This window comes from Engystomops pustulosus, chromosome 6 (genome assembly GCF_040894005.1).
Source record: "Engystomops pustulosus chromosome 6, aEngPut4.maternal, whole genome shotgun sequence".
NCBI classification, from domain to species: Eukaryota; Metazoa; Chordata; class Amphibia; order Anura; family Leptodactylidae; genus Engystomops; species Engystomops pustulosus.
Window position 1 is genome coordinate 90,802,469 of NC_092416.1, and position 72,089 is coordinate 90,874,557.

The 72,089-nt window shown below is 40.6% G+C and overlaps 1 protein-coding gene across 2 annotated transcripts; it reads right to left on the reverse strand.

Annotated features, from left to right (window-relative positions):
• Nucleotides 1–3,471: 3,471 nt before the first annotated feature.
• On the reverse strand, nt 3,472–51,689 carry PRRG2 (proline rich and Gla domain 2). Of its 2 annotated transcripts, none has more exons than XM_072110355.1 (7): nt 51,194–51,689; nt 27,237–27,336; nt 26,089–26,252; nt 9,725–9,773; nt 8,444–8,576; nt 6,703–6,858; nt 3,472–5,595 (listed from the first exon to the last, which is right to left on the reverse strand). In XM_072110355.1, exons 2-7 carry the CDS (start codon nt 27,325–27,327, stop codon nt 5,565–5,567), a joined length of 624 nt encoding a protein of 207 aa, XP_071966456.1. In that variant the 5' UTR covers nt 27,328–27,336; nt 51,194–51,689; the 3' UTR covers nt 3,472–5,564. The 2 variants fall into 2 exon arrangements, with proteins under 2 accessions (XP_071966456.1, XP_071966454.1); XM_072110353.1 differs by having other exon boundaries at nt 51,191–51,688.
• Nucleotides 51,690–72,089: the final 20,400 nt, after the last annotated feature.

Consider the following 72,089-nt stretch of genomic DNA (forward strand, 5'->3'; position numbering starts at 1 on the left):
ATGATGTATGTCATTAAATCCAACCTAAACGATTGCAAATCATTTCATTTTAAATTGAGATGGTATGTGTCATTAGTAAGTCTGAATTTCAATAGTGAAATTATTATTGAGAAGCAGCATCTGATCTACTCCACTCTTCATATATAGTATGAGTATCTGTTGAGTTATTGTTAAAATGGAGCATACCCTAGCATTAAACATTGCTACATTATTAATCATCGAAAGGGTAGGAACCGTCAGTCTGAAACCTTTTTAGTACTTAAAGAAAGGACACGTTTACAGAGAAAATTAACTTTTGCAAAAATATGTAAATGAGCCGGAGGCGCTTAGGAATACGTCACCTGAGGACCTTTCAGCATCGCCGGGTTATAATTTATTCAGCCCCCCAGCTGTGACCATACCTCCTACTGCCAGCCGAGGAGGAGCTGGCCGGTGAAGTCAGAGGGCTAGTGTTGTCTCCTAGCTCTTCGGTCGGGAGTGAAAGATATCATCACAACAGGCTTGGAGGGGTGGAGGGGAGTCAGAATGATTTAATTCCCGATGATGCAGAGAGGCTCATTTACATACTTTTGTAAAAGTCTTTTTCTCTGTAAATGTGCCCTTCCTTGCACTAAAAATAGCATAAAGAAACAAGCATATAATGCCAAACATCTACCATCAGTAAACCGGATGCTAGATGTCCTTTAATAAATTTGCCATTTTGAACATTACTGACATGGTCCATTGACCAAATAAATGTGGTTATAGGCTTTCACATATCTAGGCGATTTTGAGATTGTCTTCTCATGACACATTGTACTTCATGTTGGTGGAAAAATTGGGATGATGTCAAAATGTGTTTTCAAAAGTCTTTTTCCTTTTTAGACAGTCATAGCAACAAATTAACTTGCTACGGTTTCTTATGTATCCGCTCATTTTTTGTTGGATGTATAAGGCTTATAACTAAGTGCTATTTTTCACATTTTCATGAAAATCACCAGAACCTACGATTTGAGGGACCTGCTTAGCTTTCAAGTGACTTTGAGAGGCCTAAGTAATGGGAAACCTCATTATACAAACTACACCCCTAAAATTACGTAATAGATGTATATTCTAAAACATCTACACATCCATAATGGATAAAGTGCACATTATCATTGACACTTTGTAACGGCAATGAGATGCACTTTACAAAAACTTCATTTTGCTGCCTCTTTAGCTTATTGATGAGATTGAATTAACTCTTTCCTGATGGGTGAAAATAAAATCAATTCTTATATTGGGTTTTTATCATTTTTATTGGGCTGTCCACCTTACCATAAGAAATAATATGCTATCCTTATTTTGTGGATCACTATGGTTACAGCAATTCCTAATATATAGTTTTTTTTAAAAAATATACTTAAGTATAAGCAAAGTTTTTCAGCACATAAAATGTACTGAAAAACCCTTACTCGGCTTATACTTAAGTCTATGAAAAAAAACCCTCTGTACTCCTACTATGCTAGTGGGCAGGCACTGGCTATATACACAAAGGGGGCAGGCACTGGCTATATACACAAAGGGGGCAGGCACTGGCTATATACACAAAGGGGGCAGGCACTGGCTATATACACAAAGGGGGCAGGCACTGGCTATATACACAAAGGGGGCAGGCACTGGCTATATACTAAGGGGGCAGGCACTGGCTATATACTATGGGGGCAGGCACTGGCTATATACTATGGGGGCAGGCACTGGTTATATACTATGGGGGCAGGCACTGGCTATATACTAAGGGGGCAGGCACTGGCTATATACTAAGGGCACAGGAACTGGCTATATACTAAGGGCACAGGAACTGGCTATATACTAAGGGCACAGGAACTGGCTATTTACTAAGGGGGGCAGGCCGCTTCTGGCTATATACTAGGGGGCTGCTGGTTACAAACTAGGGGGGGGCTATTGTCTATCTACTGAAGGAGCTTCTGGCTATATACTGGGGGGGGGACTTCTGGCTATATACTGGAGGGGGGGCTTCTGGCTATAAATGAAGACACTTTCCAGCTCACCATACTCCTGGTTAATTGCTCCCACTTGAGCATGGTCCACCCTGCTGCAAGGGCTGAATAGCACAAAAACAAATTTCAGGTCCAGCTCATGAGAAACTTTAATTCTTTCTTTATTAGCTTAATTTAAACATCCAGGTTGCAATAAAATACAAACAATGCGTATCAAACAGATAACTTGCTCTTTTTTTTTTAATAAGAGCAGGTTATCTGCTTGAAACACGTTTGGATTTATTGCAACCTAGATGTTTAAATATGCACTAATAAAGGAAGAACAAAGGGTTGGCTATATATTGGGTGGAGGATGTGACCAATGCATTTTCCCACCCTAGGTTTATACTTGAGTCAATAGGTTTTCCCATTTTTTTGTGCCAAAATTAGGTACATAGGCTATGCTCGAGTATATACGGTATTTTACTTATTTTTAATTTAAAAAAAAACTATAAAAAGTAAAATTTAAATTTGTTTTAGCCATATTTTCAAAGGCACGACTTTAGTTTTTTTTATGTTGACAGAGCTGGTTAAGGGGTTATCTTTTGCATGAAGAGTTATTCTTCTTGGGGCACAAACATTTTTCTTCTTGCTTTTGAGATCATTTTTTGTGAAGGGATTTGTTGAAAAAAATTTTTTTTTATGATGCTAACTGAGCGGGTCAAATATTGTATCCAATATTTATTGTACAGATTGTTGGACATGGACATTGCTACACCAAATATGTGGGGGATTTCTTTTTGTACTTTATCAGATGTGATGGTGGTGTTTTTGGGGCTCTTTATTTAAAAAAACTTTTTATTCACTTTTTTATATATTTTTTTACAGGTTGGCTGTGATCCTCTGATTGCTTCTTCAAGCTCATACACAGCTCACACACTGCAATACAAATGTATTAAAGTGTGTTCTGAACCTGCTGCCCAGAAGCAGGACCTAACATGCAGGATCCCTACGCAGCCCCAGGGCTGCCACAGAGAGGAGCAGATCCTCCTGGTAAGCACCTGTGTTTGTGCCAGAAGCTTGACGTAATAGTACTGCACAGCTCAGGTAGTGACGTCCTGCTGTGCAGTACTATTACTTTCTATGTTGGAAAGGGGTTAAAAAAAGAGAAAAATACCCAGGACTACACTTATACAAATAACACAATTATCTTTTGCAAATAGACCTTAACAATGGCCTGCAGGCAGGGATAATGCAAAGATTCCCATCCAGTGCATTGAACGCGGACTTTGGGATCTGACCAGAAAATGGCTGTGCAGAATGAGAAAAGTAGCCCAGGACTTTGAGGTCACCAAATGATTATTATTCCAAACAATACACCACCAACTTTTTGTGCACTCACATGTAGGAAAGAAATATGCGTCTTTAGGGATCCATCCAGAGTTCGTTAAAAAATGAATACACATGGGGATAGGAAGAAAAATAGTTATGGAACTAAAATAGCATACAAAAGTTAAATCTTTATAACAAATTATCTTTATTTAAAAATACAAATTTTAATTAAGGCAACATTTTAGTGAAATGTGTTTGTAATACAAGCATTTTCTTTTTAAAAAATATTTTCTGTACTTATTCACACTCCCCAACAGACTCCCCCATTCCCTACGCATGCAGGAACTCAAGAAGGCACAAAATGCGGCATTTGAAGGAAAGATCCAAGGACCATCCATGGACACAGAATTAGTGTCAGATGACTGTGCTGATGCAGCAACAGCCTATGATGCAGTCCTTAAAGGGGTATTCCCACTTCAGCAAATTAATGTTATTGTTTGTATGATGAAAAACAATACAATTTTCCAATATACTTTCTATATCAATTCCACACGGTTTTTTAGATCTGTGCTTGCTGTCATGCTATACTTCCAGTGTACAGAAATCTGTCCAAGGTCACACAGGTGCACAGCTCATTAGTATCACAGAGACTAATTAGAGCTGTGTGCTTTAATGAGCCGTGCACCTGGGTGATCATGGTCAGATTTCTGTCCACAGGAAGGAAACATAGAAGCTTTGTATAGAATAACAGCAAGCAGAGATCTAGAAACCGTCAGGAAGTGATACAGAAAGTATATTGAAAAATTGTATAACTTTCCATTATTCAAACAATATCAATTACTTGTTGAAATGGGGATATCCCTTTAAAACAGTGTTTCTCCATCCTGCCCTATAAGAAATCCCATGTGCATAACTGAGAGAAATATTTGTGTAACAAGTGGTCCATGACTAATGATATAATTCACCTCTGGGGAGGCAGCAAATTGATGCTTAATGTGTTCCATGAATATGGTTTCGCTCAACAAAAAGGCTTCACTTACTCAAAGCATTTCACCACCTTCACCAAACTAATTATTTGCATTATATAGTAGGCAACCATTCCCAATTAATTAATATCCATATTTTTTAGATCTGTATTGTGCTGGGTGGGTCCAAGCCATCTGTTGCCCAGGACCACCCATCTGACCATAGCAAGCTTATTATCATAGTTTCAGCAAGTGATATTCTAATTAGGCTTTGGACTGTCACATGGGTGTGTATGGGCTGGAACAGACTGCCTGGATCCAACTGTCTGGAAGAAGAGATCTGATTTGGAATTCATGAAGGTGGTGAAAGATTTATTTTCTTACAAGATTAAAAAGTACAAAAACTTCATTTAGATACTTTAGGGAAAAAGATGAAAAAAATATTTCTTTGCACATCAGAACCAACAAAAATATTTTTTACTTGTAAATTCTTTTTTTGTCAAGTGCTCCATTAAATACTTAAAAAGACCAAAGGGAGCAGAGCATCAGTGTATCCATACCACAGCACATGAGATATTCACAGCATATATTTTTAAATGTGTCACTTATACGTCATAAAAACCTCCTAATGATGACGTGGCCAGCATCATGCAGCCTTGAGTGTAAACTGTAAGGCCCATGAAGTGAGAACCAGTGACTTCCAGACACAACATATGATTTGTCATAGTGTCACAGATTTAATGGAATTTCCTCAGGAATCTATAGCACTGCTATTGTTATGTAGTCAAAGCAATTACATTTGAAATAATCTGCGGATCTGAACGAAACCATTCAGGATAAGGAAAAAATGGGCACAAAAACCCCTTCTGGCTCTCATTCCAGCTGGAACATTTAAATATTTGTTTGGTTTTATTGAAGAGTCTCCACTCATAAAATATCCCTGAAATTAAAATTTTCGCACATTACACAGAATATTCCAAGAAAGGGAGAAAATGATACTAATTTAGTCATCTAGTAAATCGGCTTCTTTAGAGTTGTACTGTGTTTGTGCAATGGATAACAAGTTCACATTTAATTACAACTTCAGCTACCAAGACCGTGTCCAAGGTCTAGAAAAAAGGAGTCTCTTCCAATAGAGCGTAAACACAAATAAAATCCACCATTCCGGTTCAGTGGTCTTGTCTTTGGTAACGGTAATTTCAGTAGTAGTGTTAAAATCCATAGATAGTTCATTTAGCTCCAAAGTTGATGTTCCTCCTCTCAAGTCAGACGCTGGTCACACAGAGGAAAAAAAAAGTCATGACTGACTTCAACTGGGTTGATTTGATCTGGCAGAACCTCTGAGATAAAATAAATGAACATGTTCGTAATTGAAACCATATAAATCTTTACCAATTCTAAACTATATTATATCATAAATGGTACATCCGGTTATAAGGAGGTTTAATATATTAAGATTTTATTATGACATAGGAAACTTTAGAGATAGTAGTTGCATCAGGGCCCTGAAAGCCAGCAGACCTTTTGCAAATGACAGGTGGGGGGGCCTAGGGGATACAGCTGTATTTCCATATGTTGTCTATATGGAGTAAGTGCAGAATATGGGATGTTGAGACGCCAACCATGTATACAGACACCCAAATTTCACAGTAATCAAAAAAGGATTGTCCAGAAAATAAAATTAATTGATAATTAATAGGTTAAGCCTCCAAAATCTGATCCATTGGTGACTGATACTGCTCTTCAGTCCTTCATTTATAAAGGGCCAAGAGCCAGTTGGTGCGTGTCATCTATAGTGACCAAGAAACTAACTACAGCCCGACATGGGATACAGAGCCAATTCTGGCTTCATGCATTGTATTGATGATCAGCTGAACAGTTATGTTGATCAGATATTGCTGGTTAATCCTGTGGATTGGACATTGATAATTATACCCAGAAAATTCTTAAAAACAGATATGAAAAACTAACATAGGTCATTTGGAAACAAAAATATGTAACAAATATATAGCACTGAAAATATAGGTTTTTATGGATCCTGCATGTTAGGCTACATTCACACTACAGTATGGGGGACGTATATACGGCCGACGTATATGCGGCCGATATACGTCCCCCATACACTTCTATGGGCTCACGGCCCTGTACGGGAGCGGTACGGTGCAGCACACGTGCGGCACCGTGCCGCTCTGTAGCCCGGGGAAAAATAGGACATGTCCTATCTTTCCCCGTATTACGGCGCCGTGCGCCATTACTTCCTATGGAGAGGGGCGGGGGTGAGCTGCGCTCACCTCCTCCTCCTCCTCCTCTCCGCGCGCTGCCGTGTGCCCGCCGTGCTACGGCGCGGCAGGCTCACGGCAGTGTGAATTTAGCCTTAAACTGTAAATACAACACCTGACTATGGCAGGACATGCAAGCCTGTAGAGGTTTAACATATGTTTTAGTACCTATTATAAGGCGGAGGGGGGGCATCATATGTACCCGATGCCTCCAGTGCTTCTTCATAGGATGGCAGTCCTGGAGCTGTAGGTTCAGGGAATGGAGGCTGGTTAAGTGGGAGGGCTTCAGGAAGTGGTGTATTACTAGTTAGGTGTACAGGGACCCTGAAAGCAAAAGTAGAAATACGAACAATATAAATAAAATGGTCTTACAAATCTTACTCCTATACAACTTTATAAAACATAAAATTGCAACCAAAACACAATTTTTTAGTGCAGCAGAGGAACTGGGCCATTCCCGGTTATATAAAAATGAATTTCTTTCATTGAGCTTTTGTGCTGCTGTTAACATTTTATAGTATTATCAAGAATCTTTGGATTTGCCATTCTATGTCTATACGTCTATGAAGCAATACATAAAGCTTTTGCACCAGGGACTGATCCTGCTGTGCAGCTTCTCTTCTGTTTCCTATAGATCCAGAGCTTCTAACCCTGTGTCTATATGGCAAATCTAATCCTATATAACACAGAGCACACAGTGCAGCTGCTGGCCAGATGTTAACACAGCAGTATAACAAATTATAACAACAAAGAATGAAGCATTACAAGACAAATATATAATAACAAAATCTCTATATCTCTAAATTTTTTTCTCTAAATTATTACAAGGTAGAAAGAATATCAAATTTCTCTGCTGGTTTACTATATGCCAAGGTTAAATTTAAGCGTCATTTTTAACCCCCCTCTTGGACAGGAGGTATAGGGTTATCACGTGCATCACTTTTTTCCACTCATTGCCTGAAAACCACCCTTACCCCATTTTAGGACTTATGCTGTTTTTAACACTTTCCTGAGCACACAATCTATCTCCTTTATGGTATGCTGCTGCTGGAGATGGGGGACTCCAAGCCATAGTATCCCTGAGCTTGGGACACTGCCCTAAAAAGGGAATTGACCACATATCAAGTCCTTTTCCCCTTCATTTAGAGTGCTGCTATCTTATTCTTCTTCAATAATTACAAGATAATTATAGAATCCTCTCAGTAGTATTGCACCCCGGTAAAGTTACACAGTGTTTTCCCGTAGGTTATCAGAGCTGTATTGCTGTTGTGCGAGGGATGCTGGGACAATGTTGCATATATGGTAGAGTTGCCATTTTTGTGGTACCTCTATGTAACGATGTCTCCCAACTATATAGTGCCATTTGTTGTCAGGCAATTACACACATCTGACAAGGTCCTGCTCTATATTCTGTGAGGCCCTCTCCCTATGATTAAGAAGAGTCTCCTTTGCAACATTATAGGTGGAGTTCTGGTGGTAATTTTGAGACTATGGAGGTTGGCTCTTTCCACTTTCAGAGCTTTGTGGGTGGAGGCACTGCACATACCTCATGCATATGGAGTTGAAGGCAAATGACAAAGGGAGGTTGCTTGTATTTTCCAATACTTGGACCCCCTGGATTGCTTTTCAAAGATCTATTAACTTCAGTGGCAGCATTTCCATTGTCATTCTCCCCTCGGTCTGGCTCCGAATTGAATTGAATTATATGCCCCCCCCCCCCCTTATTGCCCATGTCTAGCTACAACTGTTATTTATCTTTTGGTTCCACCATAATGTGGTTGAATACTAAATTTAGAGAATTTCCAGTATCTTTAAGTTTATTCACAATATAATTTATATTGACCCATAAAGCACAATTAGCAATCCTGACATTTTGTTAAATCTATCAAAATATATTGTGTACACCTACCTTCCATGTCTTGACCGTTCCTTAGCCTTGTATCGCACACAATACATGATAAGAACACCTATCATTATAAGCAATACAAGACCTCCCACCAGTCCTGCAACCAGGCCAGCAACATCCACAGCAGGAGAGTTGTCTGCAAGTACAGAAATTAATAAATACGGTAAAAATTAGGCTAAGGAAATCTACCCCTCGCTGGCAACATGTACAGGTTTACAGAACAACAACAATTTATGGGGAAAACAATGAACAGTGACTTGTAGTAAAATAAACATAACCAAAGTGCTGAAACAGATTGATTGTGCCTTTTGGACACTGTCAGCATCACACAAGGATATTATAGATACAAATGAGTGGAAACAGGAAATAATTAATAGGATTTGAACTAGCATTTACCTTTGGTTCAAGCAATGACATGGCAGGGGCAAAAAAATAAGGGGTACAGTGGCTGCAGTAGAATCCTGGCCCAGGGGTCCTAGGGGACCCATAAGAGCCCTTTTTTCCCCAATTTGAAGGGACAGATCTATAAACAATACGGTTGGGGAACCTGGTATAGATTTTGGGGTGTAATAATTGCTCTTGGTGCCATCTCAGGGTATATTTGTATTATTATATTGGAGTATTCACATGCCTCCTTTTATATATAAGGAAAGGAGCATTTTTGTTTTTGTAGGAGAAAAGAAAAAAAGTTTTAAATTAGTTGCTCCAAATAAGTATACTGGTTGTTATGTTATTATAGGGGTACTACCCCTTGTCTACTTTTGAGAATAGGTACCAAAGACAGGACAATAAGCAATGATTGTACCATTGTAGTGGAGGTCATGACAGTATCATATCTGCAAGCACTGGGTCACACACTACTTCGATCAAAGGGTAAAAAGGCATGGGTTGCTTAGTATATGTCTGGGAAAGGCAGATGTGAGGACACCATTCCCCTTATTCTCAGTATCAGTAAGGTAAACTACATTAGCTTGGTATTTTGGCTATGGTATATTAGTATAATGTCATGGACACCGTCACTATGTTGGCACCTTAACTTCTTGCATCATTACTGTTTCCATCATTATGTAGAAATAATTGTAATCTTGATTTCTTAAGGTTCTGGACAGTACTTATGTACAGTGCTTGGTTCGTATGCACCATTCAAGCAAAGAGTTTGGTTCTGGTGCTTTAGTTATGTACAGGGTGCTGATCAGGTGCTGTATGTTTGTTTTAAGCTTGGATCTCTACAGTCTTTTTAACGTATCCCTAAAATATGTTATTCTAAATATTTAAACTACTTACCTGTATTACCTCCATGCCCATTGTGTGCATAGTTTTTCCAAAAGTCTTTCTGCAATAGACAGAGATACAAATAAGAACTGGATTACATGTTAAACAATATTCTTAAAAGCTATATAAATATGCAACTATTGTCTCGCCACCAGATTCATTGGTTTAAAGTTTAATCCATTACCCGTGACTGGTGTAGAACTATATTGGGACTAGAACTGGAGAAGCAAGCAGGGGAAAAATAAACTATACTTCCCTTGCTATGCCTCACTGTCCCAACAACATATAACAGTATACACAACAGTCACAGAAGCAAGAACAGTGACGTCCACTCATATATGTCACTGATCTCTCCGTGAGCACAGCGATCTGTCACTATAATACAATCCCACATGTATATACAAATATATGTATTCATTAAATATAGCAATAAATTCATCCGTTGGTAAAACTTATCTAGAAACAACAACAACTTAAAAACACACAGCAGAGCTTTTCCATGTTTTCAACTGCTATGTAGTATTTTTTCAAGGCACAAGGCCTTAGAACACATTTTTGTGAATTACCTTCAGCAATTCATTTGAATGGGTGAAAGCAATGTCATTATTCCACCTGGTATATGCCTGGTATATAGTCATATGCAGAATCCCCTAATAATTATAGTCTTTTTTTACTACAAAATTTTAGATTATTCAATAAATTTGTCCTTTTGCAAATCTCTGTCACAAATGAGATACTAAGTGCATTATAATGAACAATCACTAGAGGGCGCATGGTGTTTTTTTTTTCCTGCGTTGCTCTTCACATTTTAAAAAGGTCACAAAAATTATATTCAACAAATCAGATCAGAAACAATCCTGTTGCGAAATAGACCATTTAAAAAACAGGACTTTATACAGTTATATTTTTACAGCAGTATTTAAAAAATTACAAATTATATACATACACACATTTTTTTCCTGCTGCAGCAAAGGTAGACATTAACCCCCCCCCCCCCCCCCACACACACAGTCATGCTGGAGTACAGCCAAGTCAAACCATGTAAAATCCTAACATACAACATTAAATATAGAAATTCATGTTACAGATAAAATAAATTAAAAATTACAATGTACAGAATAGATGCCAACCCATATCAAATAATACAACCCATATTTTATATCTCTCTCTACATATCTATATCCCTAAAATAAGCAGTTGTGAGCTGAATAACATTCAGCTAGGTCATCATCAGTAAGGTTTTATTGCATCTCTAAGCTTCAGCATATCTGTCCTTGCTGTGTATTTTGTGGTAGTATACAAAGCAAAAAATAGTAAAATTCTTGCGCCATTACCTATAAATTAATATAATTTACTGTTTGTTGAATTATGAGCCTGTTATCAGGTGCGTTATGACAAATTAATCACATTTGGTTTATTTTTATATTTTATTTGCTTTTTTTAAATGCATGAAATAAAATAAAATGTAAAAAAAATATCCTTGGTCTACATTGCATCATCTGCTGCAAGCATACCCCCATGTAAGCAATGCTCTGCTTAGAGCTCTGCAGAAGGTTTTTGGTAATAATAGCCATCTGGCAGACTGTCAGCAAAGCAGTGCCGACACAGTTCAATCAGCTCCAAGGTGTCCATGGCAACGGCACTGCCAGAACTGTCAATCACATTGTTCTGATCTCCATCATTAATGGGGCTGGATGATGTGACTACACAGGAGCTGGTCTCTTCATATTGCACTTTCCAATGCACTGAATGGATGATCTGCAAATAAAAATGCAGAACTAAGCTGCTGTAGGGAGGGCTTATCAGTATTTTGGGGAATCAATGATGTCACACACCATATGATGATCATGCAGCCATTTAGAATGTAATTGGTGACTGGGGCACAAATAAACAGAACAGAGGCACAATTTTTTTTTATAAATATGGAAATGTATAATTCTATGGGGGACATGTTAGTTTTTTTCCTTTGGTGTATAATTTATGTGTGCATTGTGTATGATCATGTCTTTTTCTTGTGATATTTAGTTTTTCCTGTACTGGCAGGTGCAACTTTTGGGTTCTATTGAAGACTTGTTTGTTTGCAAATGTCTCAAATCCACCTGGACAAAAGCCATGTGTAGGGGGGTTATATTGTAAGAGCCGAGGGCTGGGCCCACATGTTCAGTGGGTATACAATGCCACACAGATAAACAGCGCTTTAAATTCTCAAGATAATGTTTACCGAGTAACAAAAGGAAGTGAGACCTGAGGGAATGTGCAACAATGTATAACAGAAAGGAATTACAGAGAAATATAGAACAGAGAATTACAACAAACACAACTATACCCCTAGTTTCCAGTTACTTGAAGTGGGGATAGGTACAACCCTTTAAAGACCTGGCCCTTTTTTGTTTTTTTCATTTCCATTTTTCACTCCCCACATCTGAAGACATGAGTGCAGAACGGTGTTCTTCACAATAGTATGTGAAGAACAATATGTGTTAAGAACACATTGCAGATGTTTCCATACATCTGCAATGTCTTCTTCACATACCATTGTGAAGAACACCGTTCGGCACTCGTGTCTTCGGATAAGTTAGCAGATGTACGGAAACATCTGCAATGTGTTCTTCACTGTTTTTTCACTTAAATGATCCTGTCTGTGTTCACTGTGTTCTTCACTGTGTTTCCTTAAGTGAAAGCGCGTTCTCGAGCAGGCGAAATACTCGTCCGAGCAACAAGCTATGCTAAGTATGCTAATACTCGAACGAGCATCAAGCTCGGACGAGTATACTCACTCATCTCTAATTAAAACTATGAATGAACACATGTGGGATTATATATTTAATAAAAAAGCGGGAAACAACTGAAAATATGTTTTAGTCTTGAAGAAGTTCCCAGAGATGCTTAGCACTTTTTGGCCCTTTTGCCATCACTCTGAGGTCCAGCTCACCCTAAACCATCTTGATTGGGTTCAGGTCTGGTGACTGTGAAGGCCAGGTCAGCTGGCTTAGCACCCCATTACTCTCCTTCTTGGTCAAATAGCCCTTACACGGCCTAGAGGTTCTTTGTAGTGCTTAATGGTTTTTCCAACTGCACTTTCAAAGTTTTCCCAATTTTTCGGACTGACGGACCTTAATTTATTAACGTAATTGTGGCCACTCGTTTTTCTTTGCTTATCTGCTTTTTTTCTAGCCATAATACAAATTCTACACACATGTGATGTGAAAACAGTTTCTGGTGACTACCTCTTGAAGCTCATCAAGAGAATGCCAAGAGTGTGCAAAGAAATAATCCAAGCAGAAGGTGGCTACTGAAGAACTTATAGTATAAGACATATTTTCACTTGTTTCACACTTTTTTTTTTTGGTTAAGTATATAATTTCACATGTGTTAATTCATAGTTTTGCTGCCTTCAGTGTGAATATACAATTTTTATAGTCATGAAAATACAGAAAACGCTTTAAATGAGTAAATGTCCCCAAACTTTTGGTCTGTACTGTATGTGTTAACATTGCATTAGTGTATGCTTTTTGTAAACACCATGTTGACAGCAGTGTAATTAGGCAAATCTTCTCAACTGTTGTGATGTGTTTGAAAATGTATGTGTTAACACCACGTTAATTTAAAAAAAAAAACAGCCCACACTTTCAACGCCCAGCAGGTTTATGTGCGAAATTTTAAACATTTAAAGAATGTGAAATAATTCCAATTTACATGTTACAACAGGGTCCATGAAAAAAAAAAAATCTCCCTTTGCACCTGCCCCTGGACCAGGTGCAGATTTGCGCCTAAAAAGTTGCAAAAATAAGCAAAAAAAAAAAAGTGATACACAAGTGAAAAGTCCAAGGTGTACTTGTAAGGCGTACTTGAAGAAAGACAGCAAAAGTCACAAAAACTACAAAAGTCGCAAAAACAAGACAAATAAACTAGCAGAAATAAAGATACATGCCCCCCTATATCTGGCAAAGCTTAAAGAAAACCTACCATTTGATCTCATGCATTATGAACCAAAACACACCTTGAGAATGCTGGAGCTGCACTGATGCAGGCACATATCTTGTTTAATCCCTTAGTTGAGTGGTTTTGCTGAAAAAACAATTATAACATTCAGGACCCTGGGAAAGCTGGGTGCTGCTGGCTGCCATACATAAGCACATTACATATGGAGCTTCTTGTACGGTCCACACATGACTAATCAACCTGAGCTGGATCACTCATACACTGGGGCAGCTGGGGGATGGTGCAGCAATTACTTGTGTGTCAAGCACAACACAATGATTACATCATTCTCTGGTGCAGTGCATACTTAATGTGAGAAGAGAAGCTCACTTAGCCAGGCAAAGGAGTTACAGAGCCTCATTATCCTGAATGTTATAATTGTTTTTTCAGCAAAACCACTCAGCACAGATATTAAACAAAATATGTGCCTGCATCAGTGTAGCTACAGCATCCTCAAGGTATGTTTAGTTTATAATGTATGAAATCAAATAGTAGATTTTATTTAACCCCTTATCTATCTGCGCCATAGCTGTACTGCGCCGAGTCCTGCGAATAGCGCTCAGCGCAGTACAGCTACTACGCAGAGACTATGCCGGTTCAGCTCTGCACAGGAGCCGAACCGGCATCGGGGGTAGCGGGATGTCAGCAGTAATCTACCACTGACATCCCCGGGTAACACCCGCGGTCGGAGTGGGCTCCGATCGCGGGTGTTTAACCCATTAAATGCCGCAGTCAGCATGACCGCGGCATTAAACATGCCTTCCGGGGTCTTTACCCCATGATCGGCACCCCTGCGTGGTTTTCGCTGCTATGGCATCTCTGGGGTCTGATCGAGACCCCAGAGATGCCTGAAGGCAGTGCCCTGCAGGATATTATCATGAACAAGCAATCAGATGATTTTGAATGCTTGTTCATGTCCCATAGTAAATCAAGTTAAAAATTAAAAAAATGTTTTTCGAATAAAAAATAAGTTTATAAATCACTAAAAATGCCCATAAGCCACAAAACATATAAAGGAGACATATAACGATCAAAAAAGTCTAAATCCTGACACAAACCCCACATATATAGTATCACTGTGTCCGTAACAACCCGTAGAATAATAGTAAATAACTATTGAACCCATACGAAGAATGCCGTAAAAAAAACTTAAAGAAAACCCCAAAAATTATGATTTTTACCTATTCAATTCGACTAAAAATTAAATAAAAAGTGATCAACAAGACCAATGATACTGTTGCAAAGTACAACATGTCCCGCAAAAAATAAGCCATCAACCAGCTCCGTAGCCAAAAACGTAAAAATGTTATGACACTTGGAAGGCAGTGATTGCAAAATGATAGATTTCCCCCCACAGCAGGGTTTTATTTGCCAAATTTTGTAAAACATAAGAAGAATATTCATGTCTGATATCCCCGTAATCGTATCGACCCATAGAATAAAGATAACATGATTATTAGGCTGTACAGTGAACACGGAAAAATAAAAAAGTAAAAAATCCCGTACAGAATTGTTGCTTTTCTACTCATGACATCAAAAAAAGTTCCTAAATTTTCAACAATGGGGGATACCAACCCCAAAATGGTAACACTGGAAAAAGCATCTCATCCCGCAAAAAAAATGCTGTCAGGGGCCAATGAGGAAACTAAAATCCTGGCAGCTGCAGGGCGCTCCTTCACTTCTGCGCTGTGCCCTTATAAAACAAGTCATGGCCACATGTGGGGGGTCTCTGCACTTGGGAGAAATTTCATAACAAATTGTATGGTGGGTTTTCTCTTTTTATCTTTTGGAAATGTGTAAATTTTAGGGCTAAATGAACGTATAACCGACAAAATTTGACCATTCTAAATTTCACCTCCATTTTGATTCAATTACTATGAAGATCTCAAGGGGTTAACTATCTTCCTAAAAGATGTTTCTGATAGTTTGAGGGGTGCAGATTTGAAAATGGGTTGATTATATAGGGGGTTTTAATGCTAAATACGTTCAATTTCAGTTAAAACAGTATTTATCCCCAAAATAGTCAATTCTGAAAATACGGAAAATCGATAATCTATTTGAAAGCCGCGTGACGTCAAAATAAATTATCCAAACATTTAAAAAATTATGAAAATGTAAAGTAGACATATGGGAAATGTTATTCAGCAAGTTATTTAGGTGGTAAATCTATCTGCCTGAAAACACGATGATTTCGAATTTCGAAAATGGCAAATTTTTCTAAAAATTCATCTTTTTTTTTTTTCTTTTTTTTTTTAAATAAACGCAAAACTTATTAGCCAAAATTTACCACTAAAATGAAGTACAACAAGTGGGGAAAAAAAATCTCAGAATCGCTTTGATAAGTAACAGTGTTGAAAAGTTATAACCATATAAAGAGACGCTGAGCCTTAAGCTACAAAATGGCTGCATCCTTAAGGGGTTCAAGGGAATCTAATAAAAGAACATTTTATTACTCTGCAATGTCTATGTACCCCATATTTTATAAAGCACTGTACAAAGTCATTTATTACCATATTATTATTATTATGGATATTTTTTCTTTGTAAATCTGTTGAGCAGTCCTGATCAATGAATGACAGCCAACTCAAGCATCTACATATTTTATTTTTTTATATACATTGAGGTGGTATTTATATAATAATTAATAATAAAAATATGTAAACTAATTTTAAATTAGATTGAGGTTGAGGTTTATGAGATATGAATTCATGAATAGGTGTTATTTTAACAACCAAATACAAAATATAAATATAATACATGAGAGACCTCTATCCGGGGTGGTTTTTATAATTGCCATTAGGTTTGATCCCCAACTGTACAAAACGGTCTGTGTTCATCTAACCCGAGTCTTACACCTGAGGAAATTGTCTTTGACGATGATACGGGTGCAGAGCCTCCCACCCCTATTCAGATCCTTCCACTTATCTGTATGCCAGCCTAGTAGGATTGTTGTTTGGGTTCAGCCATGGGAATTGTATACTTACTTATGCAGCGTTTACTTATATTTATTGGTGGTTATAAATCTGCATAATAAATGTATTTGGATTAAATCAAGGTTATGGTGGCACTTATCAATCTCTGTTGTGCCGAGTCTGAGTGCATCCACAGTAGGTCTCAACACCGAATGAGACCAAGGAAAATAGAGCAATCTTTTTAAATGGATGTGGGCACAATCAAAAACGGTTTCAGATGTACAGAAGTAAAACGTTTTTTTAATTTATAATGGTTTCTAAAATATGACAGACATTGAGTAAAGTTAAAATGAACAATGTAAACACATCCGCGTACAAATCATGTAAAGATCTTAATATAGATATAGGAACTTAGTTCGACCTTAATTGTATGTGTATCTTGTTAACAGGATTCCTTTAGAGCTTTGTAAACAATTTCGTAAACAATTTCGTAAACAATTTCGTAAACAATTTCGTAAACAATTTCTATTCCTTCTGATAGCGGTTGATTCTCTAGATATAGTAATATTAGTAGTCCCGTACACAGTGGGGAATTCTATGTCCCAATAGAAAGATTCATAAAGATGAAAAAATTCGTAGAGCTGAAAAATTCATGGGGATGAGAAAGTTCATAAAAAAGTTCATAAAAAAGAAGATTGCATGCATTAAAAATAAAAATAAAAAATGAATAGTTAAAAACAAATTTGTTTGAGAGTAAATTAGTATCCAGGAGGTTTTTATGTTGCACAAAGTGTAGGGCCCTACACTTGTGTAGACTCTTACAGCTATTTGCCAAAAATATATATGATGTTTAAAGTCTAATCACTCACAGTTGGTTGATCATATGCGTCTTTCTCTCTGTTCGAGCTGGAAACGTTCACTATTGTGGAGGTTTTGGTAGTCGTTTTTAGTATGTGATGGCGTCCTCCACGTGCAGCGGCATCTGTGTATGTCTTCCGGGAGCACTTCCACGGGAAACAAGTTCGTACGTTTCACACTCCTCACTCTCCTCCTTTCACGGTGTGGGTTCTGTGTCTGTTAGATGCCGCGGAGGATGTCGCACTTGAGAATATGCAACGTTCCAGACAATAGGCTCGAGCCCACCCACGACTCGTAGGTGAAAGTTTTCTTGTATTTATATCGAGGGTGGTGTAGTGGATCAAATTGTGAGGATGTTTAGGTTCTGTAAGAGTCCAGTAATTTGTATTCCTGACCTTGGATTGTGGATTAATTTGTTTACTGCTTCTTACGGTCTGTCATATCTTAATTGGACTACTTTTTCTAGGCTATATTAGTGTTTCATCTATTGGTTCATACTTACCAAGATCAGGTCATACAGGGAGGGCACACAACCATTATTAGGTGATCACCACCTTATTCATCATACACAAATAGATGACCATTAAATTTTTTAAATGTTTTTAACGTGTGTATATGTTTTCTTCATCTGTTCCTAATATAGATTGTGATGTATTTTTTTTATACCAGAGGGCCTAATTTGGTGCATTCCTTTGTCTAGTAGTTGGTTAATGTGCATTTGATATATGAACTGGCTCATTCGTACATTAGGCTGTGCAAGCCGTATTAAGTCCATTTCTGTGAGCGTTATAAAAGTGTTGCCATTTGATTATGCTACATGCAGAGTCCCTGGGTTAAGTACTAGATAAGTTCAAGTCAGAAAAGGTTTTTTCTTAAGTGCAACTCCAGACAAAGTACTTTTTTCATCCCTGTGAAAAAAAGTATTTTCATAATTTTGAGATATCATGGAAACAAGGATTAATAATAAACCTTTATATTTCAGACTTTTTTAGATTTTCATAACTCTGATATTGACGATTTCAGGCTAGGGCTAATTTTCGGTAACTTACTAGCATCTAGAGAGCTTCACCAGGGGTCACCGTGGGAAAAGAGGTCCGTTTGTAACAAGGGGTCATTTGTAAGTCAGGTGTCCTTAAAGGTGTTTTCCCACGAAAGAAAATTCTCAAATCTCAATCCCCTAGTGATGTTTACACAATAAAGATCATTTTAACCCCTTACTTAACAATTTAACTCAGTTGTATTCCTGTTTTAGCTACCATCACTCCCTAGGCTGGTCAATGCAAAATCCCAGTGTGTGGGCGGGACACATTATGATCCATCTAGTTCTGTGAGCTGACAATGCGGTTAAATTATCAGGGTACAGGTAAAATATATACACTTTCATCTGGCTTATGGCGTTGTACTAACACACTGACCAAAGAAGGAGGGATAAGACAGATCAGAGATGATGAGATCCATGAGATGCATATTACACAGAAGCATGACAGACAGAGGCTGACAGATTTTACACTGTCAGCACTGCTACATCTCACAGATATGTGGCTGCCTCCCTCTTCCCCCGGCTCACTTATCTCCTTGTAGTTTGCAGCACACGATGGCTGGCAGGAGGTGAATCAGTGAGTGTCTGTGCTAGACTGCAGGGGGGCGTGACTACAGGGGCAGAGCTGTAGTGATGGGAATTACGTCTCTTCTTAGTGGGCTGGCTCATTAGGATCTGCTTACTTGGAAGAGACTGCTCTTCTGGCTCATGAACGGCTCCCTTTTAAATATATAGTAGGGAACCGTAGGCCAATCATTCACCCCACACCACTCCACTTTTAACCAAATTGTATCGGATTAAAGGGGACGAGGTGAACAAGTTAGGTGCGGGGTTAAGCCGAACCAACTCATGTAGTTCACGAAAAAGAGCCGGCTCTTAGAGCCGAATCGTTCGTGAATGACACATCACTACAGAGCAGAGAGAGACAGAAACTCAGTAGCACAGAGTCACACAGGAATCCAAGATGGTGTCCCTGACACGAAGTCAGAAGTTACAGGGTTGTGTCAAGGAGCAACTGAAATTGTGTTCAACTGGTACTGCCCTATGGGGCCCGGACTCTAAGACACTAGGGGGGGGGAGGGGGGGCGGGGCCCGGCCGGTGGGCCGCAGACTGTGCGGTCTGTGCTGCACAATATGTGTGGGGTGGAGGCGCCGGGGGCCGCTGGTTAACCCCTTCCCGACATTTGACGTACTATTACTGCATGGCGGGAGGTGTGTTCCCGCAATATGCGGTAATAGTACGTCAAACTTCTGGCCCCGGCTCCTGAATGGAGCCGGGGCCAGAAGCTGCGGGTGTCGGCTATATATTATAGCCGACACCCTCCTCTAACACCCGCGATCGGAGATTTCTCCGATCGCGGGTGTTAACCCCTAACACGCCGCGGTCGCGCTGACCGCGGCGTGCTAGGGGCATTTAACAGGATTCGGACCCCCCCGTGGCGCTTACTGGGGGGGTCCCGCTGCTCTGATCGCAGCCCCGGGACTGCCGGTGCCCGGGGCTGCGCGATCTTCTTCCGGGTGCCGGGTCCGTGCCTCCTCGCAGCATGCTCAGTGTTTCACATAATACAGTGTAATACATCTGTATTACACTGTATTAGGTGAAGAATAGCTTGAACAAGTGATCAGTGGATCACTTGTTCAAGCTAACCTGTAAAAGTAAAGAAAAAAAAGTTAAAAACACTGAATAAACACAATTTTTAATAAAAATAATTAATTAAATAGAGTTAAAGTCCCCTAAACACAAACATTCCCTATACACATCTAATAAAGTAAAAATACCTGAAAATCACCAAAACCCCCCACATATTTGGTATCACCGCGTCCGTAACAATCTGTACAATAAGTCAGAAACATTATTGGACCCGTACGGTGAACGCCGTAAAAACAAAACCCGAAAAACTCGCCAAAAATATAAATTTTCATAAAATCCCTTTACAAAAATGTTCTAAAAAGTGATCAAAAAAAGTTATGTGCCCCAAAATGGTACCAATTGAAAGAACAACTCAACACGTAAAAAATAAGCCCTAAACTAGCTCTGTCAACCAAAAAATATTAAGGTTAAGTTCCCGAAAAGATGGCGATGCAGAAACAAATAAGATTTCCTCTGTATTAGTTTTTCTCCAGTAAAATTGTAAAAATAAATGAAAAACTATATAAATGAGGTATCACCGTAATCGTAGTGATCTATAGAATGAAAATATTATAGTATTTTTAGTGTATGGTGTACGACCCCCAAAATATACAAAAAAAAGAAACCCCAAATTGACAATTTTCTTTTCCTCCATACATTAAAGAGTTAATAAAATCTCATCGAAAAGCTATAGACCCACTTAAATGAAGTATTTGTAAAGTGCATCTCATGTCGCAAAAAATAAGCCCTTAAATGTCCAAATTGCCAAAAAAATAAAGATTGTATAGCCAATAAAAAGTGACAATGCATAATCTGCTCTGAATGGCGCAGCTCCCCCTCAATGCCCTGGCGTGTGCCCATACAGCAGGTTACCACCACATATGGGGTATTGTTATACGCGGGAGAGATGGGGGATCAAATTTTGAGGAGCGTTTTGGAATTTTATCCACTGAGAATTTGTACATTTTATGAAAAACACATTAATTTAGCCAAATAAAATGTAATTTCGAAATTGCATCCGATTTTGTTTTAACCCCTGTAAACCAATTAAAGGGTTAACAAACTTCATAAAAGTTGTTTTACGTACGTTGAGGGGTGTAGTTTCTATAATGGAGTAATTTATGGGGTTTTACTTTATTTAGGCCTCTCAAAGTGACTTGAAACCTGAGCAGGTCCCTCAATAGCAGGATTTAGCTTTTTTTATGAAAATGTGAAAAATTGCACGTGACGTTCAATAGTATGACTCCTATTGGCAATCTACCAGAAGAGTGTGCCTTGTCGTAGCAACAGGCCTCAAACCCTGTTTGTGAAAGGTCACTGCGGGGGGCAGGAGGCTTGTTCGGTTTTGGGGTGTGTTGGGGCCCAGACACTTTTGCTGTATGGGGCCCCGAATTTCCTGATGGCTGCCCTGGAGACAGGTTGGAATTATATCTGTGAAATGCTGTATTTTTGTTAACAACATTAAAATAGAGAATGTGTTATTTTGTTATCCTGAGTACATGTAAGAAACTTGTCTTTGTGGGAATACCCCTTAAAGTTGGGGACTGCCTGTACTGCTATTACTATGTTCTTCTGCAAGCTGTGTGCAGCATCGGGGCCTGCACATTTTGTTCTGCTATTGTAAAATTTATAGGCTGCTACACAAGGCCCCTCTGCTTGCTGAAAAGGCTGGTACTTGGGAGATATCTCATAGCTGCTACTGCAATCTGGTAAATAGTATGTGGAGGAAACGGTTCCCCCTTCAAAAAGCTACATTAACATAAACGTAGCATAACGTATGCAGGCATGCGGGAGCCACGCTGGAGAGGAGGAGGGATGAGCGCTGCCATACGGACGTTTTTACAGCCAAAGATAGAGCATGCTCTAGGTTTTTTGCTGGTATGGAACGGTGAACACAGCGTACAGAGCCTGGGCGCTACAGCCATCTATGGGAACATATATATCGGATATATGCATACCTCCCAACTTTTGGGCTACAGAAAGAGGGACAAAAAGTCCCTCTCATTTCCCTAAACCACGCCCCATTGTTCCACCGAATAGTATAATATCGACTTTATCGATACACACATAGTATAATGCACTTGCCCTGTGGCCAACCTCCCCAAGAACCTATATAACAGCCCCTAATGCAACTCAGCAACATGTAACCCCCTCTTTAATTTAATCCTCCCTTTATAATAATAATCTTTATTTATATAGCACCATCAAATTCCGTAGCACTTCACTTTACTTTTTCCCCCACTTTTATTTATCAGTTGTTGTATAACAAACTATATGGATACACTTCACATATTTAAAAAAGCAAAGTAAGGGCACATTCACACAAACGTAACGTGGACCGATATGCGGCTGCAAATAGGTCCCCATTGACGTCTATGGCGCCCAGTTACTGTGCGGTGAGCACATGTTGTCTTACCATGAGTGTGCATGGCAAAATATAGGACATGTCTTATATATCTCTGTGTTATGGCGCTAGTCCTGCACTGCTCTATAGGGTGGGAGGGGTGAGCAGCACTCACCCCTTCTCCTCTCCAGTGTGCGGCTGTATATTCGATAGAAAAAAAAAATAGATTTTTAGAAGGAAAGAAGCCATGGAGAGGGATCAACCAGTGAACATTCTCTATACTCCCCTTGCAAGATGCCGACGTAATCCATTTTTGGCAAGGGTTTAAAAGAGAATCGGTCACCAAATACAAAATATGGAATAACATACCTAATTTGATTGCCACTGTACCACTCAGCAATTTTCAGTTCGTTTTTGTATTTATTTATTTACATTAGTCCACCTGTTCAAAAGAAATGACGCCAAAGGTTTATCGATCAATGATCTCATTCCATCCAAGGGGAAGGAAATCTTTTGTTTTTGTACAGCAGAGGGAGACAAAACCCCAGAGAATATAAAAGATGCCCTCCCCATTTCTTTTGAATTACAGATTTAAAAAAACGCACTTTATATGATGAGGTTGACGCACCGAATTATGCAGCTGTTGTTTGAGATTTCATATCAATATATTTGTCTTTTTAAAGCCAACTCCATGCGCGTTTTGGGATGGAATGACATTGTATTCTTGTAAAAGTTTTGCCATAAATATTCTTCCTAAATTTTTGAGGATAATATAATGAATTAACTGTCAAGCCTCCCAGGATTACATGGGTTAAGTGGTAGATTATAATTTTGTTCACATTTCAATGTTATGTCAAACTTCTAGAACAAACCCACGTGATACAGTGTAACTTAGCATCTAAGACATTACATCTTGTACAAGAGGCTATAACAAAGTTTATGAAGAAACAGACATAATTGTAACATCATGCCAACAAAACAGGTCAAAGAAAGTTTAACATGTTATGCCAACTATGAAGACTGTGTCCTGAGAGTGAAGCTAGTAAATAAACACAGATTATAGAACTGCTAAATCCCTCACTGCTCCCCTAGTGGTCTTATGCACCTTAGCCGTCTTTAGGATGATTCTGGAATGTATGGCATAAGATTGCCAAGGTCAGTAGTTGACTGGAACAGTCACAAGCATGTGCTGCCTGCTATGTCTACAAGAAAATATAGAAAAAGGAGCACTGAAGCTTTGCAGTGGCAGGAAGATTAACATGCAGTGTTTTTGATTTTAAACTTGAAGGGGTTTTCCAGAATGGGAAATGATCAAGCTCAGCTTCCATTCACTTGAGTCCACGGAAGGCAGCATTAAGGGTAACTTTACACGAGCAGATAAATTGCCCATAACAAGCATTAAAAGATGATAATGCAAATTGATTGATGCCCATATATTTACACTGATATTCTGCAATTGTCTTAAAGCTGTGTTATAAACTCCTTTGTAGCAACTCGCCACCCTCCTCCTGCTCTCCAGACACCTTCTACACAGTAGGGAAGTCGTTATCCCCAACACAGACATAACATAACACAGACTGTACACTTGATGTAACTATTTCACTGCTAGCTTCTTTTATTTATTACATGAAAGCTGCCAGGTTAGTCACTTTATAGTTTTTTTTAATGTACACTATACAGTGTTCACTGGATGAACTTATAGGAATCTCAGTATATTCCTATACAGCTATTGCCATACTATTGCAATGCTGCTATATTTAAGAATATAAACTTGCTTCTTTATTGTAGATTTATACAGAGAAGGAGTCTTATGGAGTCTTTTCAGATGTGATCATGGCCTCTGCACTGATGGTCAGTCTATAAATAAAGATAATTGAGCATATAGGAATCTACTATAGGTGTCCTTAAATATGACGTGAATTTTATATAGAGGACTCACCTTGTATGTTGTTCGTATTTCTCAAAAATCATAGGTAAAGTAAATCTATGTGACTCCTTAGGAAAATACCAGAGATGATTCACCTTGGCCTGTGTGACTGTCAAGGAAGTCAGGCTCAGGCCTTACTGACATTATAGTTGTATAACGTCCCTGCAAAAGCCCTATTTAGGACAAAAAGCCTATCACACCCTAATGGCCTAGCCTCAGAACTATGGTCCTATGTAATCAGAGTCCCGACTGGAACCTGACCCTGCAGTAGCTGGCCCTATTACACACCTATTCAACAGGTATAGTCAGGTTTAGATCCTTTAGCGTCATACTCTATGACACAGTTTTTTCATTTATGTGTGACTGTGACAGTTCATGTGTTAGCGCCGTAGGGGGTAAAAGAAGTAGAAAAGGGAGCCAACGGGACAACCCACTGGTTTGTGCAGCTGCCACTAGCAGTTCATCATTCACTCCTGCAGCCGCAAATCACCTGGCTCCCTTTTCTACTCCCTTGTTATCCTCTATGGTGCTAAGGGCGTTTTCTGATAAACCCAGCGTTCCCTTGATAAGCCCAATAGGGCGAAACAATCCGCGTTGGGATTTGAGTTTCATACCCTATATGTGATACACACTCTATGACACAGTTTTTTCATTTATCTGTGACAGTGTATGACGCTAAAGGATCTAAACCTGACTATACCTGTTGAATAGGTGTGTAATAGGGCCAGCTACTGCAGGGTCAAGTTCCAGTCGGGACTCTGGTCACATAGGAGCAAAGTTCCGAGGCTGGGCCATTAGGGTGTGATAGGCTTTTTGTCCTAAATAGGGCTTTTGCAGGGACGTTATGCGACTATAATGTCAGTAAGACCTGAGCCCAGATGGACTAATATCTATCATTCACCTTTTCTGCACTCTATGAACCATTTATGAATTTCTACCTCCCTCACCTAAGACCGTAATTGACTTCCTTGACAGTCACACAGGCCAAGGTGAATCATCTCTGGTATTTTCCTAAGGAGTCACATAAATTTAATTTACCTGTGATTTCTGAGAAATACGCACAACGTACAAGGTGAGTCCTCTATATAAAATTCACGTCATATTTGAGGACACCTATAGTAGATTCCTTTATGCTCAATTATCTTTCTCTTTATTTATAGACTGACCATCAGTGCAGAGGCCATAATCACATCTAAAAAGACTCCATAAGACTCATTCTCTGTATAAATCTACAAAAGACGCAAGTTTATATTCTTAAATCACTGGTTGTAGTTTGTTTTATACCTTTAAAAGTGATTTCATCGGGTCCTCCCCAACAAATACTTTGAGTAAAACCCTCCCTCCCCCTCCATTTTTTTAAGCTGGTTTTATTAATCATAGACATTTTACATACAGTCCAAGCTTTGCAAAAAAAAAACAAATCCAGGAGTACATATCATTACATTTACAATTGGTGAACAATGTATCAATCAAGTCAAGTACTTGTCAAATTTTCAATGAAATGATATCTCCAAAAAAGGTTGAGTCGTGATGTCTTACTTTCGAGAACTGCATGTTGCCTATTACATTAGGTCCCCCTCCTTCTTTTATACTGCTAAATTACTTAATGAGAAAACACAAGGCATCCTGGGAACTGTGGAAAAAAATATTCGACAGATATTTGAAAGAAGAATAAAGGTACTCACAGTTTTCTGATCATCCTCAAAACACTCCCGAGCCTCTTCGTAGTTACACACCTCCTCGTAACATTCCCGCTCCAAATTGCCTGGAGTAACAAGCTCAAAATCCCAACTGTTGTACAGCAGCTTGCGTGTAATGAAGGAATTTGCATCTTCTTCAGCCAAAAACACTATAAATATGAAAAGAAAATCAAGGAAGCTTTACATGTAATATTATACATTAACATCTTATCCTTTCTAGTTCATAACATTAAGTGTGGGGCATTTATCATTGCAGTTATGTCAGTTTATTGTTATTAAAATGTCTCACAATTGTCACATATTCTAGTTTTGCACCAGATTTAAAACATATTTCCGACCTACTACACTTTTTACTTCAGACAACTATTTGCTATTCATCATGTGAATATAGATGTGCTAGATTTTTTTAAAAAGTCACAAATTTAGGTGCAAAATTACTCCAGTCCCATTCTAGTACAAGGCAACATTATACATGAAAAGTTACAAATACACTTCAGACGTTAACACTTCATGTGCCACATTTATTATGCTATCCAAGTCTCTATAATAAACTGGTTGTGCAGAAGAGCTCCCAAGGATAAAAATATGCCTTCCTAACAATAAATCTAGTGAAACGAGGATGTGGCATAGTATTTAACATATCAAAAATGTATATACAGTCAGTCCCCGGGTTACGTTCAAGATAGGGTCCGGAGGTTTGTTCTTAAGTTGAATTTGTATGCAAGTCGAATCTGTATATTTTATAGTTGTATATCCAGACAAAAAAAATGTTGGCCCCAGTGACAATTGGAGTTTAAACATTTTTTGCTGTTAAGGGACCAAGGATTATCAATAAAGCTTCATTACAGACACCTTACAGCTGATCATTGCAACCTGGGACTATAGTATAGCATCCAGAAAGCTTCATCAGAGGTCAGAGGGGTCTGTCTGTAACTATGGGTTGTCTGTAAGTCGGGTGTCCTTAAGTTGGGGACCGCCTGTAATAATAGGAATTGTGTTTGGTTTTGGAGCCAAGTTCCATGCAAGTAAAAGATTGAGTGGCACTACCAGCCACAAGCAGAGGATTAAAACACCAGCATTCCTATTTGTATATTTTTGTATTCTAATCTTTCTAATTTTCATATTAAACTCACCAGTTTTGGCTGCCTTGAGGACCGACAGCAACTTGGGTTCAGTAACAACCACAAATACTTGAACTAGCAGAAGGCATTCTGCCCACCACATGGTGGCGACCTGTGAGAGAAAAGTGCAAACATTCAAAATCTGTCTCCTTAATTTATTTAAAATGTTTTTTTTTAAACATTTTTTAAATAAAACAAAAACAACGTTCTTGTTGCAATAAATTATTACAAAGCACAAAATATTTGTATACAAGTAACTAGGTCACTAGAGAATGAATATATTCCAATAATAAAAAATAAAGACATCATGCATCATCTCCCAGTACAATGACTAAATATATAGAAGTGCTACATGCAAGTTATATAAAACCTACTCAAAAGAAAAAAAACTGATTTGCACAGCAACTTAATACCATAAAGCTTTATTAAATATATATTAAAAATTCAGACAAAAATTGAAATGTACAAAACAGACGTTAACACACTGGGAAGTGACCAGCTAACACTGGGAAAGAGGTAAAAACACCAGGGAGGCATGGGTAATGACAAGATGTTTTTAAGTTATTTAAAGTGCCAGCTTAAGCATTATAAAGTGAAAGTAGTGATGAGTGATAAAGTCATAACAATTACCTGGGCACTAGAAATGTACAGCCTCCAAGCTGGATAGACACCTTGGAGGCTTACAAGCTATACCAGAAATCAATGGCGGCATATACAGTTGTGTGCATGAGGCCTTACAGGTCCATCACATGTCCCAACTTTGTCAAAAAACTAACAAAAAAATAAACACGTTTGAACTAAACATATGGTCTTGTAGGGAAAAATCACTTCATCATAAATATGTCTTCATTGAAAAAAAATCTGTGTCTTAACCAGTTCGCGACCGCCCGCTGTGTATTCACGGCAGCGGTCGGGTCGCGCTGCATGGAGAGGGCTCATGGGCTGAGCCCTCTCCATAGCCGGTAAGTCTTTGCTGCATATTGCACAGCAATGGCTGCCGGCAGCCTCAAAAAGATAGCGGCGCATGGGCGGCGCCATCTTACCTGGGAACGCCGCTCCCTGTGACGCCATCTGGGGTCGGCGATCCGTCTCCATGGTAGCCTCGGCTATTTCGTTTTAACCCCTCCATTACAATGTGCTGATAGCACATTGTAATGAATAAGGAGGAAAATCCCCATATACTGCCATACTGTAGTATGGCAGTATATGATAGGATCGATCAGACAACCTAGGGTTAAAGTACCCTAGGGAGTCTGAAAAATAGTAAAAAAAAAAAAATTAAAAAAAAAAAAAATTAGAATTAAAAAAAACTTAAAATTTTAAATCACCCCCCTTTCCCTAGAACTGACATAAATATAAATAAACAGTAAAAATCATAAACACATTAGCTATCGACGCGTCCGAAAATGTCAGATCTATCAAAATATGATAACGGTTTTTCAATGCGTCTAACCCCGTAACGGAAAATAGCGCCCAAAGTCAAAAATGGCACTTTTTTGCCATTTTGAAAAATATAAAAAAATCTGTAAAAAGTGATCAAAAAGTCGTACAGTCCTAAAAATGATATCATTGAAAATATTTTCAAATTTCGCAAAAAAAGGACACCACCCACAGCTCCGTACACCAAAGTATAAAAAAGTTATTAGCGCCAGAAGTTGGCAAAATCAAAAAAATAATTTTTGTACAGGAGGTTTTAATTTTTGTAAATGTATGAAAACATTATAAAACCTATACAAATTTGGTATCCCCTTAATCACACAGACCCAAAGAATAAAGTAGACATGTCATTTTGGGCCCTCAGTGAAAGACGTAATATCCAAGCCCACAAGAAAATGGCGCAAATGCGTTTTTTCACCATTTTCACTGCATTTGGAATTTTTTTCCCCGCTTCCGAGTACATGGCATGGAATATTTTATACCATCACTATGAAGTGCAATTTGTTACGCAGAAAACAAGCCATCACACAGCCCTATACGTGTAAAAATAAAAAAGTTATAGATTTTTGAAAGTGGGGAGTGAAAAATGGACATGAAAGAACAGGAAAGGGCCCGGTCCTTAACCGGTTAAAACGCAGAGAAATGCTCATTTTACTTCATATGCAATTTAGCATTTCAGCACATTTTCAGTGTGGTCCAGTCTGCCATCTCTCACCTAGTTTCTCAGGGGAAACAATGCACTGCCAAGACTGGTAAAAAGTGGCTTAATTGGACCTTGTTACCAAAGCTGTGGCACACTGAACCTGCATATAAATGGTAATTTCTATGTACAGGCGGTCCCCTACTTAAGAACACTCGACTTACATACGACCCCTAGTTACAAACGGACCTCTGGATATTGGTAATTTATTGTACTTTAGCGCCAGGCTACAATAAACAGCTATAACAGTTATCAAATGTGTCTGTAATGAAGCTTTAGTGTTAATATTGATTCTTATGATGACCCAACATTTTTAAAATCCAATTGAGACCAAAAAAGATCTTTCTGGGATAACACTGATAAAATATACAGTTCCGACTTACATACAAATTCAGCTTAAGAACAAACCTACAGACCCTATCTTGTATGTAACCCGGGGACTGCCTGTATTTAGGCCATGTTGAGCCTAAATGTTACCTTGAGCCGACAGGTTTCTTTTATCAATAAATGTACAGTAAATGTTTTTTTTCAAGGTTTCATGAAAAAATATTTATTGGAAAATAAGGTGAGGGATCCAAATAAAATTTCCTTCTAGCTCTGGAGCAATGAACTAAGCAAATATCAGTCCTTTGTAATATGCGTTTAGGCATTTAAGGGATGTCCCTTTAACTCTTTCAGAGTAGAAAATTTTTCTGAGCAAAGAAGTTGGTTCATTACGTGTTTAAAATTTTAGATCCTATTAAAATAAATATGTGTATATACATATATATATATACATATATATATATACACACACACACACATACACACACCGTTTAGTTTCTAAAACTAAAAAACCATTGCAAGAACAACTATATGATCATATAACAAAGAGTTTTTTGTATGATACCATAAATGATCCTGCATAAGAACTTCAGACACAATGGGGCAGATTTATCAATCTATCAACAGAATTTGCAACAAAACACCGTCTGCAACAAATGTATTTTTTTTAACGTTTTTATTTTTGCAAGTTTTCCAAAATTTTGTACAAGTACAATAAACAAAACTGAATAACAAGACCGCCGGCTACTCATTATTCACCACATTACAGCAGTAATAAATGTCATCATAAAGCAACTGTGGTATACTATACAAGCTTCAGGAAAGAAATCAAAATATTGTAGTCAGTTCACTTGCTGAATTAACCTTGATGCTTAGACAATCAGACACTCACACACACATACCAATACACTCATTCTCCTTTGCTATAGGAATAAACTAAGAATAGAGAGATTTATGAAACGCTATGAGGATTCACACATCATCTGGATCGGATGCATTCAAATTTCTGGGGCACTTCCTGTTAACATATAACGAACGTTAGTGAGGAATGACAGTGTTAGGCTGCATTCACATGATGTATGCATACATCGGCGCCAGAAAGAGGGGGGGGGGGAAGAGTGCCACTCACCCCCGCGCCTCTCCATAGAGGAACATAGGGCCCAGCACCGGAATCCGTCAAAAGATAGAACATGTCCTATCTCTCTACTAGCTACGGAACGGTACGTTCTCGTACGGCGCCGTGAGGCCATTGCAGTGTATGGTGGACGTATATACGCCGTATACGTCACGTATACGTTTGTGTGAATGTAGCTTCAATGAGTAATATCCAACGTTTTAAGAGGGGGGATCCTGGTCCTTTCATGACATCATCACCACTTTCCGGGCGTAGTACAGGGTGAACCTAAAAAAGATTTTATCGTAGTGGCCATTGATAACATCATTCATGATGCCAAGGAGACATACTGAGGTGGACATTAGGCGCAATAACTCAAAATGTTGATTAAGAAATTCCAGAACCTCAGACCAGAAAATATTAATCTTAGGGGAGACCCAGACACAGTGAAGGAAGGATTCAGCTTCAGCCTGACAGCAGAAACACAAATCATTGGGCATTACACCCATACGAAATTATTTTGCTGGGGTGATATACACGTGGTGGGGAAATTTAGACTGGATCAGGAAGCCCGTTGCACTCACCGCAGATGTAAAATAGGACTGTTAAACTTCCCTCCAGTCTTCATCCGACAGGTCAGGGATGTCGCGTCTCTAGCATTCAAGGGCTTTGTCAAATGGTCTGGTCCTTTGTTCTTGCAGCAGAGCAGACCCGGGTGAGTGTTTTAGGGAGGTCCGGGATGCTTATCAGATTCTCCAGTTTGGAGAATTTCACTGTCAGGGTGAAGGAACTGAACTGGGTCAACAACGCATGGAGTAATTGTGAATAATGGAAACTAGCAGTAGCAGGTAAGGTATGTTTGTCTCTTAACTCATTAAAGCTAAGTAGTTCTGCATCCGCAGGTAGGAGCTGACCAATAAACTTTATACCTGCTGTCCCCCACATCATCCAACCCAGGAAGGAGAGAAAGTGAGAGAGCCAAGCATTGAGCCAAAGTGGAGTCCTAGGCGAGAGAGGGGGGAACTGTCCTTTCCTGCCAGAATTTGCGTCCTGCACCAATACCGCTACCATATGCATAGGAAGTGTAATATCAGATGGGGATTTACATCTATAGAGCAAATTTGTAAGAGCTTCATAAGAACCCACTAAGGCCTCAGCCAGTGCAGTAACGGCAATGTCCCTGTCAATATCTATTCACCATTGGGCATATACCATCTGGACAGCCAAGTAATAGAAATCAGGAGCTACTACCCCACCCAAGACTTGAAAGCCTGGAGCAGAGCAAGACTAAAGCGTGGGGTAGCACCCTGCCAGTAGCTCTTGGGGAGTAATATCAGACAGGCATGGAATAAATATAGAAATTTTGGAAGAAAGATCATCTTAAAGATGTTGATACATCCGTACAAGGGGAGAGTAGACCAGGCCTTCAGGCGAGACTCCGTAGCAGTTATCAGGGGATCAATATTTAACTCTGTGTAGGCCTGAATCATGCGTGATACCTGGACCCCTAAGTACTTATAGTTGGACACCACCTGAACTGGGAGGGTGCTTACACCTATGTCCGAGAGGGGAAAAAAGGGCCGATTTGTCCCAATGAACTCAGAGACCCGAAAACCCCCCATAGCAGTCAATGAAGGATAGGAGGGATACCAGAGAGGGGCCCACGTCCCCAAGGTACACAAGTGTATCATTGGCATAAAAGGAGGATACTGTTTCAATGATAGTACCTCCAGTAATGCCTTTAATATTATCAGAAGGTGTTTGATGGCGAGTGCGAATAGGAGAGGGGATAGTGGGCACCCCTGTCTAGTGCCCTTGGCCATAGGAAAAGGGGGGGGGGGTTGAGGTTAGTCCTAACCCTAGCTTTAGGTTTGTTGTATAGTAGTTTGAATATTGCTGTAAAACGGGGGCTTATACCCAATCTAGGCATGAGGGCCCACAAAAAGGTCCATTCGACAGATGGCCATTGTAAGCCTCCAGAGTCAAAGATTATCAACGAATTGGGTCATCTCTACGGCAGAGGCAGACAATCTGGAACTGTAAAGAGAAGAATAAAATTTGCGGAACACCGCGTTTATAGATCGGGGTTCTGTGACCAGGGCTCTGCTGAGATGAAGAATAGAAGGAACAGAGGCACAAGGTCGCTTAGCCCGTGAGAGATATGCCAGCAGTTTCCCATTTTTATCTCCAAACTCGAATACGGATGCTTCCTTGGCAAGCAAGCGCATACTAGTGCGTTCTTTAACCACAGCTATATAATTCCTTTGTGCCCATGCCCAAGCTCTTTTTCTCCCTGGAGTAGTGTGTCAAGGTATTTCTTTTCGGCAGTAACCAACTTAGCTGATAGCCCTTCCTTTTGTGCATTTAATGTCTTTCTATGCCCTGCCACACCTGAGATGAATGTGCCCCTAACTGAAGACTTGTATGAGGAGAGGGTCAGGGTGTGCATCCCATAACTCACTATGCGCTACCTTAACCACGCTCTGAAAGCTGGGGATAGGAGCCAAGCCAACATAAATTTACGCTATTGTAAAAGTGAATCCCCACAGGGCACAGTACAGAACCACATGACGGCCAAAATAGTCCGGTCCTACCTGTATAACCTCTATAGGAAGTGCCTTGGATACAAGTATGGATCCTCCCCTTGCATAAACAGAATATGAGAAATGATATCCTCTGGCCACCTTCTGGCCTGTCAGATATGAGGGGCTTGCTGTTTAATAACATCCAAAATCGAGGCCCGCTTAATTTTGGAGTTGAGGCCCTTAACATTCCAGGTAATAATTTTGAGAGAGTCATATCAACGGAAGGGAAATGGGTGTGGGGAAGGAGATGTGAACAACCAGACAATCATCATTTCACACCACAAAGACAATAACAAACAAGCAAAAACATAACAGATACAACCAGAACAGAGTAAACAACCCAAAAAGGAAAAATTTAGAGCCCACTGTCTAGTACCCTAACAGTAGTAGTGTAGACCTATACCCACTTAACAACTAAATAGAACAGCAGTGGTCCCTAGCTTAAGACAAACCTACACTGTTTGTCCTGTGACCCCAACCCATCATTGCATATATATTAACAGGAAATTGTTAGGCAGCCAAATTTAGAGAGAACAGAAGAGGATGGGGAGGGGAGGAAGAAGAGGATAGGAAAGAAGGAAGGGGGGAGAGAGAAAGGGAAAAGAGCCAGGTCTATAGGACATACAACAGGCCGAAATGACCAGCGAGGAGGCAGATCATTTGCAGAAACAGGAGCAATGTAAGAGGTGCAGGCCCCCGTGAATAACATTAGTAAAGAAATCATAGAAGGGACCGAAAGCTCATTGACATCCAGTCATGTGACAGAATCTAAGTAGCGTAAAAGGAGATTGGTCCATTTTCATTCAGGGGGTGAGAGCCTCTCAGCAGCTGCCTGAGGGGCGGCATCAACCCAATCAAGGGCTTCGACTGGGGACGTAAAGAATCTAGTCTTTTGACCATCCACAATACGTAGTCTCGATGGATAGAACTTGGAATATTTGTATCCCTTTTCTCTGAGGCGAACACGAACTTCGGTGAACTGTGACCACTGTTTTCTTACTGATGTGGAGAAGTCAGGGTAGAAGGACATTTATTGTTAGCGTACAGAATTTCTGTGTAAGGATGGAGTCTCTGTCCCTAAAATGCAGCAACCTGGGCATGAAGGGTCTTAGATTGCTAGGGCGAGACGGCACCCAATGGGTCCATTCTACTGTGAAGAACAGAGCCGGTTTTCATATCATCGGCTCTGTCAATTGCTGCCGACACTTGACGCTAAAGCTCACTAATCTGCGTTGACATAGGCATCTGGACATCTTCGACCACAGATATTCTACGTTTCTCTGTTTCTGTGATTTGTTCTTTGACTCTATGCACGTAAGGTCTCAGTATAACAAAGTAGCTCATCCACTTTGGTAACAAGTTTCGACTGGCACATGTTTATGACTGCCAGTACTTCCACGAACTTGCGGTCCAGCACTGTGGTCGGGTCAGGCGGATCAGCATTATCCTCAAAGCTCACAAGGTGTGGCGGGCTCTGGGAGCCATCAAACAGGGAAGGTGAGTAGTTTGGGGACCCCTGAGGAGAGCAGGGTTGTATGCGACAGAATTTCCCCTGCTTTTTAGCTGCGTTTTACAGTATCTGCGCCAGAACAGCCTGGGAGGTGGAACATTCCTGAGCATCTAGCGGCTCTAGAGACAAACGGGGGAGCCTCTTGGATGGATTCATCATCTGAAGGAGGCGCAGAAGTACTAGACACCGCTTTGGGCAGTGTAGCTGTTTTCCTCCTGTTACTCATGGTGAAAGTCAGGGCAGAGGGAGTTGGTAGTAAGACGAGCCAGGGGCAATGGTCACCAGTATTTGGCAGAAATAAGGTCCGGAGCATGCATGGGATGGTGCAGCAGCTGCCCTTAAACAAAGTTCCGCCCCTGGAAGGGTTAATGTATAACAGGGCCCAGCAACAGAGGGGTTCAAAACTTGGGATCCCCTGTAGTGAGGTGGGTAGCTGTAGAATATAGTTCTACCTCCTCCTGTGTAGCGTTCCGGAGTGGAAACAGTGCGTTTTAGAATGTGCTTCTTGTCTTTGACCAAAGTTTTATTTCATATAGGTAAAAAACACAAATTTTATGTAGACTAAATTTTTTAAACTCAATTGTTTTTTTTTTGAGGAATGCTATATTATAGAGGGGATTACTTTGTACCCTGACTGTGTTACCACTACTGTTTGGTTTTTCTTTTTCAAATTGTGCACTAGAAAGGGTGAAGCTTCAAAATAGTGCCGTCTGTTATAAACTACGATAAGCCAACTAGTATATTGTAAAATTTCATATTTTAGTTTAAAATGTTTTTTTATTTTATGAATGAAATGTTAGGCATTAGTAGAATCAATCTGACAGCTGCCAGATATTATAATATATTTTTTCCAGTAAAACCAGTGGACACAAGGCACATTTTAAACACAATGGCCCAGATTTATCAATAGTGAAGTTTGCCTCATGAATGTGCAGAATGCAACAGATTATTGAATATTGTCACACGGTCTTCAATTATCTGGGGCACCCTGCAGTTTTTGGAAAGTGTGCACCATCATTTTTTAGGTGCACTTTTAACATACAGGGGGGATTTATTAATTCTGTCGCAACCTCTACAGTCGGCATCTGAGATCCGACGCTGGAAAGCATAGCCCGATGTATTAAAGTAAGCACGGCTGTAAGTAATTAATGCGCAGATGGAACTAATCAGTCGAGCGCCATAAAAATGCTGACACAAATGAGATGTGCACCAAAATCTTACATGGGCTGCGCCTGTTGTTTTTTTTTTTTTATTTCAGACCATTTTTTTCCTGTCTCTGTTCTGCGACAAAAATTGCGCCTAAAAAAACAGACCAACACAACATAAATGTGGTAGATTATGTGGCCACACCCACTTGCGCCAAAAAAAGACGGAGGAGTCGGGATAGTCGGAAACATCTGTTCTTTCTGGCGAGAAGGCATTATAAATGTTCCTGACACAGTGTGCAACTCAATTCTGTTGGCACACTGTAGCTGTGACTCAAAATTGGCGCAAACACTTCTTAAATACATGTGCATGCTCCAAAAGACGCTATTTTCAGTGTACAGCAGAACAGAAAACTGGCGCAGCTTAATAGATCGGACCCAATATATTGTCCATATCCTTATAAATACTAAGCCCCCCACACCATCTACTCTATCTTCTGTCTTTATTGAAGGGGAGGTGAAGTTTCAGCTGCACAATAACATCTAAAAAGACTTTAAAGAGAGCATTTATCATGTGACCAGCTTTCTGGCATATGACAAGGAATTGTGGCTTTCCACCCCAAATGCTACCCTCATTCCATGTAGGCATTACAAGGCATGGGGCAGGCCTGGGTAGAGAGTACTCCAACCAGATGCATTTACTGTAGCCTACATCAGGTTGTAGGGCCATTCTTCACCGGGCAGTTAAGTTGGAGTCTCAGAGTATATGTGGATCATTGTGTGCCAGTGGGGGCAAATCATGACTGATGAACTAAGCAACCCAGTGATGATACATCCCCCCCCCCCCCAAGTGCTCTGGACTAGGGTTTATTCTACACAACTGGGAATCAAATAATGTGATCAAATGGAGTCTTCATTGGATGCCATATTACTCGAAGAAGGGAGATAACGGCTTTAAACGACAAAAAAATCAAAATTCCTGCTGACTTCCTGGATCTACTAAGAGGCTGTGTTCTCCGCCAGGGCGGACCTGTTTACACCAGGACTGCATTGGGGGTAGACTGTGGTAAATATGGTGGTCCATGGAATTCACGTGCCTCTGGAGCAGATGTGGCCTTAATAAAGATAGTATTGTGAGACTACTGCAAAATTTGGATATATAGGATGCTGCATAAATGTGTACATTACAGCTTTAAGATATGCAGCAGCCCTGTATACAACTTCAGCTCCACAGTAATGCCATAAATACAGTGACAGAACTATGTTTGCAGCATAAATACAGCACTAGAACTTTTAATGTACAATAAGTATAGCTATGTAATTTTAAACAGGAGATTTTAATCTTTAATATTATACCGGAACCATGTTGCTATAGATCAGCGATGACAAACGTTTTAGAGACCGAGTGCCAAAACAACAACCAAACCCACTTATTTAAATGCAAAGAGCCAACATGGCAATTTAAGGAGTAACATGTTGCTACCGGTTTTGTCACAGCTTTTATTAATTGTATCAGTGTCCTGAGGATACCAATACAGTTGAAAGAAAGAGGAAAAATTCTAATTTTCCTTGTAGCTTCCTTCCAGGGTCCCCTGAACAGTAAGAATTGAGGGGCCCAGAGCGGGAGCTCCAATAATAATTGTCTGCAATTCCTTGCTCCTCCTGTAGTCCCAAGGATACGTAGCTTTAAAACAGCCCTGATCACAGCACATCCTAGGTGGCCAGGGACTCCAGGAGGAGGATTTGATTCCAGTCTGGAAACCCTGTGCTGGGGTGATGTCCTGGGTGCCCACAGAGAGTGCTCCGAGTGCCACCTCTGGCACCTGTACCAAATTAACCTAAAATATTTTCAAGCTAGTTTTAACTGAAAAGGAAAGAATATTTCAAACCCTACAAGACTAGTGTTGTAAAAAATAGAGACCGAGTCCCTTTAGTTGAGCCAATTTTTTTAAACATTTTTAAAATTTGTTTAAAATTAAACCAGAACAGTCTTAAGATAAACTGACTTCAATAGTTCCCCTGATAATAAATTCCCCTGCACATTTGTATGGCATACCAGAAATAGAGTAAATGTTTGAAGCCATTTTATAAATAAAGCCATCACAGAGGACTACAAGTATTGAATAATACCAGCAATTACAACACTTAAAATTTATCTGGCACACAGTAATCCCCAAAACATATTATACAACATAACAGCATTCATGAAATATGCAGCACTTTCACTTAGCCAATATCACTATTGTGCAAGTACTTACTATTTAACGCTCAGTTTACATATCATTCATTATGAAATGACTGGGATAGGAAGGGTGTTAGCAGGTTGTCCCATAAAACACAATACACAAGTATGTGTTGTAGTTTATACTTTCACTAACCACATCGTGCGCGCTGCTACAATTCTCTCCTGTCAATCTTCAAACAAATTAGTTTATCATTTTGTTACGCAGCATAGAATTCAAGGTAGTCAATTCTAAGTCCTCTACTTAGCAGATGATAGAATAATATGTAGACTTTACATTTTTGAATGTCAAATAGCAAGACTTCATTAAAAGAAAGATAGGAATATGATTATTCAGGTTTATAACATCCATAGTTAAAAGAGATTCCTACAAACCCATTCTGTTACATGGGTCCAGAGGTTGCACTAACATTTTTCCCAAAAGGGTAATAATACTCCTCTCACAATTTTTGAGGAGTATTTTTAACCCAGGAGGAGTACGAAATTTTCACTAATAAATGTATAACTCCCAGGCGTATATATAGTGTTAAGAGACGTCCATGGGATAGGTTCTAATTTAAATTCTCTGGAAAACCCCTTTAGGGCGTATTCACACGGTTTTTATGCCTTTTTGGTGCATCCAAAGGTTTTACATGTTGAAGTAACATTGCGCTTTAGCAAATGCAATGGAAACGCAATGTTACTTCAACATGTGATCAAGGTTGAAGCCTTTGGAATGCATCAAAAACGCATCAAAAAACGCAACACATCGTGTGATTGCGCCCTGAGATAGCAAGTATGTATTAAACAAGTGGTGCACAACATTTTTGTGGTGTGTTCACACATGGCGTTTTCAAACACATCACAACAGCCGAGAAGAGATTTGCCTACATTCATTGTTGTCAACATTGTGTTAACAAAACACATGCATCAACGCAAATTTTATTGCATGCGTTTTGTAAACTAAATGTGGACAGCAATGTAATTAGGCAAATCTCTTCTCAGCTGTTGTGATGCGCTTGAAAACGTATGTAATAACCTCACCCTTAGGCTAAATTCACAGTACCATATGGGGGATATATGTACAACCACAAGCTTGCGGCTGTACATATGTCCCCAATAGATGGCATTGGTCGCACAGAGCAATACTGCTCCGTACATGGGAAAATGACATGTCTTTCCCGTTATGGCCAGTACCCAATGCATTTCAATGGAGAGTGGTGGGGTCACCCCCTCCTCCTCTCCATGGCACCGAACGCATGCCTGCCCGGCTACGGCCTGGCGGGCATACATTTGTGTGAACGCAGCCTTATTGTCTACAGAGCGGACTATGGCTGACAGCAGCCCCCAGACCAGTCTGGGGCTGATGCTGCTGAATTTCTATTTAATTAACTTTCTGCGGTTTGGGAACATAACTCTTTTTTTTACAGGGGCACATTTAGGGAGGAACACATAATATATGTGTTCCCTGCTTTTCTTTTATATAGATCATAGATAAGAGTAATCTAATGGTAAGAGCCCATTGGATCACTATCATTAGTGATCTGTATACAGAGACATGCAGAGGGGATGCATACAGCACCTTCCCAGTATGCCTCTCACTGTATAGAGGGGCTTCTGTGACAGAAGACTGTTAATAATCGGCCCCATATCACAGTACACGATCGGGCTGTCACATAGACAGCACGATCCTGTTAATGGCTGTGTGCACGATCGCACACAGATCATGAGCACAGCCCCGGCAACAGATATCCCGGCCCACCCCGCACTCTGCTCCTCCCCAACCCTCGCACGGCTACTCCATCTCTCACATATCTCTCGGCGTCCCTGGAAGAGACTTGGGCGGTGAGCAGGAAGTCACTCCCTGTCCTGCCTCCAGCCACTCAGCGCTGCGACCCTGCAGAGAATATTTTGCAGGATCGCAGCCGGCGCCGTCACCGCTTGGAAGCGGCAGCTCACAGGAGATTCTTTTGGTGAGTAAATCAGCCTCTAAACGCGCGTAGAGGCGTTATTGCGACCTTTGCATGGGTCCAACAATATGAATTTTGCTGGGACCCACAAAAATAAATTGTAATTTGCAGCAGGTGAAAAGTCACCAAGGGAGATAGAGAATAACAAGAAGCTCAATGGATTCGGTTTGTATCATACAGTGGGTTGAAAAATTTTGGAAAAAAAACACATCATTTTATCCAAATATCACAAATATATGATATTTTATGTAATATAGCAACATAAATTAACAATGAAGTACATCTAAGTTGCTACATTTAAATTGAACCAGTGATCAGATATTGGCCTAATAAACCACTCGCAGTATGTTGTGAAGCAGCTGAGCAGCTTCTAGATAATGTTTCCTTCATGACCCAGCATGGTGGCATAACCCGAAAATCTACTTTGAAGTTAGATGTAAAGTCAGGGAGGCGGAGAGTTTAACATTAAAGTCAAGCTCTCCCTGACTTTGTACACCTCCTCCCATGTGACTGACATCATGTGCCGGACTTAAGGAAATGTGATCAATGATGACCTTGGACGCAGAACCATCAATTACAGTAAAGGGGGCAATTAAAGCCAGGAAAAGCTTGACATCATGAAAGAAATATCATCTAGAAGCTGCTCAACAACATACTTCTGTGGTTTATTAGGCCAATTTCTAATGACAGGTTCCCTTTAATGGCCATTTCACACGGGCGTTGAGGGGACGTAGATCTGGCCGCAAATTTGTATATACCTCTTCACAGACGTCTATGCCACGGGGTGCCGGTATGCGTATCGTACCATGCATGAGGAAAAGATGCTATGCTTCGCTACATAGTGAAAGTCGTAAAAATAAAGACCATCTGAAAATGGCACCATATTACCATAGTTCAGTGATGGCGAACCTTTTAGAGCCGGAGTGCCCAAACTTCGAACAAAAGCCACCCTATATTGCAAAGTGCCAGTACAACAATTTAAGCAGTAATTTATTTCTCCTTGTTCTTTGACAACTTTCAGCCGTTCAGCCTCCTAAAGACACCAACGCAGTTGAAAGGAGGAGGGCAAATTCATTGTAGGAAGATTCTGTAGGAAGATTCTTTGAGTCCTGTCTGGTGAACTTCATGCTGGGGTGATGGCCTGGGTGCCCACAGAGAGGGCTCCAGAGAGGAATTTAATGTTGCTTGTCTATCACACATTGCTAAATAAACAAATGTCTTATGGACTTAAACTAGCATACCCCCTAATGTGGCCCACCAACTAATAATGCCCCCCATTCATGAATCCCTTCACACATTATACCCCCCACCTATCCCTCCCTTTCTGTAGCCTCCCACTTGTAGCTTTTTTGTCATAGCCACAAACTGTATATTTCCCCAATTTACTCCACATTCACTAAAAATGCCCTGAATTCCATATCTGCCATCCACACACATTGTGGCCCCCTCTCCACACCTTTCTTTTTTGTTGCATTATCTAAAATAAATAAATCTGTTACTTACCATTCCCCCACTCTACAGCCGCTAGGTCACAACAGCGAACTGGCAACAAAAGGTTCATTATACTCCTCCAGTATCTGATCTCTTTGTTATACAGCTAGCTTATACATAGAAATATAGCATTTTTAAGATTTTCTTTTGTTTCTACTGCACAGCGAGCGCTGTAATTCTGAGTAAGGAAAAAAACTCTGAATGTATGGGGCAAGTTAAAGAAAAAAAACAAATAAGTCTCTGCACTTAGATGGAAGAAAAAGCACATGGCTGTTAAATTACCAAAACCTTTCAGCAGACCCAGCCCCCAAAAGGTTTATTTTATTGGATATATTGGTTTCATGTCAATAGAAAATACACACAGACCGTTAAAAATAACGGTCCACATATTTAAAGATTCCCTAAGGACTGGTTATGTTCCACAGGACTGGCGCAAAGCAAGTGGTGCCAATATACAAAAAAAGGATCAAAAAGTGATCCTGGAAACTACAGACCTGCGAGTCTAACTTCTGTTGTGGGGAAATATTTGAGAGGTTTGTTAGAGATGCTATCCTAGAGTAGCTCACTGTACATAAGCTGATAACCCAGCATCAGCATGGGTTTACGAGGGATCGGTCCTGTCAGACTAATCTGATTGGCTTCTATCTGAGGGAGGCTGTGGATGTTGTATATCTGGACTTTTCAAAGGCATTTGACACAGGTTGGTACATAAAATAAGACTGCTGGGACTAGGGGAAAATCTGGGTATTTGGGTAAGAAATTGGCTTAGTGATAGAAAACAGAGGGTTGCCATTAATGGCACATTCTCAGATTCGGTTGACGTTACCAGTGGAGTGCCACAGGGGTCAGTATTGGGGCCACTTCTTTTTAATATTTTTATTGATGACCTTGTAGTGGGTTTAAGTCAAGTTTCAAGATTTGCAGAGGATACTAAGCTGTGTAAAGTAATAAAATACTGAGGTTGATAGTTTAGCATTACAGAGGGATATGTGGAAGCTTAAGAAGTTGGTAGAAAAATGGTTGATGAAGTTTTATGTTGATAAATGTAAAGATATGCACTTGGGCCATGGAAACAAAATGTATAATTATGTTCTATATAGTCAATTACTTGGTAAAACTGCAGATGAAACAGACTGGGGAGGGGGAGTATTGATGGATGGTAAACCTAATTTTAGTGACCAGAGCCAGGCAGCTGCTGCTAAGGCAAATAAAATTATGGGATGTATCAAGAGAGGAATAGATTCTCATGATAAGGACATAGTTTTGCCCTTATACAAATCACTGGTCAGACCAAACATGTGATATTGTGTATAAAAAGGACATAGAATTGGAGTGTAGAGGGGAGCAACCTTGACTATTAGGGGAATGGGGGATTAGGATACAATGACAGATTAAAATATTTGGGATTTTTCAGTTTAGAAAAAAGACGACCGAGGGGAGACCTCATTACAATGTACAAATACCTGAACGGACAGTACAAGGATCTCTCCAAAAATCTTTTTATACCTAGGCCTGTGACCAGGACAAGGGGGATCATCTACGCCTAAAGGAGAGGTGATTCTACCATCGCCATAGACAGGGATTCTTTACTGTAAGAGCAGTGAGACTATGGAACTCTCTGCCGCAGGAGGTTGTTATGGCGGACTCTATGTGCATGTTCATAGAGTATACATGTACATAGAGTGCATGTACATGCCTTTCTGGAGAGCAAAAATACCACAGGTTATGGGGGAAAAACATTTGTTTAATTCTTAAAGGTAGGACTTGATGGACTTACGTCTTTTTCCAGCCTTATATACTGCTTCACAGGAGGGGTCAGAGCAGGCTATACCTGCTGAGGAGGCTAAAGGCATTCGGAGTACAGGGGAAACTTTTTAAAGGGGTATTCCCATCTGGGCATTTAATTGAATTCATTTGGCATATGTAAAACACTTCTTCAATTGGTTATTTAAAAAAATGTTCCTGTGTGAAGGTAATTTTTCATAAATGTAAACGAGATACGACCACCCCGCACTCTGGCAGCGGTGGCTAGACACACGCTATAGAGTCCTGCCTGAACACCTGGATTCACCAATCATTACCACAGGACGGCTGGGGGACATGTAGTAACTCCCGAACATTTCATATACAAAAATATTTAGTTTCTTTGTGCAATCACCACAGCAGAGGTGGCCGTATCCGAGGAAGCTATCTGGTTTCTAAGGGACAACATGGCAACATTTATGAGAAATTATTTTCACACAGGAACATTTTTTTTAATAACATCCAATTGAAGAAATGTTTACATATGGCAAACATATGCCGGTCTTGCCACTTCAAGACCTTCTTCAACTCTGTAGTGGCATCAGCCATTTTCTTTGGTGTAGTGTTTTGGGGAAGCAGTATCTCAGCTAGGGAGAGGAGCAGACTGGACAAACTGATTAGGAAAGCCAGCTCTGTCCTGGGGGTCCTCTTGGCACAGTGCAGGTGGTAGCTGAGAAGAGGACATTGTGCAAGTTGAAATCTATTCTGGAGAATATCTCCCATCCCTTGCATGAGACTGTGGTGGCATTGGTGAGCTCGGCACCTAACCATTCCCTGCAGGTCCCATCCACAGGCTGAATATAAAAATGCCGACCATTGCTTGTCTTCTATCTTCTATTTCTTGTCTTTTTAATCCCTTTTTCTTTTTGTTTATTTATCCCTAATATTATTGTTCTGTCATTGTTTGTACTGTACTCCCTGTATTCTCTGCTGTAACGCGGTGAATTTCCCCACTGAGGGGCTAATAAAGGATTATTTTACAGGCAGTCCATAGTTTTGTTCTTAAGTTGAATTTGTATGTAAGTCGAAACTGTATATTTTATCATTGTAGATCCAGACAAAATTTTTCTTTGCCCCAGTGACAATCGGAGTTTCAAATTTTTTTTCTGTAATTGGACCAAGAATTATCAATAAAGCTTCACTACAGACTCCTTACAGCTGATCATTGTAGTCTGGGACTATAGTAAAGCTTCCAGAGAGCTTCACCAGAGGTCACAGGGGGCAGAGGGGTCCATCTTTAACTAGGGGTCGTCTGTAAGTCGGGTGTCCTTAAGTAGGGGACTGCCTGTATCTCATATAAGAAATAGACCCGTGAGAATGCTTGTAAATCTGGAAGTTGATTATAAATAACACATGTGCTGTTGATAACCATACATATATTTTCCTGCAATCATCACACACTGATGCAAGACGGACATCAAGAGTGCAGTCATATCTAGCACACTTATACCATGTGTTTCTGCTCTCACCTAATAGCCAATGTATAGGCTTTGAAAGAAATATATATATCTGACATGCATAGTACAAATGTGCTAGTCACCACCGGTAAAACAGTTTGTCTTTTGATTGTTTTCGATTAATAACTAAACTGCAGCAGAAAAGTAAATATGTGAACTCAAAACTAAAAAGAGATGCTCTTTCTTAAATGATTACCATCACATTGTATGGAATAATTATTTTTAAATCATTTCCAATAACTTATGACTTGTCATAGGTCCTTTAAATATCTGAATGATAATGCATTTGACAGAAAATTATGTACTGTCCATAAAAGCCAGATAAACGTATAGGAAGCTTGCAATCGCAAATTTGTGGTAATGAGCAATAATAGGAGCAGACATCCGTAGGAAGCCAGAACTACAAATTGTAGATCCCAGAGTTAATTTAGGTCACTGCTTAGTGATACTGGATCATTTCTTATAGATGCACTTCAGCATTTTTTGGTCCTTACAGTCAAACATTTCTATAGAATAAATGGAGATGTTTTCCAGGATGGGATAAGGTAAACTATGCCTCTTTTAGCTACCTTGTAAGGCAGCTCCCTTGATATCAAGCATGACCTTCAGGAAGCCTTACAACATGATGCAGGATTAAAACCAAACCAGTATATTTATTCCAGAAAGAATAGATACCCAACTGTAGACATCACTGTTTCAGCTTGGTTGAGTCTCTTCAGTAGAGTGTAGGCAACTGGTTTGGCTGAGTGAAAGGCTGGTGAATTTGATAGCACTAATGAATTAAAATACTGCACAAATTCTGCCACCCGAAAGTAACCTAAACCTATAAACACAACATTACATGACTGGGCCCTTCCCCCAATTAAAAAAAAGTATATGTTATATATTTTAAAATCACTTTCATACTTGTATAATATATGAGCTGGTGTGATTTTGCATGCTTAATCAGACAAGTGCAAGACAACTTGACCAAAAGTCATACAATACACAAAACATATACCGGTAATACACAGTACCAGTTTGCTGAGCTATCCTGGTAATTTAAAAAAACAACAACATAATTTTGGTCAAATAAGACCACACTGGACAGACAGCATTCTTTTCTTTGAAGCAAGTGACTTCACCTTCATAAATAACATGGTGGTTGAGATAAATTTATAAGAACTTCTATCCTTGCCCCAGTGCAAAACTATTTTTTCGTATACCCTACACAAGTCAAATGGTTTTTGAAACCCCCCATTGTACATAAAATCTGAAATGGAAAATCTGAGCAAACCACCATGGAAATTCCAAAATGTCCTGCATAGGGTTTGTAGCCACAAATAGTGTCCCTATGTAAACTTTTAAACGTTTGCAAAATTCTTTTGGTCAGATACCAGACACTCGGTGACCCAGCAAAATACCACACGGTGAATGTCAATAAAAAAAAAAAAAAGAGGAAAAAAAGAACAATGAAGGATTTTATAAATTATGAACATGGAATGTAAGTTTCTTTTGTACAGCTCCAGAGAAGCCAGTTACAGTTAGGAGGGTGCAACAAAACAGAGTGGTCATATCCATAAGGACTGGTTCTCAGCTCAGTTATTTAATCCATTATTACAACAGTTATTGTGAAACAGAACTGTGCAAGGCACATATAGATAAGGTGAAATGGAATGATTTGCACCTCTTCTGTATGTGGAACCACATCAGGTTTTGGCTGAACCAACTCCACGCATTAGCTGGCTGCACCCCATGGAATACCGAAGCAAACTGTTAGAGCAGCGGTGGTGAACCTTTTACAGACCGAGTGCCCAAGCTACAACTAAAATCCACTTATTTACCGTGAAGTGCCAACATGGCATTTTAAACAGCAACTTATTGCTACCTGTTCTTCCACATCTTTCAATTGTATCAGGCCCTGAGACCACCAATACAGTTGAAAGAAAATGCAGCCCTGTCCACACCTTCTCACTTTTCCCGCAGTTCCAAACACCCAATGAAGTGTCGGTTCAAAATAGTGCTGAGAGCAGCATCTCTTAAAGGGGTTTTCCCACAAAAGAAAATTCTCACATTTCAATCCCCTAGGTGTCTGCCTTCCATTTTCCCCCGGATCACTTATCTCCTTGTAGTTTGCAGCCTCTCTCTCTGCTCACGAGTAATCTGTGAGTGTCTCTGAGCTCCGTGTAGGGGGTGTGGCTACAGTACACACAGCAGAGAGGCAAAAATCTCAGCTCCACAATCTCACACAGAAATCCAAGATGGCGGCCACCCGACCCCAAGTGAGAAGTTACAGGGTCGTGTCTAGGGGAAACTGAAATTATGTACACCAGACAGGTTGAACTTATATCTGTGAAATGCTGCACTTTTCTTAATAACGGTGAATTAGAAAAGTGTTATTTTGTTATCCTGAGTACATTTAAGAAACTTGTCTTCATGGGGATACTCCTTTAAGTTGCCTTAGACTGCAGGAAGATTTGTTCCTGTCTGGTTAACTCTGTACTGGGGTGACAACCTGAGTGCCCACAGAAATGTGTAGAAGTATATTAGTAATACAAAGTAATAAAATTGTAATGTAGTATATATGTAGGATAATGTAGCAAAATATAAAAAGGATTATCACAGATAATTGCAGAGAATGTTGTAGCAGAAAATAAATGGGCAAAAGTCAGCTGATCCCACAAAAGGTGCATCTTAGAGCAGTTTAACACTGCAGCCTGTGTCAGTCTCCTCTCCGCCACACTCATGCAGCTCTCTGACCCCTCGCTACTTCCTGTCATGTGCATTGAGCAGGCAGGGCAGGGAGGGGGAAGGTGTGAAGAAGAGGAAGAATGCATGATGAGACAAAGGCACACACAAGCTGCAGCTGCCACCCCCTGCCTGGGACTCACCACATGCTGCTGGCAGAGAGCCAGTAATGTGTATCAAACTATTATAAACTACTGAAATGATTCAGAAGGCGGACAATGGCATTTTAAAAATCAGCATTGCATAGGCTATTGGAACCTGTGATCAGCTAAAATGACATAGCTGGTGACAGGTTCCCTTTCAGAAGGATTGGGAAGCAGAGTTTCATTGAAATATCTGACTCCCAATGCAAAGATGTTTTGGAGGGGATCCACCTGCTGTCACCCTCTAAGGCCCTGCATCTGTTGCAGATGCCATGTCCCACACACAAAGTTGCAACATATGGTGTGGGAGTGTAGAAAGTTGGGCAGTTTCTAGAGGGAGGTCATTTGGTAGATGCTTTTTTGCAGGGAAATTAACGTTAAAAGCAATACAAGGCAACTGATCTTTTCACATCATGAAGTAAACTATGATACCTGTTCATCAACAGAGACAGTATTTGTATCCACATTCTGACTGATCATACGTAATGCCACAACACCCTGATCAAGGAGCAGCCTGTTTTTATTTATCATCCCTGTTATGTAATGAAATGACAAGTGACAAATCCTTTGCATTCAATCAAAAGCTGACTGTGCAATTTATCCAGAAAGAACTCATAACTTGTTTGAAAACAAAGCGCGTTATGGGGGAGGGATCACACCACTGGCTGACAACGCAAGGAAGAAACGGTTGTCTGCCTCACGCCCTAGCTCCTGGGCACGAAGGATTAATTACCACTAATCTCTCAGTATACAAAGCATGGTAGTGAATACACTGGGACAGATCATGCACATAAAACCTTATCTTATTAAAGGACTTGTCTGCTTGGATAGCCCTTCACCATGTTGTATATTTATAGTGACTAGGGACATGGAAGGAATATATTTTTCATTGAGTCATTTCTGAAGCCATCATGACCAGCTGTTTATTGCAGGGATTACTGATTCCATCCATACTCTGTTGACCCTTATTATTTTATTAGTTTAATTTGCAGTAGTTTTCAGCCTAAACACTGGCTATGTGGCTCATTTGGCATTGATTTAAAAAAAAATCATTGTAAAGCCTCAGTGGTCCTACAGCAACTTCATTATATATGCATTACAGCAGGTATACTAAACAGTACTCACAGGGTCACTGTGATGCTGCATTCTCCTTTTACTCTAGTTGAGTCAGAAAATGTAGCCAGTCAATCCACATTGGTCTTTAAAAACCGGGTCCATGTGGCAAATCCACATTGTGATTGGGCAAAGCCAAACAATACAGCCACGTACCTGAAACCTTACTATAGTGAACCATAGAAGACCATGACGCATGCATCAAGAGGCATCTGGAGAAATCAATGACGATTACGTACATCCATTGAATTACACTGTAAAATGCAATTATGTAAATTGCAGGAATCTTTTGTATAGCACCTGCTATAGCTACATACAGTACCCCTACAAGCATTTGATTTCATACAGAGCCATGTGAAGCTTTTCTTATGAATTCCCCATTATACTGGCTACAAACGAAAACATTACTGTGTGGTGGTTGGATCCTATGAACTGAGCACAGTGCCGTGGATAGGAGTCTTTGTATCATAGTGTATCATAGCGCTGAACTGTAACAGGTCTGTACAAAGCCTAGGCTGTCATCATGATAAGCATTTTATGCACCAATGTTGTAAAAGTAGTTGGCATCTTTTTTGGAGGTGAAAACACATGAGTGGTAAAATCCTTGTGGACTGACCACTGCAAATTAAATGCTAAATAATTCAAAGCACTGCATTAATAAAAGATAGTCCTTTGAATTGCATTGTAAATTTTAATTCTGCATCAAGATTTGCTGCAGACCTTTGCTATGTAAAAGCTGAAATTCCTGTTAAAGGCGGCTCTTGCAGTGGGAATTTCTGTACTGGAAACATTTTATGTGACCTTGGGCATTTTTTCCCATTAAACATCTACAGAAAAAATGTTTTCATCTGTTTCTACATCCCACCAGGCATTTAAACTTGTGAACGCACATTATTGTAAATGGCGAGGGTCCCACAATATGCCACAAGTTTGTTTTGTAATTGTTGTGCTAGGAACTCTCTTTATGGAGAATTTGAGTACAAGCACAGTTTTTTTTTAATGCCAGGTAGCTACCTAGTGACAGGTGACACGGCTAGATGACTCACCTCTGTAGAAATGCAGAGACCTCACCCCATACAGACACTTCCCACAGGAAATTATTTTATAATTGAGTAAGCCATCAACACAGGATTCTGTGGTGGTAGACAACGATACTTTGGGTTTAATATAAGTGTATATAGTGGTGAGCTGTTAATATTTTGAATTCTGTTGTGGAATTAAATCACCAGATAAACATATACTTGGTTGCATGATTTATAATGTTTGAATACTGTGTTGAGTATTCTGGATCATGTATATTATATAATGTGATTTGTCCAGTGTACATCATGTGTATAAAATGACTCAGTATATTATAGTCCTCTAAGGACTGAATTTCTAAGACCGCCACTACGTTTTTAGCTGAATGTTTTTTCGTCTTTGGTAATCACATTTTTTTGCTTTTACATGTTTTTATTTATTTTTTTTACTATACAAGTGTGTGTGTGTGTGAGGCTGCGTTCCAACATTGAGTTTTTCTGATGTCCAAACCACCAGTGGAGTGAACAAAAGAGGAGTAGTATCTCTCAATTATATTTTCTCACCCATTATAATCCACACCGGCTTTTGACTTCTATAACGGAAAATCTGAATGTGTGAATGTAGCCTTAGCGTTGGGGGACATATTAAGAAAAACATCAGATTCCTAGACATGTAAACTTGTGGTGTGTAACTACAAGTCCCAGCATTGACAGGTTAAATACGAAAATGTTGCCTGCATTATTGCCCTGAAATTCCTTAGCACACATTTACAAAATGTACACTTTTATGTCTCATTTCTAATTAAGCGACACATATATATATATATATATATATATATATATATATATATATATATATATATATACACACACACAAACACACACATATGTGTACGTATACATATACCTGCAAGCATACAATATACTTAGCATTTTATGACCTGACATCAAACAATAATGTACTTACACTTACTAAGATCGTAACATTATTAATAATACAATTACAGGATTAGAGGTTTTTGAAGTAATCCTACTATATAGGGTGAGTAGCTGTTGTGTTTAAGGAAGAAAAAATGTGTCACTTTTTGTGGAATGCTGTTCTACATAGCAAGTTGGATGTACTAAAACTGCAATACTACCCATTACATAATACTACCCAGATAACTGTTAGCTATAAGAAAAAAACTACACAAGATATTGTACTTACCACTTGTAGGTTTTGCCAAGTAATGAATTACACGCAGGAATTAAAACAGCTGGGTTACTGCTTGTCAATAAAAAAGGAAATTTTCCCTTTAACAATTGGTTGCAGTAATGCTCAAGAAGAGCAGCAAACATCAATAATCCTTCACCCAGGACATGTCCAGTGTCAGGTCAGTGCAGACCAAGCAGGTTATTTCAAACCACACAGGTGATAATTCAGCCCAGAAGTGCAGCAGCTAAACATGTTGCAAGGCAGATCTTCTAGAAGCACTCGAATATAGAAACCAAATCTCAAGTGAATTGCAGTAGTGAGGGCACCAGCACCAGGGGTCTACTTCCAATGCTGACTCACAATGTTCCTCCTTTTCCTGTAAGCTCTCCCTCCCCCTCTCCTTTCCTGTGTCAGTACAGCCTCTACTAACATGAGGTTTGGCTGTCAGCCTCAGGTATCTAGAGGAGGAGGAGGAGGTGTGTGGTTCTGGTCACATGGACAACTGAGAAACAGGTAGAAAGCTGTACAAAGGGCTGGAGGCAGGTGTATGTGGGAAGCCTTGCATTCCTGGGTAACTTTCTCTATGCAAAGGCTTCAAAGCTGAAAGCCTGACTTTATCAACAGCAATACCAACATAAGCTCAGTAAATTACTTTTATAAAACCTAGCTCAGTAACAATGGTGTGTGCACAGATGATATTGGCCTGTTCTTGAGTGTTGTTCAAATAGTAGTAAAACACTATTTCAACGCCCAATCACATATGCAATTCCATTGAAACACATGTCATTCGTACCAAGCACTGTGGGGGACATTTATCTTAAAGTGCATCTACCACCAGGATGAAGGATTGTATGCAAATGAGCTGGAGGGGCCCTTTGGCTCTTTTGCATACAGTCTTTCATCCTGGTGGCAGATTTCCTAGAAGCCTGGAAACGTGTCTAGTTTTTGGGATATTTTGTAAGGTCTTGGGCTTCTTTGATTTATCTTAGTGGTTTATAAATGAGGCAGGTGATTCTGTTGGTTTTTTGAGCCTTTCGGGCAGAAAAGTTGCAATAAAAATTCACGCCTGCTCTGGACTGGAGGTTATTTGCAACTTTTTCAGACATGCACATCTGTATGCCCTGTCATCCACTGACTCTACCCATGCCCCCCTGTGTGCTGGGAGTTGAATAAGAAGATGTTACTGTACCGATATTACTGTACACAGCAGCAGAGGAAGATGAGAGCTGCTGAGGATTGGAGAAAGGTGAGTATATGGTGTTTATTATTTTTTAATTAAGTTGAAACAAGGAAAATAGAAGGACGAGGGGTTCACAATATTGAGGGGGGGGGGTCAGAATATGAGGGAGAGGGAGAGAGGCTACAATATGAGGGGAAGATATGGGGTCACAATATTAGGGGGAGCTAGCGGAGGCACAGATTGCTTTTGATAAGAGGTCCTACCTCATGCTGCACCTTATTTTCATGCACATTTTCCACATGACAATCCTCAACATGTGGATAATCCTCAAAGAATTTCTGCATCGAAATCCAGCATTGCCAGGCTCATGTGTTGTATTGTACTCTTATTTGTAATGGGAGGTGACGCTCCCCATGTGCAATGATTCAGTACATGTTAGATGATTTCATAGCTTGCATAGCTTGTTATATCACACAGATCTGTTTACTCTTTGTGAAAAAATGAGCTGTGCACCTGTGTGACATTATATGACCAGGGGACAATTTTCATAGATCAACCAGTCAGTAACACACCAATCTAAAATCGACCAATCAGGAGCAGGACGATGAAGCACCACCCACCTGCTGGATTATAAAAGGCAACGGGCAGTGCTCACCCCATCATTATGGCCGGTGATGGGGTTTCTCATCGAAAGATCAACAACCATATTCAGCTCTGTGGAGCATACCATCCTGGAAGACTATAACCAGACCCTTGAGCAGCTCCAAGCCTTTCATGGTATGTGCATTGATCACTATTGTACACAGGTGGATGACAACCATCATGGAGAACCATTGGAGACTATTATCACTGAGATTGGAAAACCAGAGGGAGGGACCCAGGGAAGAAGGAGACAGCTAAGGAAAGGGAAAAAACTGATTCTTAGCCCAACTGCAGAAATCCTGGAAGTGAATTGCTGGTCACCACCAGAGAAGAATCTATTTCATCAATGAGGACCCTACTAATGAGACCCCAGAACCCAGCTACATCAATGTTGGACACAGCTCTGCTTATATTTCTTACACTGCTTAGGAAAATTGAGAGCTGAGTTTTGATTGGTTGCTATAGGCAACAGAAATTTCTTTCCCATTAGACAGTTTTGATAATGTGGCTCAAAAGCGGGAGATACAAATCACAACAAAGACAACATTTTTTGCACAGAAAATTGCACAACTATGGACCTGTGACTTTTTAGGCACAAAACCAAGCACATCTGCAGTCATAAAACTCTCCCCTACTGTCTTAATGTTATCTGGGCCAAATTTATCACAGCATCTGATACTGAAAGATGACTCTGCCACGGTTTAAAACACAGTTAAAGTGTAATCTAACATTACAATAATTGCTATGCCAGAACACTGCACTAGATTTGTATTTTTCTTTAGATAAGATTAGGCCATGCCCCCTCTACCCTCAAGCCACACCCTTTCATAGAAGTCACACCCTTTCATAGAAGTCACACCCTTTTTCATATAATTCATAAGTCTCTTAGAACAGTTTTAAACAGCTGATAAATATGGGGCAGGTTGTTTAAGACTTTTTTAATGAACATCATCACAGATTGTTGCTACAGTCTGCACCATTTGGCGTTATTTACTGCTACATGTCATGTCCTCCTCCATTGACATTATTTACAACATATCTGCTTCTTTATAGATGACACATCATCTAACACAAAGATTTGGAGCACAGTGTAACATCATTCTCTGCCACAGTGCCCCTATCACTGGAATGCTTCACCTTTCACCACAAACTGGGTTATGGAGTCTTTGGAAATGTCTACCTGGCAATAGATTTAATCCACAAAGACTGTGTCACCATAAAAGACGTGTACAAAAGGGTTTACACCTTATGAGATTTCAGTCTTGAAGAGTGCCCAGTACTCCAGATCTCCCATGTCTTCATCTACTACGTGATGTAGCTGGCCACTAGAAAAAAACCTGCCGAATTTAGTCAATACGACCTACCTTGCAGCAGAAGTGGTTTGTGGCACAGAATTCCTGCACAATTGCACAATTATCCATCATAACCTAAAGCTACTAAACTGCACAGCAGGTATAAAATAATATTTTTTGCATCTGTAAAATGGCTAGGAACCCTTAAAGCGGTTTGCCCATGAAAGAAAATTCTCAAATTTCAATCCCCTAGGGATGTTAACACAATTCAATTTCAACAGTTTACTGTGCAATTTTACTCAGTTTTATTGCTGTTTTAGCTCGTTACTCAGTGATGGTGAGTCTAAGATGACAGTGTGGGCAGGGAGTCTCTAACCAGACACATTGGGGCAGATTTATCAAGTGCCTGAAAGTCAAAATATTTCCAGTTGCCCATGGCAACCAATCACAGCTCAGCTTTCATTTTACCAGTGCTCATGAATATTTAAAAGGTGAGCTGTGATTGGTTGCCATGGGCAACTGGAAATATTCTGACTTTTGATAAATCTGCCCCATTATGATCCATCTGGTTGTGTGAGCTGAATATCAGGATACAGGGTTTATATACACTTTCAGTTACCTTCTTAACATTGTACTTATATCTGACACATAGAAAGAAAAAACTTATCTGACTGTAGCTTGTAGCTCACAATGTGATGTGCTGTTGTTTGCGGGCAGAAGGTCAGTGAGTGTGAGCTTGTCCTGGAATGCAGGGGGAGGGTCTGGAGGCAGAGAACAGCTCAGCTCCACAACTTTAGGCTACATTCACAAGAATGTGTGACCGCCCGGCCATAGCTGGACGGACACGTGTCCGGCACCATGGAGAGGAGAAGGGGTCACCCCTCCCCACTCCATAGAGATGCACGGCCCACAGCCATGCACACGGGGAAGGATAGAACATTTTCTATCTTTTCCCCATGTACAGAGCGGCACGGCACCGCATGTGTGCTCTGTGTGCCCATTATTGTCTATGGGGGACATATGAGTCCCCACAAGCTTGTGGCCGTACATATGTCCCCCAAATGTTCGTCTGAATGGGGCCTTAGACAGAAAAGCAAGATGCGATAGAGTAGCAGGGTGGTGGGGATCCCACCCGGAGAGAAATCCGCTGGCACTACCGGACCCGTACGTACAGATGAGGAGGCAAGGGCATGTGTAGCTTCACTGGATAGAAACAAAGATATCACGATGGTGCTCAGCCAGATATCAGGACAATGTTTCAACGTAGATAAGTAGGAATAAGAAGGCGGCACTCACCAGGTAAATCTTCTTTTATTGAACACCCGTGGGCAGGGAGGTATGACAAGGCATCACTCACGGCGACGGGCCGTTTCGCGCAGTCCTGCGCTTCCTCTAGCCGTGTGAGAGACGCCGGCAGCTGTAACAAATTAAATACCTAGCCGCCAACGTCATGTGTTACATTGTGTCATGTGACTGGGGTGTGTGTGCTTGTATGACGTCGCGATCACGAGTCCGGCTGGGGTGATAGGACACACCTCCAAAAAGCTCGGGCATCGCGTAGGCGCTGTCAATACACTAGGTAAGTGATACAATAAAAACAAGTATACAGACACATAGTATACACTAACGAACAATGTTAGACCATCATTAGGATTAGAAACTTTGTACAAGCAATAAGGGTCTATATATACCCTAACCAGTGGACTATCATGTCTAGATGAAGACGGCCATGTCATTTTTGTCATTTACCCTGACCCTATTGTCGTGACGGCTCCCCTCCATGTTGTCAAATAATTTCCTTAGGGCGATCTTCCTAATGGACTTATATAGATCTATTTGAAATTGCACAAAATCAATTTCAAGTTAATTACAGTATTTTCAGGTATGGACTCAGAGTTCATTGCCAGGAGACTTTCTTCCTTTTCTGGCTGGATCTCCATCTTCCTCTTCCTCTCCCAGCCCCGCCCCCTCCGGGTTCTCCTTCGTGGTGTCCCCCCCCTAAAGGGGTAATTGATGTTGTAGCAAGTGAGTCATCTCTTCCTTCTATTATTTGGGGGTTAGGGTCTTCTGAGGTACTGGAGTCCGATTCTGTAGTCCAGAAATCTGAGGTTTTACGTTTGATAATTTTATTTCGTTTGAACTGAGGAAGATGGAGATCCAGCCAGAAAAGGAAGAAAGTCTCCTGGCAATGAACTCTGAGTCCATACCTGAAAATACTGTAATTAACTTGTCCCAAACACCGCTTGAGACCGATTGCATCTCAGCATTGTCTAAAGGTTTAAATTATAGTCTCCCCAGAGACTTTGATTTTGTGCAATTTCAAATAGATCTATATAAGTCCATTAGGAAGATCGCCCTAAGGAAATTATTTGACAACATGGAGGGGAGCCGTCACGACAATAGGGTCAGGAGGGAAGGAGAAATACCTTGCATAGGCCCTTTGGGTTTCCAGATAGACGACCCTTTAGAAGGGATAGACCTAACTTGCCTTACTACGTTAACTGACCTGATGACAGAAATTAATATTACGGATGATAGTCTAAATGACACAGACATACAGCTAGCAGAATTCAGAGGCGGTAATCGTTCTACTTTTTGTCCCCCTTTGCCGGCCGGCTCGTCCATAGACATCTTTTATGAACAAGTCTGTAGAGACGTAAAGTCTCTTATTTACCCGACTCAGAACCCTAATTTGTCGACGGCAGAATGGAGAGCTCTGCAGAAGCTCCCTGGTTATAAAGCCGGCCGACAAAGGGGGCAATATAGTGGTCATGTCGAAAGAATATTACGTCGAAGAAGCCGAAAGGCAATTACATGACACCTCCATATATGTCAAACTATCAAGTGACCCCACATTTAAATATATTTCCCAACTACGAACCATCCTGAGACGAGCAGTGGAAAATAAAGTGTTGTCTACCAAAATGGCTGAAAAGCTCCTACCCACCTTTCCAAAAAAACCGTCTTGGTATTTTCTCCCCAAGATTCACAAGTCACCGAGTCGACCCCCCGGCCGTCCCATCGTCGCGGGCATCGGCTCGGTGACTGCATCGCTATCTCAGTTCCTTGATTGGCTCTTGCGACCAATTCTGATGGACATTCCATCATATTTAAAGGACACTAATTCCTTCTTAAGAGCGGTCGAGGACATTAATTGGCGCGGAGACCTTAAATTAGTCTCGATATACGTGGAAAGTCTCTATACGAGGATTCCACATCATGAGGGGGTCAATGCCATTTGTCTAGTCCTTCATCGAGCAGGGAAAAGCCCGGCATTTATTGACTTTGTCCGTGAGGCGCTCTTGTTCATCCTTACCCACAATTCCTTTTTATTCAACAATCAATGGTTTAACCAGGTTACAGGTACGGCCATGGGCACACCGGTCGCATGTACCTTCGCAAATATTTTTTTGGCCGTATTTGAAAGCAAATTTATCCTTAACCTGGGAAATCCATACGTTAAATATATACATACTTATTTAAGGTACATCGACGATGTGTTCATGACCTGGTCTGGTTCCGAACAAGAATTTTTTGATTTTGTTTATTTTTTGAATATAGGGGAAAGGATGAACAAGCGCTTCACATGTAACTTCGGTGACAAACACCTAGAGTTCCTCGACGTTCAACTTGATGTAGTGGCAGACCAAATCAAAGTGAGCGGCTATCGTAAACCAACAGCCACGAATGCTTTATTGCATTATAATAGCGCTCACCCTGATCACGTAAAAAAAGCTGTACCATATGGACAGTTCATACGTCTGAGACGCATAAACGACTCTGATGACTCTTTCCATAAACAAGCCCTTGAATTGAAGGACAGACTTAAACTAAGGGGATATCCAGATACTATTATCAAGACAGCTTATGACAAAGCAACAAAACTAGATAGACATCAATTATTACATAGGAGGGAAGTAAAAAGAAATAGCGACAGATTCATCTTCACTTTCGATTTCTCCCCTAATGAAAGGAATATACGCAAAGCCATACAAAAGAATTGGGTTATACTCGAAAGAGACCCCGAGTTAAGGAAAGTTACTGTAAATAGGCCTATGATTTCATTTAAACGTAATCCTACCATGAGAGACCTATTAGTCAATAGCAAATTTAGTGACAAAAAAACCACCTGGTTAGACAGAGAGATCCCAAAGGGCAATTTCACCTGCCACCACTGCAATTTTTGCAGATTTCATCTAAGAACAAGATCACTAAATATAGGGGGAATCACCACTACGGTGGAACAATTTATCAGTTGCAAAACTGACTATGTAGTCTACGTCATATTTTGCACATGCAGATGATTTTATATTGGTAAGACAATCAGACCACTCTACATACGTTTTAGAGAGCACCATCATTCCATCATATCTGGGAAAGGCTCACAAAGATTGATTAAACATATACGAGATGTACATGCTGGCGACCCTAACTCACTCACATTTGCAGGGATCGAACGTGTCATGCCTAAAACAGATGGAGGCGACAGACATAGGGAGCTCCTGCGCCGTGAAGCAAGATGGATACTTAAAACAGAGGCAGAGGGCCCGATAGGTTTAAATGACAAAAATGACATGGCCGTCTTCATCTAGACATGATAGTCCACTGGTTAGGGTATATATAGACCCTTATTGCTTGTACAAAGTTTCTAATCCTAATGATGGTCTAACATTGTTCGTTAGTGTATACTATGTGTCTGTATACTTGTTTTTATTGTATCACTTACCTAGTGTATTGACAGCGCCTACGCGATGCCCGAGCTTTTTGGAGGTGTGTCCTATCACCCCAGCCGGACTCGTGATCGCGACGTCATACACGCACACACCCCCCAGTCACATGACACAATGTAACACATGACGTTGGCGGCTAGGTATTTAATTTGTTACAGCTGCCGGCGTCTCTCACACGGCTAGAGGAAGCGCAGGACTGCGCGAAACGGCCCGTCGCCGTGAGTGATGCCTTGTCATACCTCCCTGCCCACGGGTGTTCAATAAAAGAAGATTTACCTGGTGAGTGCCGCCTTCTTATTCCTACTTATCTACGTAGAAAAGCAAGATGGCTGCCGACCCTAAAGTCAGAAGATCCAGGGTCGGAAACCAGGGGCAACTGAAATAGTGTACACCAGGACTGATAGAGACAGGTTAAAATTAACCTGTGAAATGCTGTATATCTGTTAATAACAGTGAATTAGAGAATGTGTTATTTTGTTATCCTGAGTGCATTTAAGAAACGTTTCTTTGTGTGAATGCCCCTTTAATTTACTGAATGTATAGATGCACATCATTTTCTTTTTTTTATCATTGATTTCATTTGTGTGCCAATTTTGAAATTTGGTAAATTTGCTTATCCTTTTACTCTTAACATAGACTAGACCATGTTAACACTAGTGTTAACATGTGTCGGATTTTTAGGTTTAAATAGTTCAAGAATGTATGCCCCTTTCCCACAAAATAACAATCACTTCTTGGATGAATCCAAAATCAGCATAATAATGTGGCCTTATGTTTTCATTCCCCAAATAGTTGTATTTAGCCTGTCAAACGTGTTTTTTTTAATTTTTTTAAATAAATCTCTTTATTAACGTTTTCAAATAATACAGCATAGTTTAAACCAACAAGATATTCATTGTACTAGTTCATACCATGTATACAAACAATCTGTCTGTCAAGAGGAGAAGAAAAAAAATGGGAAAAGCAAAACACCAATCACTACATCACATTTTCCTAAGTTTCCAACCCAAGATTAACATCATATATATATATATATATATATATATATATATAATTGACAGACAGAAAAAAAGCATTAGTGAATATCTCAACGTACCAATTGCATTATGTACCTCCCTCTCATTCCCCTCCCACCCCTCTCAGTCAGCAGAGCAAAAAACATGGTTTATTAAAAAAAAAATCATAATTTATCAATAGCTGTGTTCTGGATGTGGTACCTTGCCCAGGCTTTATTGGAGAAATGTGTTTCTCCTCAATAATGAGAACACTCTCTGAGTATGTAATAAATGGGGAAGATTTACTTACCCGGTCCATTCGCGATCCAGCGGCGCGTTCTCTGCGGTGGATTCGGGTCCGGCCGGGTCCGATGTCCACCTGGTGGCGCTACTGCGCTGAAGTCCGCTGAGGCCCGCCGGAATGCACAGAAGTTCACCGGCCTATTCCTGGTGAAGGTAAGCGCGAGTCCCGCGACACAGTTTTTTTTTTAAATGCGGCGGTTTTTCCAAATCTGTCGGGTTTTCGTTCAGCCATGCCCCCCGATTTCCTTCGCGTGCATGCCAGCGCCGATGCGCCACAATCGGATTGCGTGCGCCAAAATCCCGGGGCAATACAGGGAAAATCGGCGCAAATCGGAAATATTCGGGTAACACGTCAGGAAAACGCGAATCGGGCCCTTAGTAAATGACCCCCAATGTTTTAAAGCAGATCAGCTTTCTCTAGGCATATTTAGAACACTAAGCCAGAGGCCAAAAGAACTTGGTGGTTTTGTTTTCCATGTTCTCCTGACGGGTTTCCTATAATACAGACCCACAGGGTTGCCATGTGCAGCTCTACAGGGTTAGTGCACTCTGATTTTTCATGTGCATGATTCCCTATTACAGTGGTGGCGAACCTATGGAGCACTCTCTGTGGCCATCACCCCAGCACGGAGTTTCCAGGCATGACTCAAATCTTCTCCTGTAGTCCCTGGCCACCCAGGATACGCCGTGATCAGTGCTATTGTAAAGCTACACATCCTTAGATGCCTAGAACTACAGGAGGAGCAAGGAGGTACATGGCACCGCAATTCTTCTTTTTCAGAGGACCCTGGAAGGAAGCTACAATGATAATCTGAATTTCTTCTCTTTCAACTGTATTGGTGTCCTCAGGACACTGATAAAATTTAAAGCCTAAAGCCTACAAAACAGGTAGCAACATGTTACTGCTTAAATTGCCATGTTGGCATTTTGCATTTGGGTTGGTTGTAGTTTTGGCACTCGGTCTCTAAAAGATTCGCCATCACTGCCCTATTATAACAGATTTAACAATTAAAGAAGGAATATGTTAAATTCATAATCATTACCTGTTATTTTTCACATTAATTTAAGTCTGCCTGGACTATTTAGCTTCCACCAGCACCTGTCTGTGTTTTTTTAATACCTAACAATAAAGGATAGTGTGATACTGATGTGCAAATGCAGTCTTAAATCTTTTAGGCTTTCAACTTGTTTTGATTTTAATTCATAGGTTAACTTTCAGCAAAGGTAAATGTACTTTGACACTGACACTAATGTAAATAAGACTCCACCAGATTTTTTTTCCTTTTGCCTTCCTTTCCTGATATATACCTATATAATGGTAACACAACAGACGCACCCATACTCCACACACAGCTGACTTCTCTCTACACTTCAGGCACTGGTTTCAGTAAGAAGAAAAACTGGTTTTGAGGGGATTTTTTTGTACATGCCTGGGTCAAGTAACTGAAATAGCATGATAGACTACAGTGAATTTTTATGACCCTAGTTCCTGTTCTGTAGTAAATAGTTTGCATGTAAATCACTGCTTTACCAAAAAAAACAGGTTGCAAGCTGCATGTTTATTTCCTTGCCACACTTTTGTGTTGCCCTATTTTTTAAAGGAAATCTACCACCAGGGTCTATGATTGTAAACCTATGCCCTTGTTTTTAAGAAAAAAAAAGTCTGGAGCCTTTATGGCTTATTTGCATAAAAAGCTAAAAGAAGAACAGATCCTGCCAGAGGAGGAACACACCAAAGCAGCTTTGGCCATAAAGTTTAAAAAGTGTTAAAACCGCGATACAGCGGTTTAAAACACTAACAAAAATAAGCTCCGGCACCAGCTCACCCTGAGCTGGTGCTCGGTATTGCCTTCTTACACCTACCACTTCAAGTGGTAGGTTTCCTTTAAGGCATTTTACCAGCTGCTTGTGATAGAGTTTGTGACCAGTTCAGGAACAGTTTATTTTGCCACTTGAGGAACAGTCACAATTTTTCAGTTTTTTGCACGTTCTTTTAATGGTTCTAAATAAATTTTTTGAGCTAGCAACATTGCATAGCGATACCCTAAAACAATGTTATATTATTTGCCACTTTATGCTGTAAATGTTGATATATCACATGTCTGTCTGAGAGTTTCTGTGTGTTCTATAGGGTGAAGTAAGTATGTTACTTGTTATGTCATTTTTTTAATTAATCAGTTATTTTAAATAAATTGTTTTAATTTTTTTTATAACCAGAATAGACATTTGGGAACTTTTTTTTTCAGGTGAATGCCAGGAGCACTAGGAGAGGAAAAAGAATGTACAGGCGGTCCCTTACTTAAGAACACCTGACTTACATACGACCCCTAGTTACAAACGGACCTTTGGATTTTGGTAATTTACTGTAGTTTAGTCCTAGGCTACAATAAACAGCTGTAACACTTATCAATGATGCCTGTATCTAACATTTATTGTTAATCCTGGTTCTTATGACAACCCAACATTTTTAAAATCCAATTGTCACAGAGACCAAAAAAATTTTGACTGCGGTTACAATAATAATGTATACGGTTCCGACTTACATACAAACTCAACTTAAGAACAAACCTACAGACCCTATCTTGTATGTAACCCGGGGACTGCCTGTATATATTTTTTTATACATTCGGCTACTGTGGGGCATCACTGTGGCAACTGGCTTATGGGTGCTTTATTCTCGTTACTGGGGGCATCACTGTGACTGCTAACTTGAAGGCATTATTGTGGTGACATGGTACATCCCTGAGACTATTGGCTACTGGGGGGACATCACTGTTACTATTGCCTATTGGGGCAGGCACTGGGTCTACTGGCTCCTGTGACTACTGGCTACTAAGGGCAGGCACTGCTAGTGAGACTCCTGGCTACTGTGGATGGCTGTGAGTATAGGCTTCTGTTTGCAGGCACAGCGAACCATTTGCAGGAACTGTGACTCAATTAGCTACTGAGGGTGGGCAATTTGAGTATATTGGCTACTGTGTGGGTGCACCATTACTATTTTGCAATAGTGGAGTCACTGTTACTACATTGGCTACAGTGAGGGGGAATGTTATTGTAATGGTTTCTGTGGGAGCATAATAATGATCTCTGGAGGAACAACAGAATAGTATTTAGTTTGTGATAAGATGATGATGCAATTTTGTGTTGCTAAATCTGCTTAGTGGGTTTGCAGATAGGAGAAGATAAAATGGCAGCCAGATAGAAGAAAATACTCCTCCATTCTCACAATTTTGAGTTTGCCTTCAGTTTATTTCTATTTTTATGTACTTAGGTGGGTTCCAGTAGTGTTTGTTACGGGTGCTCCTGAAACCCTCATCTCAGGTCGAGGGCTCACCCTTGATCCTCCGTGTTCCCCAGCACCCCGCTGCATTCCCTTACCTGTCCCCGTTCCCGACTCCCATGCGGCGGCCATGCGTGCACATCCCTGTCTCCTAGGGCACGAACGCGCAGGTTCTAGAAGATTTAAAGATTGGTGCTAGCACTTTTCAGGAAATTGTTAAATGCCTGCCTCTCCTAGCATTCCCTGCCGGATCTTAGTGACTAGAGCCGTTGAAGAAGCTGTGTATCTGAATTCCTGTTGTGACCCCGATTCTGCATTTGACTCTGATCCAGTGAATACACACATTAGCATAATTTAAAAAGTCATTTTGAAAAGGAAGGAGGCCATGGATAACAAATATTAGAAGATTACCACATTCACCATGCCCTAATCTAGTGATGGCGAACCTATGACACGCGTGTCAGCACTGACACGCGTAGTCATTTTTGCTGACACGCGGCCGCCCAGCGCCCGCTGTCCCCCCCCTCCCTGTGTAATGTGCTACCCCTATGTTAATGTCCCGCCGCCCCCGTCCTTGTGTTTCTGTCCCTGTCCAATGTGCTCCCCCTGTGTTAATGTCCCTGTGTAATGTGCTGCCCCTGTGTTAATGTCCCGCCCCCGTCCCTGTGTTTCTGCCCCCTGCTTACCTGTCCGGCGCCGCGTTGGTCCGCCCACCTTCTGCAACTCCTCTGGGTCCTCCAGGCTGCAATGCGCGCTGCTCGTCACGTGACTGAGGCGACCTGACGTCAGGTCACGTGAGTCACGTGACCCGAGGCGTGCGGTGCAACCTGGAGGAGCCGAGCCGCCTGCAGTAAAGCTACAGGGAAGAAGACATCACTGGGTAAGTATGTAAGTTTATTATTATATTATATTTAAAGGGAGGGCGCTAGGGGTATTTTAGTAGTAAAGGGAGGGTGCTAGGGGTAATTTAGTAGTAAAGGGAGGGTGCTAGGGGTATTTTAGTAGTAAAGGGAGGCCGCTAGGGGTATTTTAATAGTAAAGGGAGGCCGCTAGGGGTATTTTAATAGTAAAGGGAGGCCGCTAGGGGTATTTTAGTAGTAAAGGGAGGCCGCTAGGGGTATTTTAGTAGTAAAGGGAGGCCGCTAGGGGTATTTTAATAGTAAAGGGAGGCCGCTAGGGGTATTTTAATAGTAAAGGAAGGCCGCTAGGGGTATTTTAGTAGTAAAGGGAGGCCGCTAGGGGTATTTTAGTAGTAAAGGGAGGCCGCTAGGGGTATTTTAGTAGTAAAGGGAGGCCGCTAGGGGTATTTTAGTAGTAAAGGGAGGGCGCTAGGGGTATTTTAGTAGTAAAGGGAGGCCGCTAGGGGTATTTTAGTAGTAAAGGGAGGCCGCTAGGGGTATTTTAGTAGTAAAGGGAGGCCGCTAGGGGTATTTTAGTAGTAAAGGGAGGCCGCTAGGGGTATTTTAGTAGTAAAGGGAGGCCGCTGCTGGACATGTTATTAATAAGGGGAGGCCGCTGCTGGACGTTATTAATAAGGGGAGGCCGCTGCTGGACATGTTATTAATAAGGGGAGGCCGCTGCTGGACATGTTATTACAAAATTAGGTTAGGTGACACAGCACCCGAGTTATGCTCGTTTTTTTGGCGAATTTTGACACACCTAGCTCAAAAGGTTGCCCATCACTGCCCTAATCTATGGGTAAATATCCCTGGTTTATTATAATGGATTTTGATGGAAGATTTATTTAAACATGGTGTTTTACCCTCTGGATCTATGCAGTGAACACAACATTTTTCTGTTTATGGGTTGGTAACGCTGTTATATATACAGGCGGTGCCCTACTTAAGAACACTCGACTTAAGACCCCTAGTTACAAACGGACCTCTGGATATTGGTAATTTATTGTACTTTAGTCCTAGGCTACAATGATTAGCTATAACAGTTATCAGTGGTGTCTGTAATGAAGCTTTATTGTTAATATTGATTCTTATGACAACCAAACATTTTTAAAATCCAATTGTCGCAGTCACCAAAAAAGTTCTGTCTGGGATTACAATGATAAAATATACAGTTCCGACTTACATACAAATTCAACTTAAGAACAAACCTACAGACCCTATCTTGTATGTAACCCAGGGACTGCCTGTATATGAACTAATAAATTAATTAAATAATTTTAGATACAAAAAGCATGTTATGTGTTGAATGTATTAATATAGAGTGCATTTTAAATATTGGAATTGTTAATTACAGTAGGTAAGGTATCATTGTTTTCTCTCACTGAGCGGCGGGATGAACTTCTGGCTCCCTAAGTAGAGAACCTGTTGTTAAAAATTTGAATTCCACCGTGAAAATGTACAGTGGAAGAACGCCCATTTCTTTCACTGGGTGCAGCGGGTGACAGGCCGCTGCAACTCCACTTCAATGTTGTATCTTTCTGCTACATGCACTGGGACACATGTACACTTTGACACGGAGCCTCATGAGTGTGTGCGCTGGCCGAGTGCACAGAGCTGGGTTGCGCTACTGCACAAAATAGAAGAGGACCCGTGGGGGGCATTAGTAGGTGAGTCCTTTTTTTTTCTTTTTAATGCAGTGTGCTGAGGCTACAAATATACTGGAAGGGGGTAGACTGCATTTTGCTGGGGTTACCTATATACTGAAGGGGAGGTGACTGCAGTGTGCTGGGGCTACCTATATAATGGGGGGACTGCAGTGTGCTGGGGCTAACTTTATACTGATGGGGAGTTACTGCAAAGTGCTGGGGCTACCTATATACTTAACCACTTAAGGATGCATGGTTTTTCTGCTAATTTCTCGCTCTCCACCTTCAAAAATTCATAACTTTTCAATTTTTACATGTACAGAGCTGTGTGAGGGCTTATTTTGTGTTTAACAAATTTTAATTTCCCGTTATGTTATTTATTATAACATGCCGTGTACTGGAAAGCAGGAAAAAAATTAAAAATGTGGGAAAATTGAAAAAAAAAACACATGTGCATCACGTGCATCAGGTTTTATTACGTTTTAACGCAGACCCGAGGCTGTCTTGGCAACCGATCCCTGCCCCTGATGACGTTCGGGGGAGCGACGATCGGAGGAAACATGGCGGCGCCCATGCGTTGCCACGTTTTAAGTGCCTCCGGCGATTTTGCCGGCAGCAAAGAAGAGGTTAACATTCGCGATCGGTGCAAGCACCGACCGAGGGTGATAGTGATGGGTCTTTGCTGCAATATGCAGCAAAGCCCATCTCTGTATGAAGAGGGCTCAGCCCATGAGCCCTCTTCATACACCCTTCATAGCTCTGCGGCAGATATATCCGTCAAAGTGCATGAAGGGGTTAAGGGGGTACCTATATACTGAAAGGGGGTGACTGCAGTATGCTGGGGCTACCTATATATTGGGGGGCTGCAGTGTGCTGGCTCCCTATATACTGTGGGAGGGGGCTGCAATGTGCTGGCTACCTATCTACTGTGTTGGGGGGCTGCAGTGTGATGGCTATTTATATACTGTGGGGAGGGGGGGCCTGCAGTTTGCTAGCTTCGTATATACTGGGGTGAGGGGGGGGGGGCTGTAGTGTCCTGGCTCCATATATAGTGTGGGGGGGGGGCACATTGCTAGATTTGGTCCTGTTGCTGTTTTTCTGTATAAAGCTTGGTTCTACTACTATACTTATTTATTGAACTCTATACTGGTGCTGTATTTATGTGCCAAGCTCTGTTCTGGTACATTTATATATGTAAATGGGAAGAATAAAAGTTTATGACAGGCACAATATTATAATTTGAAAGACACAGTACATTTTAATAAAAGGGGGGACACTGTATATGTGATAATTAATTTGGGGGGAGCAATGTCTAAGGTAACTTAGTATGTACGGATAGCTAGAAAAGAACAGACAACAAGTGCACAAGACTCAAGAGTAGGGTAGCAATAATAATTCTATCAGGTTAAGCGCTCACCTTGTTAAAATCTTTAGTTTTGACCAAGTAGTACTTATTCACTGAAGAGCAGTGTCACAGGTGCTCCTGCCACCCATGTTCCGGGTCGCAGGCACACCAGTGAGCTTCCCCGCACCCCTGGAGCCCCGTGGCAGCACTCATCTTCCCTCATCCCAGCGGCGGCCTCCTCCCTCCGCGCTGGCCGGCCACCTTCCCTGTTAAATTCCTGGCCCCTTCCTGTGTCCCCTGTGTCTTTGAGAAAGCTTCCTTGCGTTATTCCTGCGATTATTGTGATTTCGAATTCGATCCCTGTTCCTGACTCTGATTCTCTGGCGTCTGTCCTGACCTTCTGCTACGTTCATGACTCTAATCCCATGCTGCCTGTCTTGACCTCCTGCCTATCCCTGTCTCTGTCTCACGATTCTGCACCACGGGCTCTGGTGAAAACCGAGTGCCACTTAGATTCCGCTCCCAGGAATCGGCTTACATCATTGTACACGGTTTTTCAGTGGGTCCACTACCCCTGAAGCCTGACAAGCAGCATGCAGTGGAGGGGTACCACGGGATAGACGTCCATAGTGGAAGCCTGTAGGTACAGGATAGTGAGGATCATGCAAGAGCGATAAATCCACAGAGGCAGCGCATCTCCAGGAACTTCAGCCCATTTATTCATAAGATCAGTTGGTAAAACAATGGGGCAGATTTATCAAGCTGTCTGAAAGTCAGAATATTCCTAGTTGCCCATGGTAACCAATTACAGCTCAGCTTTCATTTTACCAGTGCTCATGAATATGAGCTGTGATTGGTTGCCATGGGCAACTAGGAATATTCTGACTTTCAGACAGCTTGATAAATCTGCCCCAATGTGTTTCGGCACTGAACAACTGTTCACGTTATAGCAACCTTTGTGTAATTTTAAACCTGATGAAAGCATTTGTTCAGTGATGAAACATGTTGTTTTACCTATTGATCTTATGAATAAATACGCTGAAGTTCCTGAAGATGCGCTGGCTCTGTGGATTTATTGCTCCTGCATGATCGTCACTAAGGTATCTTAGTGGGATATTGCTGCGTACACTACAATTCATAAATATGTCTCTAATATTTTTAATTTGTGGGGGGCTGTTTACGCTAAAAATCGGGGCACATTTTTAGATTTGCCCTAAACAACAAATCACCTAGAAACTGCCCTTTGTTGGAGGTCCAGAACCAGTTAAGGACCCAAAGACTGATTGATGTGATGCGTAAATGTGCTCCCTTTAAATTTAACCCTTAGAGAACTCAGCCCTTTTTCGTTTTTGCGTTTCAGTTTTTTACTCCTCTCATTCCAAAAGTGATAAATTGTACTTTTTAGTGGTGCCATTTAATATAACATGCCATGTACTGGAAATTTAACATGCGATGTACTGGAAATTTAACATGCAATGTACTGAAAAGTTTTCTTAATCTGACCGGAGCTCACAGTTGTTGTAATCTTCTATTCCAATAAATTCAGTCCATGAAGATATTTTCAGACTAAAGATTTCATTGGGAATAAGCCACTGTTCAGACACCGCTGCAGTTTTTCTTCCACAAATATCCTCCGTAATTCAGCTTTGCTTTTTTGAGGAAATAAGTATGGACATAGTGTAGACAGTTTCAACAAGTAAAAACTCTTTATTTCCTCTAAACAGCAAAGCAAAGCTGAATTACGGAAGATACTTGCGGAAAAAGAACTGCAGCGGTTTCGTGTCTGAACAGTGGCTTATTCCCAATGAAATCTTAAGTCTGAAAATATCTACATGGACTGAAGGAATTTGTATATATATATATTAAAATTTGCATGTTGGATGTTTGGTGGATCCATCTGGGACAGTTCTTATGTGCAGCTCTTAATCTGTGTTTGTAAGGTGCTACATCTTTATTTTTATGTCAATGTATTGGAAAGTTCAAAAATAATTCCAAATCTGGTGAAATTGACAAAAAACACATTTGTGCCATTTTCTTGTGGGCTCTGCTTTTACGGCTTCCATTCTGTGCTCCAAATGACACTTCCTACTATAACACTTTACTTTAGTAGATGTACAAAACTGAAAAAATAAAATTTGCCATTTTTTCCAAATTTGGAGGCCAATAACTTTTTCACACTTTGTTGTCAGTGTACGGACCTAAGCAAGGTGTTTTCTTTTGCTGTATTTGCTGGTGTTTTAATTTATATTAATTTGGGACATATATGACAGATTTATAATCCATTATTCAAATATTCATGCAATTGGGCACGGTTTTCATTATGGTCCAGCTTGTCATTGTTGCAATTGGGCGTGGTTTTCATTATGGTCCAGCTTGTCATTGTAATCAACAGCTGACACCTAGGTGTAACAACCGTGGTCGGAGGGAGCTCCAATTGTGGGTGTTTAACCTTTTAAATGCTGTGGTCAGCGCAAGTGTGACATTTAAATGCCCACGCCACTTTTTGAAGGCGCTGATCGTTGCAATGGCAGCCCTGTGGTGATTGCAGCAATATTATTTTTACCTATCTTGTCCACATAAAATATAATAAAAAGTGATTACAAAAAACATATACACTCCAGAATGATACTGGAAATACAGTTTGTCCCGCAAAAGCCCTGAATCAGTTTCGTAGCCAAAAAAAAATTGTTTTATGTCTTGGAAGACAGATATGCAAAAAACAATAGATTTTTTCCAACATTAGTTTCATTTTGCAAAATGTGTAAAATGTAAGAAACAATGTAAAAATACGGTATCACCGTAATCGTGGTGACCAATAGAATAAAGATAACATGTTAAAGCTAATAGACTCTATGTTCTAATGTCTAATAATAGACATTAGAACAAAGCCACCTCAAAATAGTATCACTGAAAAAGGATTCTCATCCTAATAAGCCCTAACACGGCCATATTAATGGCCATGGCAAGCATCGTGGTCGTCGGAAGGCGAGTATGTAAGTTTATTTTTTTTATTGACTCGTATGTGAGCCGAAGTGAGGTATTTTCACGGGCTGAGCCCTCTCCATAGCCGGTAAGTATTTGCTGCATATTGCTAGCACCGATTGTAGGTGTTATCCCCACCGGCAAAGCTGCTGGCGGCTTCAAAAGATGGCGACGCATGGTGTGAAGGAAATCGAGACGTTCTGGACCCCTGAAGGGTATGCAAGGTCACTTAGTTATCCTTTTATAAACACTCCCAGAATGCATGGGTTCTGAGAGGCGCAGGAAGTAATTTAAAGTTGTCTACACAACTTCCAGATATGGCACAACAATAAATCACAACCCTGAATGGCTATAGGATCCTTCTCACTAGCCTCAATGAGGCAGAATCTTATCAGCCCTATGAAGCCGCCACCAGTTCTCCTTTAATATAAGCCCGGTCCGTAACAGGATTATATAGGGTGAGGAACCAACTCGGTAGCATGTATATAAGCGAGACAGGTTAAATTTTATATTTAATTGCCTTAAGGGCACACTAGATAATACAGTACACACAATAGATAAATACAGGAAACAAAGTACAAAATATACAGGTAGCACTAAAAGTCTCAGCAGTACAGTCTGTCTGTCTGTCTGATGGGGATAGATAGTCCACACTTTGAGATCCTCCCTGCGCTTGTTGATGGTAAGATTTCCCCCAGGTGAAAGACAATGCTGCTTTAGAAGTGCCTGCTTATATCAGGTGGAGTCACACCTCTGCCCAACTCCAGGAGGGGTCCTGGATCCCTCCTACCTGGTACTACAATTAGAGCACTGGAGAAGCCATAGCTTCTCAAGGGGGAGTCGTAGGGTCATGGTTATGGTATAATTGGATCCAGGCGAATCCCTGGATCGCATTGATACCAAACCTGACCCATTTCCTATTGTCCTGTCAAGAGATATTAATATCCCTGGAACCGACTATTCTAGCGCGCCGGAAATTTGATTTTTATGATCTGCTGAAAATAACCAATCCAAAAATGTATTTGTTCTTCTAGTGAGATGGACCATAACTCCATTACTGTCCCTACTCAAGTTAGTAGCTTAAGAGTTTTATGGCTCTTTGTTTGAGACATGGGGGGTGGGAGCTATGCCTGGAGGCGATCTGACTGCAGAGGTCTATTGAAGCACGGTCACATTCTGTGATTGTAAACAGCCTAGCTCAATTAGGCCAATTAAGCTGAGGCTGGGGGGAAGGTGAGGGATATGGATGGCTGGATGAACAAGACAATACCTGAATGTTCATCACACCTCCCTCCTAAAGATGGCGCTAGGGGGCAACATAATTCTGTGTTCACCTGCACGCCCATCAGCTATCTCCCCTTGCCTGGATAAACCATCTGCATTACCGTGTTCACGGCCCTTTTTGTGACCAACGTTGAAGTTGTACTGTTGGACCTCGAGGCTCCAGCATAACAACCTCCCATTGGTACCGGATACAGTGTGTAACCAGCTGAAGGGATTGTGATCTGTCTCCACCATGAAGTGGCACCCGTACAAGTAGAGCCCAAACAGTTGCCAGACATTCCTTCTCCATGGTGGAGTAGGCCACCTCCCTCGGCAGGAGTTTACGGCTTAGGT

Excerpts from the sequence above, each read along its gene's own strand:
- PRRG2 (XM_072110355.1), bottom strand. The coding sequence starts at position 27,327 with ATGTGGTGGGCAGAATGCCTTCTGCTAGTTCAAGTATTTGTGGTTGTT. Across the intron at positions 26,253-27,236 it reads CCTCAAGGCAGCCAAAACTG|TGTTTTTGGCTGAAGAAGAT; the intron begins GTGAGTTTAATA and ends TCATATTTATAG. Across the intron at positions 9,774-26,088 it reads TTGAGGATGATCAGAAAACT|AAAGACTTTTGGAAAAACTA; the intron begins GTGAGTACCTTT and ends TGTCTATTGCAG.